The sequence below is a fragment of the Rhinoderma darwinii genome, chromosome 10 (assembly GCF_050947455.1).
Source record: "Rhinoderma darwinii isolate aRhiDar2 chromosome 10, aRhiDar2.hap1, whole genome shotgun sequence".
NCBI lineage: Eukaryota > Metazoa > Chordata > Amphibia > Anura > Rhinodermatidae > Rhinoderma > Rhinoderma darwinii.
The window spans coordinates 14,686,433-14,758,521 of record NC_134696.1 but is presented as its reverse complement, the minus strand read 5'-3'; the positions used below and the strand labels follow the sequence as shown (position 1 = coordinate 14,758,521).

The 72,089-nt window shown below is 41.8% G+C and overlaps 2 protein-coding genes across 2 annotated transcripts; both read right to left on the bottom strand.

The window, feature by feature from the left end:
* Positions 1-19,841: 19,841 nt before the first annotated feature.
* On the bottom strand, positions 19,842-36,771 carry LOC142661524 (nicotinamide N-methyltransferase-like). The gene is made up of 3 exons (XM_075838934.1): positions 36,621-36,771; positions 20,623-20,830; positions 19,842-20,265 (listed from the first exon to the last, which is right to left on the bottom strand). Exons 1-3 carry the CDS (start codon positions 36,769-36,771, stop codon positions 19,842-19,844), a joined length of 783 nt encoding a protein of 260 aa, XP_075695049.1.
* Positions 36,772-65,270: 28,499 nt separating this feature from the next.
* Positions 65,271-71,273, bottom strand: LOC142662557 (indolethylamine N-methyltransferase-like). The gene is made up of 3 exons (XM_075840770.1): positions 71,123-71,273; positions 67,114-67,321; positions 65,271-65,694 (listed from the first exon to the last, which is right to left on the bottom strand). The coding sequence occupies exons 1-3, from the start codon at positions 71,271-71,273 to the stop codon at positions 65,271-65,273; spliced, it is 783 nt and encodes a 260-aa protein (XP_075696885.1).
* Between the last annotated feature and the right edge of the window lie 816 nt (positions 71,274-72,089).

The window sequence follows — 72,089 nt, the reverse complement described above, 5'->3', positions numbered from 1 at the left end:
TGTTAAAGAGAACAAAAGGTTCATTCTATCCTTTGGCCATAGTCCAATGAGTGATGTGATCCAAATGAGCATTAGAAAAAATGGGCATCTAATTGAGAATGACCCATTACTTATGGAGGTCGCAGTTAGAAAACCAATAATATCTTTTCGTAGATGTAGGAATTTAAAGGATATATTGGTCAGGTGCCGTTTTTCCCAAAGAGAAAAGGGAAATGAGAACTGGCTATCAGCTATAGGACCGAAAGGGAATCACAAATGTGGACAATGCAATTATTGCAATTCCATTATATGCACTAGGAACCTTAATTTAGGGGGCTGTGCTTTTGAAATCAATGACCTGATAACCTGTAGAACTCAATATGTGGTATATGCAGTAATCTGTAATTGTGGTAGATTTTATATAGGAAAAACGATACGACCCATGTATATAAGGTTCCGTGAACATATCAGATCATTAATTACAGGTGCAGGATGCCCTAGGTTGATACAACATATGCAGGAAAAACATGAAATTAACGCACGATGTATGCGATTTGTGGGCATAGTTCACATTAAGCCGTTATTGTCTGGAGGAGATAGACACAAAACTATATTGCAAAAAGAGGCAGAGATAATCTCAGACAGGGGCGTTAGGACGTCTCGGTCTCAATGACCGAAACGACCTAAGCTCCTTTATAACATAAACCTTGCAGTTTTTAAATAATGTAACTAATAAATATAAATATATCATTATTTTAACTTGATATAACTATGGTGCATCAATCACTATTGTATATTGTGCATTTCCCTGTCCTTTTTTTATTATCTTGTTACGTAACAGTCTATACTGATTTGTGTATAAAAAGGCAGGTAAAGGAAGGGACTCCAGGGCCTTGAGAAAGTGTGTACGCACGTGAAACGGCTGTAGGCTAATTCCTCATCCTGACCGAGATCTTTGAATAAAGTAACTGTGTTGCAAGTCCGGTGAGTGCCTCGATATTTTCTATACTTTTATATGTACAGTGAAGTCAGTGGCTACTCCTGGAGTGGAATCCCCTGCCAGAGCATTGCTGATGCTCTGGCCGGGGATTCTGCTCCTAGAGTGTTAGGAATCTGCCAGGTACTACGTCCAGGTATACTCCTGGGATTAATCAATCCACACCTGAGGCCAGACCTGTTCGACTGACATCGTCTCCCACCAACCAGGGTGGCAGGCTCAGGAGTGGGAGAGCCTATCGCAACCTGGTCAGTCTGAGTTAGCTCCGCCCCCTGTCCTTTATTACCTGCCCTGTTCTCTTCCTCATTGCTTGTAATTCTTCTGGATTCCTGGCCTCACTGCTGCTCGCTCCAGCCTGCTTCTGCCTTGCTGCAGTTCCGCTTAACCTGCCTTGCTTTGCCCCTGGCTTGCTTCTGCCTCCGTGCCCATGTTGGTATACTCACTTCCTCCTGGTCCTGTCTCCCATTCACCGCTCCGTTTCCTCGTGGCGTTCCGTGGCTACTGCCCCTTCCCTTGCGTGTTCCCTGTATGTTCTCCCGTGCACTTAGACAGCGTAGGGACCGCCGCCCAGTTGTACCCCGTCGCCTAGGGCGGGTCGTTGCAAGTAGGCAGGGACAGGGCGGTGGGTAGATTAGGGCTCACTTTCCCATCACCTCCTTCCTGTCATTACATAATTACAAGCCCTTACCTAGTCTACCATTTCTCCTACGCTGACGCTATCATGGACCCCCTTGAGACCCTGACCCAGCAGATGCAGGGCCTCTCCCTACAGGTCCAGGCCCTGGCCCAGAGGGTCAACCAGGGTGACGCTGCTTTAGTAGTACCCCTCACCTCACCTCTAGAACCTGACCTCAAGTTACCTGACCGGTTCTCAGGGGACCGTAAGACGTTTCTCTCCTTCCGGGAGAGTTGCAGACTGTATTTTCGCCTAAAACCCCACTCCTCAGGTTCCGAGAACCAGCGGGTGGGTATCATCATATCCCGACTCCAGGAAGGGCCCCAAGAGTGGGCCTTCTCCTTGGCTCCTGACGCCCCTGAACTTTCCTCTGTGGATCGTTTTTTCTCTGCCCTCGGACTCATTTACGACGAGGCTGACAGGACTGCTTTAGCCGAGAGTCAGCAGGTGACCTTACGTCAGGGTAGGAGACCGGTTGAGGAATACTGTTCTGATTTTAGGAAGTGGTGCGTAGCTTCTCAGTGGAACGATCCGGCCCTAAGGTGCCAGTTTAGGTTAGGATTATCTGACGCCCTGAAGGATCTGCTGGTTAGCTACCCCTCGTCTGACTCCCTTGACCAGGTTATGGCCCTAGCAGTACGACTTGACCGACGTCTCAGGGAACGTCAGCTTGAACGCTTCAATGTGCTCCCCTCTGACTTTTCTGCGATCCCCCCCGAGGTCCCGTCTCCTCGCCCCTCCACGGAGGACTCGGAGGTACCTATGCAACTCGGGGCCTCCATGTCCCCTCGACAACGTAGGGAGTTTCGCAGAATGAATGGTCTCTGCTTCTACTGTGGGGACGACAAGCATCTACTGAACACCTGTCCCAGGCGCAAGAATAAGAAGCCGGAAAACTCCCGCGCCTAAGTGATCATCGGGGAGGTCACTTGGGCGCACAGGTATTTCCCGTTAATCTGAAACGCAATAAAATTTTGCTTCCCTTTCAGGTCTCGTTTGCTGGCCGGTCTGCCACGGGCAGTGCTTTCGTGGATTCTGGCTCATCTGCTAATATCATGTCTGTGGAATTTGCTATGTCTCTAAAGATGCCTTTTATTGATTTACCTTATCCTATCCCTGTAGTAGGTATCGACTCAACTCCCCTTGCTAATGGTTATTTTACTCAGCATACTCCTGTTTTTGAACTCCTGGTTGGCTCCATGCATTTGGAGCAGTGCTCTGTACTGGTGATGCAGGGATTATCGTCCGATCTGGTATTAGGTCTTCCCTGGTTGCAGTTACATAATCCCACGTTTGATTGGAATACTGGGGATCTCACCAAATGGGGTAGTGAATGTCTTATGTCATGTCTTTCTGTTAACTCTATTTCCCCCCGGGAGGAGGTGAACACGCTTCCTGAGTTTGTTCAGGACTTCGCCGATGTGTTTTCTAAGGAGGCCTCCGAGGAGTTGCCCCCCCATAGAGATTACGATTGCGCCATCGATTTGGTGCCTGGTGCCAAGCTTCCTAAGGGTAGGATATTTAACCTTTCATGTCCTGAACGTGAGGCTATGAGGGTGTATATCCAAGAATGCCTGGCCAAGGGTTTCATTCGCCCCTCGACTTCTCCTGTAGGTGCTGGCTTCTTCTTCGTGGGGAAGAAGGATGGTGGTCTTAGGCCGTGCATTGATTATCGTAACCTGAATAAGGTCACCGTAAGGAATCAGTACCCACTTCCTTTGATTCCGGATCTTTTTAATCAGGTTCAGGGAGCCCAATGGTTTTCCAAGTTCGATCTACGGGGGGCATATAACCTTATCCGCATCAAAGAGGGGGATGAGTGGAAAACTGCGTTCAACACACCTGAGGGTCATTTCGAATACCTGGTCATGCCCTTTGGGTTGTGTAATGCCCCTGCTGTCTTCCAGAATTTTATTAATGAAATCCTGAGAGAGTACCTGGGTAGTTTTCTTGTTGTGTACCTTGATGACATACTGGTGTTTTCCAAGGACTGGTCCTCCCACGTGGAGCATGTCAGGAAGGTGCTCCAGGTCCTCCGGGAGAATAATCTGTTTGCTAAGACTGAAAAATGTGTCTTTGGGGTACAGGAGATACCATTTTTAGGGCAAATCCTCACTCCTCATGAATTCCGCATGGACCCTGCCAAGGTTCAGGCTGTGGCGGAATGGGTCCAACCTGCCTCCCTTAAGGCGTTACAGTGTTTTTTAGGGTTCGCCAACTATTACAGGAGATTTATTGCCAACTTCTCGGTCGTCGCTAAGCCTCTTACGGACCTTACTCGCAAGGGTGCTGATGTCCTCCATTGGCCCCTTGAGGCCGTCCAGGCCTTTGAGACCCTCAAGAAGTGCTTTATCTCGGCCCCCGTGCTGATTCAGCCCAACCAAGAGGAGCCATTTATTGTGGAGGTTGACGCATCCCAGGTGGGAGTGGGGGCCGTCTTGTCCCAGGGTACCAGCTCCCTCACCCATCTCCGCCCCTGTGCTTACTTCTCTAGGAAGTTTTCGCCCACGGAGAGTAACTATGATATTGGCAACCGCGAACTTCTAGCCATTAAATGGGCTTTTGAGGAGTGGCGGCACTTCCTGGAGGGGGCCAGACACCAGGTAACGGTCCTTACGGATCACAAGAATCTAGTTTTCCTAGAATCGGCCCGGAGGCTTAATCCTAGACAAGCTCGGTGGGCACTATTCTTTACCAGATTTAATTTCTTGGTTACCTATAGGGCTGGGTCCAAGAATATTAAGGCTGATGCTCTGTCACGTAGTTTCATGGCCAATCGTCCTTCCGAGAAGGATCCTGCTTGTATTTTACCCCCTGGTATAATCGTTTCTGCCACGGATTCTGATTTAGCTTCTGATATCGCGGCTGATCAGGGTGCAGCTCCCGGGAACGTCCCTGGGGACAAACTGTTTGTTCCCCTGCAATACCGGCTGAGGGTACTCAGGGAAAACCATGACTCCGCTCTATCTGGTCATCCTGGCATCTTGGGCAACAAACACCTCATTACCAGAAACTATTGGTGGCCTGGGCTGCCTAAAGACGTTAGGGCTTATGTCGCCGCTTGTGAGGTTTGCGCTAGGTCCAAAACCCCTAGGTCCCGACCTGCGGGCCTACTACGTTCCTTGCCCATTCCCCAGAGACCTTGGACCCATATCTCCATGGATTTTATCACCGATTTGCCCCCATCTCAGGGCAAGTCGGTGGTGTGGGTGGTAGTCGACCGCTTCAGCAAGATGTGCCACTTTGTGCCCCTTAAGAAGCTACCTAACGCCAAGACGTTAGCTTCTTTGTTTGTGAAACACATCCTGCGTCTCCATGGGGCCCCAGTCAATATAGTTTCTGACAGAGGGGTACAATTTGTTTCCTTATTTTGGAGAGCTTTTTGTAAAAAGTTGGAGATTGATCTGTCCTTCTCCTCCGCCTTCCATCCCGAAACTAATGGCCAAACGGAAAGGACTAACCAATCCCTGGAACAATATTTAAGGTGTTTCATCTCTGACTGTCAATTCGATTGGGTCTCATTCCTTCCCCTTGCTGAATTTTCCCTGAATAACCGGGTCAGTAACTCGTCAGGGGTCTCCCCGTTTTTCTGTAATTTCGGGTTTAACCCAAGGTTCTCCTCTGTCTCCCCTGGTTGTTCCAATAATCATGAGGTAGAGGATGTTCATCGGGAACTGTGCACTGTCTGGGCCCAGGTTCAGAAGAACCTAGAGGCGTCCCAGAGCGCACAAAAGATTCAGGTGGATAGTAGACGTTCTGCTAACCCCCGGTTTGTCGTCGGGGATTTGGTCTGGTTGTCGTCCAGGAACTTGCGCCTTAAGGTCCCGTCCAGGAAGTTTGCTCCCCGATTTATTGGACCTTATAAGATCATTGAAGTCCTCAACCCTGTATCCTTCCGTCTGGAGCTGCCCCCATCCTTTCGCATACATGACGTCTTCCATGCCTCCCTCCTTAAATGCTGCTCCCCGTCCTGGTCCCCCTCGAGGATACCTCCTGTTCCCGTTCTCACCCCTGAGGGGGTGGAATTCGAGGTGGCCAAGATTATGGACAGTAGGATGGTCCAGGGCTCCCTCCAGTACCTGGTCCATTGGAGAGGATACGGGCCGGAGGAGAGGACTTGGGTACCTGCCCGTGATGTTCACGCTGGGGTATTGATCAGGAGGTTCCACCTTCTCTTCCCTACTAAACCGGGTCCTCTTAGTAAGGGTCCGGTGGCCCCTCATAAAAGGGGGAGTACTGTTAGGAATCTGCCAGGTACTACGTCCAGGTATACTCCTGGGATTAATCAATCCACACCTGAGGCCAGACCTGTTCGACTGACATCGTCTCCCACCAACCAGGGTGGCAGGCTCAGGAGTGGGAGAGCCTATCGCGGCCTGGTCAGTCGGAGTTAGCTCCGCCCCCTGTCCTTTATTCCTTCCCTGTTCTCTTCCTCATTGCTTGTAATTCTTCTGGATTCCTGGCCTCACTGCTGCTTGCTCCAGCCTGCTTCTGCCTTGCTGCAGTTCCGCTTAACCTGCCTTGCTTTGCCCCTGGCTTGCTTCTGCCTCCGTGCCCACGTTGGTATACTCACTTCCTCCTGGTCCTGTCTCCCATTCACCGCTCCGTTTCCTCGTGGCGTTCCATGGCTACTGCCCCTTCCCTTGCGTGTTCCCTGTTTGTTCTCCCGTGCACTTAGACAGCGTAGGGACCGCCGCCCAGTTGTACCCCGTCGCCTAGGGCGGGTCGTTGCAAGTAGGCAGGGACAGGGCGGTGGGTAGATTAGGGCTCACTTTCCCATCACCTCCTTCCTGTCATTACATAGAGGGAACCCCTGATGTCACTGTCCATATAAGTCTAGTGACGTCAGGGGCTCCTCCTGGATCAGAATCCCTGACCAAGGGCTGGACTCCTGACTTATCTTTGCCTTCTAACTTTTGTTTTTCCGTACTCTCCCGGTTTGACCCTGCCTGCCTGACTCCGCCTTTTGCGCCCAGACTTGTCCGTGGCGCAATTGCCCTGACTCTTACTCCGTGTACTTCCCAGGTGATCCTTTGTTATTTCGTACTGTCTCTGTCTGATCCATTTGTCAGTTTCACTTGTACGAGTATAGGGAACGCCGCTCAGTTTTGCGCCGTCATTTAGGTCGGGTCGTACAAGTAGGCAGGGACAGAGGTTTGGGAAGAACAGGGACCTCACTGTTTACTGTGTATTTGTTCCTGACAGGTAAAGTCTCGAAAATGGGGTCACATATGGTGAACTTCTACTGTAATGGAACCTCAGGAAGCTTTGCACATGTGAGATGACACCCAGAAACCAATTCAGCAAAATATGCGCTTAAAAAGCCAAATAGCGCTCCTTCCCTGCCGTGTGTCCAAACAGCAGTTTGCGATCGCATATGGGGTATTTCCCTACTCTGAAGAAGTTGCTTTACAAATGTTGGGGTGCTTTTTCTCCTTTATTTGTTGAGAAAATGAAAAATTTTTAACTAAAGCTACGTCATATTGGAAAAAACATACATTTTCATTTTCACTGCCCATTTCTTATAAAATCTATGAGACACCTGTGGGGTCAAAATGCTCACTACACCCCTAGATGAATTCCTCAAGGGGTGTAGTTTGCCCAATGGAGTCACTTTTGTTTTTGTTTTTTACTGTTCTGGTACCTCAGGGTCTTTGCAAAAGCGACATGGTGCAGATAAACCAATCCAGCAAAATCTGCGCTCCAAAGGCCAAATGGCGTGCCTTCCATACTGAGCCCTGCTGTGTACTCAAAGAGCAGTTTATGACCACATATTGGGTATTTCCATATTCTGGATAAGTTGCTTTACAAATGTTGGGGTGCTTTTTCTCCTTTATTTTGATGAGAAAATTAAACAGTTTGAGCTAATGCTACATCTTAGTGGAAAAAAATCTATGGCACACATGTGGGGTAAAAATGCTCACTACACCCCTAGATAACTTCCTTGTGGGGTGTAGTTTCCAAAATGGTGTCTTTTTGGGGGTGTTTTTACTGTTTTGGCACCACAAGACCTCTTCAAACCTAATATGGTGCCTAAAATATATTCTAATAAAAAGAAGACCCCAAAATCCACTAGGTGCTCCTTTGCTTCTGAGGTCGGTGTTTCAGTCCAGTAGCGCACTAGGGCCACATGTGTGATATTTATAAAAACTGCAGAATCTGGGTGATAAATATTGAGTTGTGTTTCTCTGGTAAAACCTTCTGTATTACAGAAAAAATGGATTCAAATTCAATTTCTGAAAAAAAAATGAACATTTTTAAATTTCACCTCCACTTTGCTTCAATTCCTGTGTAACAAAAACACAGAAAAAGGCCATACTTACAAATGGACACAGCCAGGTCAGAAACGCTGATGAAGGAGAGTGAGCAGGTGCTTTAAATAATAATAGTCACCCCCACTAGTCTTGAGGGGAGTGGTGTGTGTGGTGCATGGGATGTGTAGTAAGAAATAATAAATGAATAGTGTGTGTGCAAGTGTAATACTATAAGTGAAATATAGGGGGCAGTAATGAGTGAAGTGCCTCAATAGAAATAAATGGATAATGGGGTGCAAGTGTGTGAAACATGGAGGGATAGTGTATACGTCATGAGGCACAACGTGTATAGCCAGGTAGAAGCCTATTTGTGACGCCTTGATAGTTCATAGAGCGGGCTACTCTGCTTGCTATGCCAAACAACAACACACCATGCTCTCCCAGCATCAAAGACCCGGCTGTGTCCAAGAGAAGCGAATATACGTAATAATGAAAAATACCTGGGGTATTAGTGATCATTTTGGCCAAAAGGACGCAAGCTCGCAATCCACGACAAGGATCCCCAGACTTGCGACTCCCTAACTCCTTAACTGGAACTGAATGTTCCTGATGCACAGACAAAATAGATAAAAACAAGGGGACGTATACAAAAACACAGAAAAAGGCCATACTTACAAATGGACACAGCCAGGTCAGAAACGCTGATGAAGGAGAGTGAGCAGGTGCTTTTTACCCCTTCCCTCTTTGGCCACTTTTTGACCTTCCTGACAGAGCCTCATTTTTCTAATCTGACATGTTTCACTTTTTGTGGTAATAACTCCGGAATGCTTTTACCTATCCAAGCGATTCTGAGATTGTTCTCTCGTGACACATTGGACTTTATGTTACTGGCAAAATTTGCCCGATACATTCAGTATTTAATTGTGAAAAACACCAAAATTTAGCGAAAAATTGCAAAAATGTGCATTTTTCTCAATTTAAATGTATCTGCTTGTAAGACAGACAGTTATACCACACAAAAATTTTGCTAACTAACATCCCCCATATGTCTACTTTAGATTGGCATCGTTTTTTGAACATCATTTTATTTTTCTAGGACGTTACAAGGCTTAGAACTTTAGCAGCAATTTCTCACATTTTCAACAAAATTTCAAAATGCTATTTTCACAGGGGCCAGTTCAGTTGTGAAGTGGCTTTGAGGTCCTTAGATATTAGAAACCCCCAATAAGTGACCCCATTTTAAAAACTGCACCCCTCAAAGTATTCAAAACAGCATTTAGAAAGTTTCTTAACCCTTTAGACATTGCGCAGGAATTAAGGCAAAGTAGAGGTGAAATTTACAAAGTTCATTATTTTTTTCCAGAAATTCATTTTGAATCCATTTTTTTTGCACCACAGAATGTTTTACCAGAGAAACACAACTCAATTTTTATTGCCCAGGTTCTGCAGTTTTAGGAAATATCCCACATGTGGCTTTAGTGTGCTACTGGACTGAAGCACCGGCCTCAGAAGCAAAGGAGCACCTGGTGGATTTTGGGCCTCCTTTTTATTAGAATATATTTTAGGCACCATGTCAGCTTTGAACAGGTCTTGTGGAACTAAAACAGTGGAAACCCCCCAAAGGTGACCCCATTTGGGAAACTACACCCCTCGAGGAATTTATTTAGGGGTGTAGCAAGAATATTGACCGGCCAGTTTTTTTGCAAAAATTTTTGGAACTAGGCCATGAAAATTAAAATCTACATTTTTTTCAAATTAGATGTAGGTTTAGCTAATTTTTTTTCATTTCCAAAAGAACTAAAGTAGAAAAAGCACCACAACATTTGTAGAGAAATTTCTCCCGAGTAAAACAATACCCCACATGTGGTAATAAACTGTTGCTTGGACACGCGGCAGGGCTTAGAAGGGAAAGAGCGCCATTTGGCTCTTGGAGCTCAAATTTAGCAGGAATGGTTTGCGGAGGCCATGTCACATTTGCAAAGCCCCTGAGGTGACAAAACAGTAAAAAAAAAACAACAAGTGACCCCATTTTGGAAACTATACCCCTTGAGGAAATTATCTATGGGTATAGTGAGCATTTTGACCCCACATGTTTTTTGCAGAAATTTTTGGAAGTAGGCTGTGAAAATGAAAATCTACATTTTTTCAAATAAAATGTCGGTTTAGCTAATTTTTTTTCATTTCCACAAGGACTAAAGGAGAAAAAGCACCATAAAATTTGTAAAGAATTTTCTCCCGAGTAAAACAATACCCCACATGTGGTAATAAACGGCTGTTTGGACACACGGCGAGGCTGAGAAGGGAAAGAGCGCCATTTGGCTTTTGGAACTCAAATTTAGCAGGAATGGTTTGCGGAGGCCATGTCGCATTTGCAAAGCCCCTGAGGGGACAAAACAGTGGAAACCCCCAACAAGTGACCCCATTTTGGAAACTACACCCCATGAGGAAATTATTTAGGGGTACAGTGAGCAGTTTGACCCCACAGGTGTTTTACAGAACTTATTGTAAGTAGGCCGTAAAAATGAAAATGTACATTTTTTCAAAGAAAATGTAGGTTTAGGTATTTTTTTTTCATTTCCACAAGGACTGAAAGAGAAAAAGCACCATAAAATTTGTAAAGCAATTTCTCCCGAGTAAAACAATACCCCACATGTGGTCACAAACATCTGTTTGGACACACGGTAGGGCTCAGAATGGAACTAGCACCATTTGGATTTTGGAATGGTTTCTGGGTGCCATGTCACATTTGCTGAGCCCCTGTAGTACTAATACAGTGGAAACACCCCAAAAGTGACTCCATTTGGGAAACTGCACCCCCTGAGGAATCATCTAGGGGTATAGTGAAAATTTTGATCCCAAAGGTTTTTTGCTGAATTAATTAGAATTAAGCCATGAAAATGAAAAATATATTTTTTTTCCAACAAGATGTAGTTTTAGATCAACATTTTTCATTTTTACAAGGAATAGAGAAGAAAAAGCACCCCAACATTTGTAAAGTAATTTCTCCCGAGTACGGTAACACCCCATATGTGGTTATAATCAGCTGTTTACATATATGGGAGCATTCAGAAGAAAAGGAGCGGTATTTATCTTTTGGAGCGTAGATTTTGCTGGAATGAGTTGCGGATGCCATGTTGCATTTGCAAAACCACTGATGTACCAAACAAAAGTGACCCCGTTTTAGAAACTACACCCCTAAAGGCATTTATCAAGGGGTGTAGTGAGAATTTAGACTCCACAGGTGTTTTGCAGAAATTAATACGCAGTGGATGGTGCAAAGTGAAAATTGCAATTTCTCCACTGATCTGCCTATTCACCGCACAATATGTTGTGCCCCTAGAGAATCTTACCCCATAAATTGTTAAGCGGGTTCTCCCGGGTATGGTAATGCCTTACTTGTGGCCATAAATTGCTGTTTGGGCACACTGTATGGCTAAGAAGGGAAAGACCGCCATTTTGAGCATGGATTTTGCTTGGTAGTAGTTCTGTTTGAAGTATTGCTGGTATTTCAGTTTATAATGTGGTGGCATATGTAAGCTGGGCGGAGTACATCAGGGTATATGTAATCTGTGCGGAGTACATCAGGGTATATGTAATCTGTGCAGAGTACATCAGGGCATGATAAGAGGGTATAATAATGGGGTAAATAATACAATTATCCATAGATGTGTGTTACGCTGTGAAGTGATCCGTTATGCGCAGGCCGGTGTCGCACTGATAAACGGTTTTCTTTCTTATCCCCTTTTGTAACGCTCTGCACCTTTTGTGGACTTTTTCTCCTTCATGGTTTGGAAAATTTTGCTGGGAAAGTTTTGCGCTGATATAATACGGGCACCCTCGCTTCCAGCGGCTGTTCTATGTCCCTTCCCTTTCCTAGTTCCTAAATACTAGGGCCCTGAAACTGAAGGAATGTTCCCCTCCGGCCTGCGCATTGAGATGTTTTTCATCACCGCATTACTAGTGCCATAACTTTTTTGTTTTTCAGTTGATTGAGCGGTGTGCGGGCTTGTTTTTTGCGAGACGGGCTGTAGATTTTATTGGTACCATTTTAGAACACATACGACTTTTTGATCACTTTTTATTTCATTTTTTGGTAAAGGAAATTACCAATTCTGGAATAGTTTTTTATTGGGTTTTTTTCGGCATCCACAGTGCGCCCTAAATTACATGTTAGCTTTATTCTGCGGGTCGATACGATTACGGCGATACTAAATTTTTATAGTTTTTTTTATGTATTGCGACTTTTGCACAATAAAATCACTTTTTTTATAAAATCATTTGTTTTCTGTGTCGCCATATTCTAAGACCCATAATTTTTTTATTTTTGCGTGCACAAAGCGGTGTCAGGGATTATTTTTTGCGGGACGGATTGTCGTTTTTATTAGTACTATTTTGGAGTAAATGTGACTTTTTGATCACTTTTTATAGCATTTTTTGGAAGGAGATGTGACCTAAAAACAAAGATTCTGGAGTTGTTTTTCATGTTTTTTTTTTTACGGCGTTCACCGTGCGGGATAATTTACAAAATAATTTTGTAGTTTGGGTCGTTACGGACGCGGCGATACCAATTATGTATAGTTTTTTTAATTTTTACGGTTTTTCCCATCATAAGAGTCTTACTATGGGAAAAAAGTCAGTTTAGCTTTATTTTTATTTGAAATGTGTGTTTTTATTGTTTTACCACATTTTTATTAACTTTTTTTTAACTTTTTGGACTTGTCCCACTAGGGGACATGAGGGCCTGATGCCCCGATCGCTACTCTAATACACTGCAGTACATAAGTAGTGCAGTGTATTAGCGCTGTCAGTTATTCATTGACAGCAAGCCTATGAGGACACGCCGCAGGCGGGTCCTCATCGGCTCACGTACAAGGCAGACTCGGACGCCATTTTCTGGCGTCCGATGGCCACAGCAACCCAGCGATTGCGTCACTGGGTTGCCGGTCGGGTGAAAACATATCAGATGCTGCGCTCTATTGGGGTTAATCTGCCGGATCGGAGAATAGCTCCGGTCCTGGCAGTTACAGGAGGGTGCCAGCTGTATAATACAGCTGTCACCCCGCGGTGATGGTGCCGGCTCTGCTTCTGAGCCCGCACCATCACTGCGCCGTACCTTTATGGCGCATTGCGGGAACACCTACCCGGCAGCGCCTTATATATACGGCGGATGTCGGGAAGGGGTTAAATAATAATAGCCAATCCCACTAGTCTTGAGGGGAGTGGTGTGTGTGGTGCATGCAAGTCTGGGGATCCTTGTCGTGGATTGCGAGCTTGCGTCCTTTTGGCCAAAATGATCACTAATACCCCAGGTATTTTTCATTATTACGTATATTCGCTTCTCTTGGACACAGCCGGGTCTTTGATGCTGGGAGAGCATGGTGTGTTGTTGTTTGGCATAGCAAGCAGAGTAGCCCGCTCTATGAACTTTCAAGGCGTCACAAATAGGCTTCTACCTGGCTATACACGTTGTGCCTCATGACGTACACACTATCCCTCCATGTTTCACACACTTGCACCCCATTATCCATTTATTTCTATTGAGGCACTTCACTCATTACTGCCCCCTATATTTCACTTATAGTATTACACTTGCACACACACTATTCATTTATTATTTCTTACTACACATCCCATGCACCACACACACCACTCCCCTCAAGACTAGTGGGAGTGGCTATTATTATTCAAAGCACCTGCTCACTCTCCTTCAACAGCGTTTCTGACCTGGCTGTGTCCATTTGTAAGTATGGCCTTTTTCGGTGTTTTTGTATAATTCCTGTGTAACGCCCAAAGGGTTAAGAAACTTTCTAAAGGCTGTTTTGAATACTTTGAGGGGTGCAGTATTTAAAATGTGGTGATTCATGGGTGTTTCCCAAAATATAGGCCCCTCAAAGCTACTTCAGACCTGAAGTTGATCCTATAAAAATAGGTTTTTGACATTTTCTTGAAAAATGTTCTTGAAAATGTGAGAAATTGCTGCTAAACTTATAAGCATTGTAACTTGCTAGAAAATAAAATGATGTTCAAAAAATGATACCAACATAAAGTAGACATATGGGAAATGTTAACCAGCAACTATTTTGTGTGGTATAACTAATCTGTCTTACAAGCAGATACATTCAAATTTAAAAAAATAAATTTTTTCATTTTTCGAAAAATGTTAGTGTTTTTCACAAATAAGCAATAAATTTATCGATCAAATTTTACCCCTGACATAAAGTGAAATTTGTCATGAGAAAACAATGTTAGAATCGCTTGGCTAGATGAAAGCACTCCAAATTTATTACCACATAAAGTGACACGTCAGATTAAGTCACATAAAGTGACACAGAGCCTGCTGCGGGAGTCACTCAAGAAGCTCATATACCTAGAGAAATTGGAGGTAGAGAGGGCGTTAGGTGATCAATTATTATTATTATATTTTCTTTAAACGTTGGGGCCTTATAAAGTGAAGATGATCTCGGAAGACGATAGGCATCATTTAATGGAACGTCTACATACATATAGGGCCTTGTGAATGATGTGATGTAATTGACAATATTTCTCTCTGCTCCCTTTGTCTTTGTTGATGGGAGGAGACGAGTCCTGAGAAATGAGAGAAGGAAAGGGGAATTTTTTTACATTATTGTTTTTAGTATATGGAAATGTAAGTTTTTAATGTTTAAAATAACTGAAACAAATTAAATTAAATATGTGTTGAACCCCATGGCGACATACAAAGTACTATTACATTGCTGCCGCCAAGGTGTTAAGGCAAAACAATGTAACTGTATGTTGTGTTGCTGGTGCGGGATCAGATGCTGACACCCTACTTTATGGCCAGGACCGGTGCTAGGCTCTGATCTAGCCGATTAACGCCTTAAATGTAGCGCTCAAAAGCGAGTTTACGAGCAGGTCGGAACCCCGCAATGTGATCGCAGGGTTACGATAGCTGCTTTGACAGACCGGAGGCTTAACAATGGCCTCCTGTCTGCCAAGTACGGAAGCCTGTTAGGTGCCGCTTTGAGGCGGGGTCTAAAAGGCTTCTGTCCACAAAAACAAGATGGCGCAGGCTCAGAAGCTGAGCCTGCAACATCAGTCGCGGGTGTCAGCTGTATGTTACAGCTGACATCCTGCTGTAATGACAGGGAACAGAGCTAGCTCCAATCCCTGCCAATAACCCCTTAGATGCCGCTATCAAAAGCGATTGCGGCATCTTAGTAGTTTGAAGCCGATCGGCACTGCTGCGATGTGATCGTAGGGTGCCGAGCATTGCTATGGCAACTGGAGGCCTAACAATGGTCTGCCACATATGGAAGCCCATTAGGCCACAACCAGAGGCGGGGCCTAATAGTCTTGCTGTCAGTGAATAACTGACAGCTCTAATGCATTGCACTAGTGCAATGTCTTAGAGTAAAGATTAGAGGTGCAGACCCTCAAGTCCCCTAGTGGGACAAAACAAAAAAATTATAAAAATGTTAAATAAAAGTGTAAAAATAAAAGTTTCAAGTTAAAAAAAACAAACACTGCTTTTTTTCCTATAATAAGACTTTAATATGGGAAAAAAATGAAACCGTTAAAAAAAGTACACATATTTGGTATCACCGCGTCCGTAACAACCAAAACTGTAAAACTATAATCTTATTTTTCCCGCACAGTGAACACCGCAAAAAAAATAAATTTAAAACAATGCCAGAATCGCTATTTTTTGGTCAGCACCCCTCACAAAACATAAAATAAAAAGTGATCAAAAAGTCGTAAGTACGTGAAAATAGTAAAAATAAAAACTATAACCCATCCCGTAAAACACTAGCCCTAATGAAATATAAAAAAGTTATGGCTCTCATATTATCGTGACACATAAAATAAATTATTTTAAAAAAAAAGTGATTTTATTTTGCAAATACTACAAAACATAAAGAATATACATATGGTATCGCCGTAATCGTATCGACTCGCAGAATAAAGTAAAATTTAATTTGTAGCTCATGGTGAAGACTGTAAAAAAAAACAAAAAAACATTGTCAGAATTGCTTGTTTTTGGTCACCTTGCTTGCCAAAAAAATGGAATAAAAAGTGATCATAAAATCGCATGTTACCCAAAATGGTACCACTGAAATCTACAGATTGTCCTGCAACAAATAAGCTCTCAAACAGCTCCGGTAGAAAAAAAATAAAGAAGTTCTGGTTCTCAGAATATGGCAACGCAAAATGTGCAGAGTGTTCCAAAAGCGGATAAGACCGGGCGCCATTTATCAGTGCAACACTGGCCAGACATCTATGAATTATTATTTATTTACCGCATTATTATACCCTGATGTACTCCGCACAGCTTACATATGCCCTGATGTACTCCGCACAGCTTACATATACCCTGATGTACTCCGCCCAGCTTACATATGCCCTGATGTACTCCGCACAGCTTACATATACCCTGATGCACTCCGCACAGCTTACATATACCCTGATGTACTCCGCACAGCTTACATATACCCTGATATACTCTGCACAGTTTACATATACCCTGATGCACTCCGCACAGTTTACATATGCCCTGATGTACTCCACACAGCTTAGATATACCCTGATATAATCCGGACAGATTACATATACCCTGATGTACTCTGCACAGTTTACGTATGCCCTGATGTACTCCGCACAGCTTACATATACGCTGATGTACTCCGCACAGCTTACATATGCCTCCACATTATAAACTGAAATACCAGCAAAACTCCAAACAGAACAACCACCAAGCAAAATCTGTGCTCCAAAAGCCAAATGGCGCTCCCTCCCTTCTCAGCACTACAGTGTGCCCGAATAGCAGTTTACGCCCACAGATATGGCATCGCCATACCTGGGAGAACCCGCTTAACATTTTATGAGGTATTTGTCTTTAGTGGCACAAACTGGGCACAACAAATTGCAATTTTTACTTTGCACCATCCACTACGCATTAATTTCTAATAAAAAAGCATGGGTGGTCAAAATGCTCACTACACCCCTTAAAATGCACTACGGGGTGTAGTTTCCAAAATAGGGGTCACTACTTGGGGGTTTGTTTTCCTATTTGACCTCAAAGCCCTGCAATTGGGGGCCAATGCTGTGAAAATCACCAAAATAGGCCTTAAATGCGCATGGTCCTTTTCAATTCTGAGCCCTGTTATTTGTCCAGGCAAATGATAAATGCCTTGAGGGGTGTAGTTTCTAAAATGGGGTCACTTCTTGGGGGCTTCCACTGTATTCTGGTACCTCAAGGTTTTGCAAATGCGATATGGCGCCCAAAAATCGAATCAGCAAGATCTGCATGCCAAATAGCGCTCCTGCCTTCTGAGCCCTGTTGTGTGTCCAAACAGCAGTTTATGACCACGTGTGGGGTATTTCCGTACTCGGGAGAAATTGCTTTACAAATGGTTGGGTGCTTTTTCTCCTTTTTCCCTTGTGAAAATGAAAAAATTCAACATTTTTGTGTAAATAATGTTGATATTCATTTTCACGGCCTAATTCTACTAAATTCAGCAAAAAACCTGTGGGTTCTAAATGCTCACTATCCCCCTAGATAAATTTCTTGAGGGCTTTAGTTTCTCAAATGCTGTCACTTTTGGGGGATTTCCACTATGACACCCAAAAACTATTCTAGCAAAACTTGAGCTTCAAAAGCCAAATGGCGCTCCTTCTCTCCTGTGCCCTGCTGTGTGTCCAAACAGCAGTTTATTAGCACATACCGGGGTATTTCCATAATTGGGAGAAATTGTTTTTCGAATTTTGGGGTGTATTTTCTCCTTCTCCTTTATCCTTTATTTTACATTTCCACGTTTTATCGGAAAAAAAAATAATTTTCAATTTCACTGCATAATTAAACTAGATTCTGAAAAAAAATATTGGGGTAAAAATGCTCAATATACCCCTCAATAAATTCCCTCAGGGGTATAGTTTCCCAAATAGGGTCACTTTTGGGGGCTTTCCACAGATTTTTTTTCCGCTGGGGCTTCGCAAATGTGACATGGAGTTCCATTCCAATAAAATTCCAGCCAAATAACGCTCCTTCCCTTCCTTTTCCTGCCGTGGATACGAAAATAAATTTATGTCCACACATGGGGTATTGCCATGCTCAGGAGAAATTTCTTTACAAATATTGTGGTGCTTTTTCTCCTTTAGACCTTGTGAAAATGAAAAAAATCTAAGCTAAAACTAAATTTTATGGGAAAAAATAAGATTTTCATTTTCACGATCTAAGTTCAATTAATTCTGCAAGAAATCTGTTGGGTTGAAATGCTCACTATACCCCTAGATAAATTCCATAAGGGGTGTAGCTTTCAAAATGGGGTCACTTTTTGGGGGATCAGCAATTTATGTCCACATATGGTGTATTGCTGTGCTCAGCAAAATTTAAGCTCCAAAAGCCAAATGGCGCTCCTTCTCTTCTGAGGGCTGTCGTGTGTTTAAACATAAGTTTATGACCAAATGTAGGGTATTTCTGTAATTGGGAGAAATTGCTTTACAATTGTTGGGGTCTTTTTTCTCCTTTATTCCTTGTAAAAATGAAAACATTGTATGTTTTATTGGAAAAAAAATAGATTTTCATTTTTATGGCTTAGTTCAAAGAAATTTAGCAAAAAAACTGTGGGATCAAAATTCTCACTATAACCCTATATTAATTCCTTGGGGGTGTAGTTTCCAAAATGGTGTCTTTTTGAGGGTTTTTCCTATGTTTTGGCACCACAAGACCTCTTCAAACCAGACATGGTGCCTAAAATGTTTTCAAATAGAAAGGAGGCCTGAAAATCCTCTAGGTGCTCCTTTGCTTCGGTGGCCTGTGTCTCAGTCCATAAGCACACTAGGGCCACATGTGGGATATCTGTAAAAAAAAAAAAACTGCAGAATCTGGGCAATAAATATTCAGTTGCATTTCTCTGGTGAATCCTTCTGTGTTACAGGAAATTTTTTTATTACAAATTAGTTTCAGCAAAAAAGACATTTGTAAATTTCACCTCCACATTGCTTTAGTTCCTGTGAAACGCCTATAGGGTTAAGATGCTCTCTGAATGCTGTTTTGAATACTTTGAGGGGTGCAGTTTTTATAATGGGGATATATATGGCGACTTACTAATATATAAGGCCCTCAAAGCCACTTCAGAACTAAACTGGTGCCTGAAAAAATATCCTTTTGAAATTTTCTTGAAAATGTGAAAGATTGCTGCTAAATTTCTAAGCCTTGTAACGTCCTAGAAAAATAAGAGGACGTTTAAAATACAATGCAAACAAAGTAGACATATCGGAAATCTTAACTATTTTGTGTGGTATTACTAACTGTCTTACAAGCAGATACATTTAAATTTAGAAAAATGCAAATTTTTCAACATTTTCTTAAAATTTGGATGTTTTTTTACAAATAAATATTGAATTTATCTATAAAAGTTTTTCACTAACATAAAGTACAATATGTCACGAGACATAGCTTGAATAAGTAAAAGCATTCCCAAGATATTACCACATAAAGTGACACATGTCAGATTTGAAAAAATAGGCTGTGTCCACAAGGCCAAAACTGTATGTGTCTCCATGGGGTAATAAAAAAAAAAAAAGTTGTAAGTTTCCACTCATAAATCAAGGTTTGTAGAGCCTATGGAGTCAATAAGTGCCCACCCCTCCCAATAAGTAGAGTACACCGGTCAATGCCATATGCTTTGTTTTATTACAATATTCGTATAAAGCAGGAACAGAACAACGACAAAGCAACTGATCCCAAGACTTTAGGCTCCTATGATGATCCAGATGACCAGGGTCGGTCTTGTCACTATTATCAATGACCAGTCTGAGGCAGGGACCTTAAAACCACTGAACAATTATTTTTAGGCTATTTTATACTGCACTAAGGAAGCTTCTTTTTAATTATCATATATATATTTTAGCTAATTATATAAAGTAATCACATGTAGACTTTGCAAGTTTTAACCTACTTCTCCTTGTGAGCTGCAATGCATATGATGGCCTCAAAATTAGCAATTTTACTCACAGCCGTTCTCTCCCTGACATTACAGTAATCAATGATAAAACCTTCTCCAACTAGAGCTTTACTGACAAAATCCTCATCACATGTGAAGACATGGAACTTGTCTTTCCCGACTGTGAAATATGTTGCACCTAAACTTCCAATTAATATGATGTGTCCTCCAGGATTCAGCAACCTAGAGAACTTCCTCAGATATCTGATGTAATCATCTTGAGTTTTGCTGATAACATCCAGAAGCCAAACACTGATGACACAATCGGCTGGTGGTAAGACCAGCGGCTCTGTCATATTCTCTTTCTCTAGGTCGTATTTCACAACATGTTGAATGGCTGATCTCACTTTTGTTTCCTGGTCCTGAAACTGATCACTGGAAAATAAAAAGACAAGGAAAGTGATTGTCCCACAGTCAACATCAACATGGTGGCTCAGGACTTAGCACTGGAATATTGAATTGAAATACTAGAGGTAAAGCTTGAAATCATCGAAGACTGTTACACCAAGTGCCAGGCTCACACTGTGCATTTCAATCATTAACTTGTATAATACCGCCCCCTATGGATAAGAATTTTTAACTGAGTGGTTAGTAGAATTTTTACATATGACTTGAGTATTAGCAGAGTACTTTTTTTCCATGATCTATGCCCCATCTTCCCTTATCATTTTGGTATCAGGAGCAACAATCACAATGACAGTGTTTTTTTTAATATTTGGACAAATATGTCACCTGTTTTCTTCTTTCTCTTTATGGAATGTTGATGTATGGCCCCAATAAAATGCTCCCGTACGTTCATCCACCCATCTCTTCAGCTCCATGATGCATCTGTTATTGACCTTTAGCACTATGATGTTTTTGAAAAACTCACTGGCTGAATATAGATGATGAATGATGGAACCAAGACTGAGGTCAATCAAGATGTCTCCATTAATATGACCTGCAGAAAAAAATTCTAAATAGTTAAACATCTAATATGTAAAATCATCATAGATTTTGTGGATAAACAAGGACATGTGTCCATATCACTTCTAGCAAACTATGTAGATATTAAGTTTCCAATACTCAAAAATCAGACAAAAGGATAAACTAATTCTCAAATGTTCTATAGGGATAGATTTGGTGATATTAATCACATACGTCACACTGGTACATTAAGAGCAGTCCCACCAAAGTTATAATTATTTAGTTAGAGGAATAGAAAAGGAGAAAGAAGGCTCATGAAACAGTAGAACCATTCAAAGTCTCCAATACATTCATAGAGTGAGGTGCTCACCTGATGGGGGTGGTATATAGGTCACCCTATGTTTCCTCAATAACTGTAGCTGTTTATCTGTTGTGGCTGCAACTCATGGATTAAGATGTAGAATGAAGTACCAGAAAAAAAACCAAGCAAACAGGGGGCCCTTCTGTGTAGTATAGTCAGTTCAACAAGGGGTGCTAGACCCACCTGGCTGGATTGCATTTTCTAAGGCACTATGCTATTAATACAGAAATCATATAAGGTGTCCCAAGCAAAGCTATAGGTTTAGATCTTAAAAAAAAAAAAATTATGTAGGCTGAGAAATCCTAGCAGTAGACATTATTGTCTTCAAAACATTTCTGAGAAAATAAAGTCTAGTTTTTAAGGATTTATGAGCTACATTTTGGTTCCTTTGGTGTCAATGAAACTTCATATCTAGAGTTTCACACAGGACACCTATGGTTTCTGATTTCTAGACTATGCTACATAGGTGCGCCCTCTGTTAGCTTTTTCTCCACCCTATGCTTACTTTAGGGTACTTTTTTAGGCTGGGTTCACACAACCTATTTTCAGGCGTAATGGAGGCATTTTATGCCTCAAATTACGCCTGAAAAGACGGCTCCAATACGTCGGCAAACATCTGCCCATTGCTTTTAATGGGTTTGCCGATGTACTGTGCCGACGACCTGTCATTTTACGCGTCGCTGTCAAAAGACGACGCGTAAAATTACAGCCTCGTCAAAAGAAGTGCGGGACACTTCTTGGGACGTTTTTGGAGCCGTTTTCTCATAGACTCTATTGAAACCAGCAAAAAACGCAGCGAAAAACGCGAGTTGCTCAAAAAACGTCTGAAAATCAGGTGCTGTTTTCCCTTGAAAACAGCTCCGTATATTCAGACGTTTTTGGCTCAGCGTGTGAACATACCCTTAGGGTTTTATGAGCTTCATTTTGGTTCCTTCAGTGTCATTGAAGAGTCATATCTACCGCTTTACTTAGGACACCTATGGCTTCTGACTTCAAGACCATTTACTGTCTATACTACATAGGTGCGCCATCTGTTAGCTTTTTTCCTAAAAAAAATCTTGATCTTACCTATGATGACTTTTTTCACTTTTAGTATTTGAGTTCTTCTGATGTGACTGGACCTGACCCTGTGTAGAATCTCCCAATCAACAAGCCTGCCGAGCTGTCATTCATGTTCAGCCTGATGTGACAAAGAAAGGGATATCTCCATCCCAATATAGAAACATCCACTAAATATGAGAATGATTAATTTTTTTTATCATTTTATCATTTTTGCTATTAGTGGTAACTTGAGCAGAACATGTTTCTTGGTGCATTTTGTTTCCAAGAATGGATATTTTTTATTGAACAACAATAACATAGTTGGAATAGGTCAGAAAATGACAGCAAATTGTCAAATAACAGCAGCTTTAACCCCTTAAGCCAACATGACACTTGTATGTCATGGAGTGCCTTAACTAAGGGCACCATGACATACAGGTACATCATAGTCATCTCGCAGGCACAGGTGCTGTGCCTATGTGATCAACAGCAGAAGCATGGTGGTGAGTGACAGCCGGGCTCCTGCTATAACGGCCAGAATCAGAGAAACCTCTGTTCCCAGCCTTTAACCTCTTGCCGACATAGGACGAGAATCCTCCTAAGTTGGCGGAGAATGGTCCTAAACGGCAGGTGTTTGCCGCATTAGGACAAGTATTCTCGTCTTGCAGTTAAACTGTCACAGCATGTAAACACGCTGTGACAGAACAGTCACTTCAGCTGTCATAGACACATATGTCAGCGGTGGGACCGATCGCAGCTGTCTCTGCCTGGAGATGGCTGTGATTGGTCAGTCAATCCAGACTGACCCATCAGGGCAAAAATCTGAAAAAATAACGCCTTCCCCAGCTTTGATTTCCTCATTCCTGTCACAGTTGTGAAGAGATTGGAGAGAAGAGATGTGAAATTCTGTCTCAGTATCAAAAATAGAAATAAACCGAATGGAGACCCCTATAATCCCCCTGAACTGCTCCTTGACCTTTGGGAAGCTGTTAGGAGCTGTCAATTCTCTTGTTCTGTATATATATATATATATATATATATATATATATATATATAGATAGTAGTGTAGTGATATATATATATATATATGTATATGGTATATGTAGAAAAAAAAGGAAAGCAGCGCTGCTCCAGTAGTGGGTGTAACTCCTCCTAGGCTCAGGCTACGGGCCCTCTGATGAACAGCAAACAAAAAGAGTTGAGGCAGCACACCAAAGTAGTAAGTGAAAAAAAGGGATATGTTTATTCCCCCCACAGGCAACGTTTCGGTCCTGCTTACTGGGATCTTTCACAAGCCTGGCTTCTCAAGTAATATATTAACGTTGCCTGTGGGGTGAATAAACGTATCCCCTTTTTTCACTTACTACTTTGGTGTGCTGCCTCAACTCTTTTTGTTTGCTATATATGTATATATTGTATATATTTATATATATATATATATATATATATATATATAGTACAGTAGGTTAGGTCTAGTACAGTAGATTTAGGCTAGGGTAGTTTAGGTCTGTAAGCTATGCTCTGACGTTTCAGGCACTATTTTTTGTTTTGTCATAAAATATAAAAAGTTTAAAAAAAAAATTAATTAAAAAATAAATATATATATATAGGTAGCAGTATTGCAAGTTATATACATTTAGTATAATAACTTAGGTAGTTTTTTTGTGCTGAGTTTTCAGGTGTTTTTTTTTAGTCAGAAAAATAAAATGTGTCTGTTTTAGTATGGCTAAATAGATGTACACTGTGAAGGAGGTCTACACCATGCTGTGTGCACACACATTTTCTAATAATGTCCTCATCAAGTGATAGGGAAGAACAACCACAAACGTGGAGTAGGCAGAGTGACAGTCAGTCAAGTGACTCCAATTGGTGACCCCATATATGTTTTCTCCCCAAATTCCAGAATTAATTTCTGCCCCGGGTATAAAAATGTACACCACTGGGTACAGCAAACTGGATTTTTTAACTGTCCTTAAAACCCGCACCATAGACTATTTACGGTGCGGATTTTAACTTGCTGCCCGAGCGATCGGGCAGCTGAATGTCGGGTCTCTGGCAGTCAGTGACTGCCGGGGACCCTGAGGAGAAGATAGAAGCAGCTTTCGCTGCTTCTGTCTTCTCCGATCTCTTTTACACAGCCCTCAATGCGTGCTGTGTATAGGAATAGTGGCAGCGGCCGTGCGGCTGTCTCTATTGGTCCTGGACCAGGACTGGTCACATGATCGCCGGATGCCGTTAGTGGCAGTCTGCTGCTGGGTCTTACTAGACCCAGCACAGCCTTATTAGTGACAATCGTCACTATGAAAGGGCTGATTTCCCGTGTAACTGTGGCTGCCGTGCAGCCTCAGTTACAGTGGAAAAAGATGGTGTAAAAGAAAGAAAAAAAATACATAAACTTATTTTTTTATTTATTATTTTCAAACTTTAAGCCTAAATATTCTAAAATAGCAAAAAGGATGTGTATAAAAATGATAAAAAAAGAAACCTGCATTGTCTATGGAAAAAACATAGCAAAAATCACGTCGCTATCCCAACAAATAAAAAAGTTATAGCCATTTAACTAACGCATGCTAAAAATGGCTAAACGGTATCTGGTCCTGAAGGCTCAAAATAGCCCGGTCCTGAACTGGTTAAAAATCTTTTTCACAGAAGAGTTAGTGAACCTGATTGTTACACAAACCAGTCTGTACTCATTCAAATTTCTGGCAAGTCACCCCACATCTTACTATGCAAGATGCCAGATATGGCATCCCACTGATGTCACAGAAATGCGAAAATTTGGGGGGCTTTTTCTAAATATAGGGCTTATTAAAAAAAGCCCACCATACGGTCCTATTGGTCCACTGACTTATTATATGATACGCCAATGTACAGGGCTCTAATGATGAGAACACGATTTAAAGCGCTGTTAAAACGTCTTCATTACACCGCTAACAGCCAGTGCCATGCCCCTGGTGTCCCTACCTATGACAGACTATTTAAAATTAGGCCACTACTGACTCATTTTAATGAGAAATTTTCAGAGGCATACACCTCACAATTTTTTTTTGCCATCGATGTGTCACTGGTGCTGTTCGAGGGGAGGTTGGGATTCTGGCAATATTTGCTAAGTAAACGTGCAAGATACGGAATCAAAATTTACAAGCTCTGTGAGAGTGAAAGTGGGTACACTCACAGATTCCGTATCTACGAGGGAAAAGATTCCCAGATCTGTCCACCAGAATGCCGCACCATACTCAACATACGTACCAAAATTGTCTTCGACCTTTTATACCTCCTGCTAGGTAAAGGATATCACCTTTACATTGACAATTTTTATACAGGCATCCCTATTTTCAAGTGTCTGTTTAAAAAAGGGACAGCAGCCTGTGGTACTGTAAGGAGGAATCAAAAAGGCCTCTCAAAAAATCTGGTGGATCAAAAATTGAGACCTGGTGAAAAGAGGTCCCTGTGTAATGAAAACATTATGCTGACTAAATTTAGGGACAAAAAATCCTTTACAATATACAGCAAGGCAGGAAAAAATGCACAGTATCTTGAATACCAAGCAGAAGAGGGTGCAGGCACATCCCATGGAAGTCAGGCCAGCAGTGTTATAACGGGACAGCACTTCCCAACTGAAATTCCCCCACTGAAAAAAAGAGACGGCCCTACAAAAATGGTTGCGTTTGTTACAAAAATTGAGTTAGAGAAGACACGGGTTATCAATGAGACACTTGTCCCAATAAGCCAGGGTTGTTCATCAAATAATGTTTTTGTTGTATTAATTATTAAGTATTAATTTAATTCATTCTCTATTTTTTTTTAACTCCTTTTGCTCTTTTCATATAGACGTACAGATATTTTATCCCTATTTCCATTACAATAGTGCCCATTTAAAAATTTTAATTATACCTCAAATAAAACAAACCATTTCATTATACCCCTAGATGAATACTGGAGGACGGTATTTTCTGCTGTTTATTCTGAAATCTACAGGGTATTCCTTTGCTTTTGGGCCCTACCATGTTGACAAAGATCAGATTTCGGCCTAAGAGGGGGTAATTTTGAACAAAAGAAAGAGCGAAATAAACATTTGGGTAGATTTCCTCAGTTTCATGTACTGGATATGAAGTAAAAATTTCCTATAAATGACAAAAAAAAAATCTATATTTTATTTTTACACCACCTATCCAACAAAATGTAGGCTCAAACTACCAACTACACCCATGAATAAACTTCTTGAGGGTGTAGTTTACAAAATGGGGTCACTTCTTTGCGGTTTCCACTGTACTGGTAAATCAGGGTCTCTGCAAATGTGACATGGCACCAAAAAAACATCTGTCCAAAATCCAAATAGCACTCCTGACCTTCTAAGCCCTGCAGTGGGTCCAAATAGAAATTTATTACCACATATGAGTTATTCGTGTAATCAGGAGAATTTGCTTTAAAAATGTTGGGGTGCTTTTTCTCCTTTATTCCTTGTAAATTGTCATTTTCACGGACTAATTCCAATAAATTCAGGATAAAAAACTGTCGGGTCAAAATGCTCACTACACCCCTAGACAAATTCCATGAGGGGTATAGTTTCCAAAATGGGGTCACTTTTGTGGGGTTTCCACTGTTTTGGTCACTCCAGGACGTTGCACATGCGACATGGAACCCAAAAACCATCTGTACAAAATACAAATTCAAATGGCACTCCTGACTTACTGAGCCCTGCAGTGGGTCCAAACAGCAATTTAATACCACAATTGCTTTACAAATGTTGATGTTTTTTTTCTCCTTTATTCCTTGTAAAAATGAAAAACTTCTATGTTGTTTCAGAAAAAAATGTGATTTTCATTTTCACTGCCTAAATCCAATAAATTCAAAATTCAGCAAAAAAACTGTGGGGTCAAAATGTCCACTATACTCACATATAAATTATGTGAGGGGTGTAGTTTCCAAAATATATTGTAATAAAAACGAGGTTGCAAAATCCACTAGGTGCTTTTTTTTGCTTCTGAGGCCTGTGTTTCAGTCCATTAGCCAGAGGCAGGACCTAATATGCCTCCTGTCAGTGTGAAACTGACAGGTATAATACCCTGCAATACATAAGTATTGCAGGGTATTATAACAACGATTCAACAATTGGATCTTCAAGTCCCTAGAGGGACTAAAAAAAAAAAGGTACAAAAAGTTAAAAAAAAAATTTCAAAAGTAAAATGTCAAAATAATAAAATTTAAAAATCGACCTTTTTCCTTATAAAGTCCTTTATTATTAGAAAAAAATTAAATAAATAAATAAACTATGCATAAAAGGTATCCCCGCATCCATAAAGGCCTTAACTATAAAAATATAATGTAATTTATCCTGCACGGTGACCGCCATAAAAAAATAATAAAAAAACGATACCTGAATCGCTATTTTTAGTCACATCAGCTCCCAAAAAATTGCATAAATAGGGATCAAAAAGTCGCATGTACCCAAAAATGGTACCAATAAAAACTACAGTTTGTTCCGCAAAAAACAAGCCCTCACACAGCTTTCCTGATAGAAAAATAAAAAAGTGGTGGCTCTTAGAACATGGCGACACAAAACCAAAATATTTTTTTTTAAATGTAAGAAACCAATATACATATGGTATCACCGTAATCGTATCAACCCACAGAATAAATTAAATATGTCATTTATAGCGCACGGTGAACGCTGTAAAAAAAGGATAAAAAACAATAGAAGTTTTGACGGCCTAATTACACTAAATTCAGCAAAAAACCTATGGGATCAAAATGCTCACTATACCCCTAGACAAATTCTTTTTAGGGCTGTAGTTTCCCAAATAAGGTCACTCTAGGGGGTGTCCACTGATTTTGTCCCGCAGGGGCTTTGCAAATGCGATATGACACCCGAAAACCAATCCAGCAAACTTGAGCTCCAAAAGAAAAATAGTGCTCCTTCCCTTCTGCGCCTTGCCGTGTGTCCAAACAGCCGTTTATTACCACATATGGGGTATTGCCGTAATCAGGAGAAATTGCTTTACAAATCATGAGGTGCTTTTTCTTCTTTATTCCTTGTAAAAATGTATAATTTCTAAGTTTTATTGGAAAAAATTTAGATTTTCATTTTTACGGCTAATTCCACTAAATTCAGCAAAAAACCTGTGGGGTTAAAATGCTCACTATACCCCTTGATGAATTCCTTGAGGGGTATAGTTTGCCAAATGGTGTCTTTTTGGGGGTATTTTCACTGTTTTGGCACTACAAGACCTCTTCAAACCTGATGTAAAGGATCTGCCAGACACAGCTTCTGTGTCGACGCCCGTGGTTAATCAGTCTGCATCTGCTCCTAGGTCTGATAGAGTGACTCGATCTGCTACCACTCAGGCTGGGAAGCTGAGGAGTAGGAGAACCTATCACAGCCTGGCCAGACGGTTCTAGCTCCCGCCCTCGGTCTATTTATACCTTCAGTTGCTGCTTGTCCTTTGCCTGTGATTCTATCCTGTTTCCTGGCTCTGCTGTTCCTGCTATTACTATTGACCTTGCTTCATTTTTGACCCTGGCTTTACTGACTATGCTCCTGCTCCGCGTTTGATACCTCGTACACCTCTGGTTTGACACGGCTCGTTCACTACTCTTGCAACTGCCCCATTTCCCTTAGCTTTTGTCTACCCTTGTCTGTTTGTCTGTCGTGCACATATTGAGTGTAGGGACCGTCGCCCAGTTGTACGCCGTCGCCTAGGACGGGCCGTGCAAGTAGGCAGGGACTGAGTGGCGGGTAGATTATGGCTCACCTGTCTGTCTCCCTACCCTGACATTACATAATCACAGGCCCAAATACCTTTTCTACCCTGGTCCCTGACAACTATGGACCCCCTTGAGGCCCTGGCTCAGCAAATGCAGGGTCTCTCCCTACAGGTCCAAGACCGGGCTCAGAGGTGCAACCAGCATGATGCCACCCTGGTAGTGCCCCCCACCTCACCTCTTGAACCCCACCTCAAGTTGCCTGACCGGTTCTCAGGGGACCGGAAGAATTTTTTCTCCTTTCGCGAGAGTTGTAGGCTCTATTTCCGTCTAAGGCCCCACTCCTCAGGTTCTGAGAACCAGCGAGTGGGTATAATTATGTCCCGGCTCCAGGACGGGCACCAAGAATGGGCCTCCTCCTTGGCTCCTGATGCCCCTGAACTTTCCTCTGTTGTCATGGTAAGAGACCCGTTGAGGAGTACTGTTCTGACTTTAGGAAGTGGTGTGTAGCTTCTCGGTGGAATGACCCTGCCTTGAGGCGCCAGTTTAGTTTGGGTCTGTCGAACGCCCTGAAAGACCTGTTAGTTATCTATCCCTCTGCTGACTCTCTAGATCAGGTAGTGGCTTTAGTGGTACGTCTTGACCGACGTCTCAGGGAAAGACGACTTGAACGTTTTTGTGCCTTCTCCTCTGGCTCCCCAATGATGGCTCCCCAGGTTCCGTTTCTTCGTTCTTCCACGAAGACTCGGAAGAAACAATGCAACTCGGGGCCTCTGTGTCTCCCCAACAACGTAGAGAGCTCCGCAGGAAGAATGGTCTCTGCTTCTACTGTGGGGATGACAAGCATCAAGTGAACAACTGTCCTAGGCGTAAGAATAAGCAGCCGGAAGAACTTCCGCGCCTAAGTGACCATCGGGGAGGTCACTTGGGCGCACAGGTACTTCCCGTAAATATGAAGTCTAATAAGATCTTGCTTCCCTTTCAGGTCTCTTTTGATGGTAGGTCTGCTACCGGCAGTGCCTTCGTGGATTCAGGGTCTACTGCTAATATTATGTCTGTGGAATTTGCTATGTCTCTAGCTATGCCATTTATTGATTTGCCTAAACCTGTCCCGGTAGTGGGTATCGACTCCACCCCACTTGCTAATGGTTATTTTACGCAGCATACCCCTGTTTTTGAACTCATTGTTGGCTCCATTCATTTGGAGCAGTGCTCTGTACTGGTGATGCAGGGATTATCGTCCGATTTGGTTTTAGGCCTTCCCTGGTTGCAGATGCATAATTCCACGTTTAACTGGATTACTGGGGATGTTACCAAATGGGGTAATGAATGCATGGCGTCATGTTTTTCTGTTAATTTTATTTCTCTCCCTGAGGAGGTGAACACTCTACCTGAGTTTATTCAGGACTTCGCTGATGTTTTTTCTAAAAAGGCCTCTGAAGTGTTACCTCCTCATAGAGAATACGACTGCACAATCGATTTGGTACCAGGAGCTAAGCTCCCTAAGGGTAGGATATTTAATCTCTCTTGTCCCGAACGTGAAGCCAGGAGAGAATATATCCAGGAATGCCTGGCCAAGGGTTACATTCGCCCCTCTACTTCTCCGGTAGGTGCTGGCTTCTTCTTCGTAGGGAAAAAGGATGGTGGTCTTAGGCCATGCATCGATTACCGAAACTTGAATAAGGTCACTGTAAGGAACCAGTATCCCCTTCCTTTGATTCCTGATCTCTTCAATCAGGTTCAGGGGGCCCAATGGTTCTCTAAGTTTGATCTTCGGGGGGCTTATAACCTTATCCGCATCTGAGAAGGGGATGAGTGGAAGACTGTGTTTAACACGCCTGAAAGTCATTTCAAATACCTCGTCATGCCCTTTGGGTTGTGTAATGCTCCCGCGGTCTTCCAGAATTTCATGAATGAGATTTTAAGAGACTACCTGGGGGTATTTATTGTAGTGTACCTTGATGACATACTTGTGTTTTCCAAGGACTGTTCCTCCCACATTGAGCATGTCAGGAAGGTGCTCCAGGCCCTTCGGGAAAACAAACTCTTTGCTAAAACTGAAAAATGTGTGTTTGGGGTGCAGGAGATACCATTTTTGGGTCAAATCCTCACTCCTAAGGAATTACGCATGGACCCTGCCAAGGCTCAGGCTGTGGCTGAATGGGTCCAACCTGCCTCCCTGAAGGCGTTACAGTGCTTCCTGGGGTTTGCTAACTATTACAGGAGATTTATTGCTAACTTCTCGGTCATCGCTAAGCCTCTTACGGATCTTACTCGCAAAGGTGCTGATCTCCTCCACTGGCCTCCGGAGGCGGTCCAGGCTTTTTAGGTCCTTAAAAAGTGCTTTATCTCGGCCCCAGTGCTGTTTCAGCCCAACCAAATGGAGCCATTTATCGTGGAGGTTGACGCCTCCGAGGTGGGAGTGGGTGATGTCTTGTCCCAGGGTACCTGGTCCCTCACCCATCTCCGTCCCTGTGCCTACTTCTCCAGGAAGTTCTCGCCCACTGAGAGTAACTATGACGTTGGCAACTGCGAACTCTTAGCCATTAAATGGGCATTTGAAGAGTGGCGCCACTTCTTGGAGGGGGCTAGGCACCAGGTAACGGTCCTTACCGACCACAAGAATCTGGTTTTCCTAGAATCTGCCCGGAGGCTAAACCCGAGACAAGCTCGATGGGCGTTATTTTTTACTAGATTCAACTTTGTGGTCACCTATAGGGCTGAGTCTAAAAATATTAAAGCTGATGCACTGTCTCGTAGCTTCATGGCCAGTCCTCCTTCGGAGGAAGATCCTGCTTGTGTTTTGCCCCAGGTATAATAATTTCCTCTGTTGATTCTGACTTAGTCTCCGAAATTGCGGCTGATCAAGGTTCAGCTCCCGGGAACGTTCCTGATAACAAGCTGTTTGTTCCCCTGCAATTCCGGCTAAGGGTACTCAGGGAAAATCATGACTTTGCACTATCTGGCCATCCAGTCATCCTGGGTACCAAGCACCTCATTGCTTTAAACTATTGGTGGCCTGGGTTGCCTAAAGAAATTAAGGCCTACGTCGCCGCTTGTGAAATTTGAGCTAGGTCCAAGACTCCCAGGTCCCGTCCAGAGGGCTCACTATGTTCTTTGCCCATTCCGCAGAGACCTTGGACCCATATCTCCATGGATTTTATCATCGATCTGCCTCCATCTCAAGGCAAGTCTGTGTTGTGGGTGGTAGTAGACCGCTTCAGTAAAATGTGCCACATTTTGCCCCTCAAGAAACTACCCAATGCCAAGACGTTAGCTACCTTGTTTGTCAAACACATCCTGCGTCTCCATGGGGTTCCTGTCAATATTGTTTCTGACAGAGGGGTACATTTTTTTTCATTGTTTTGGAGAGCTTTCTGTAAAAAGTTGGAGATTGATCTGTTCTACTCCTCTGCCTTCCATCCTGAAATTAATGGCCAAACTGAGAGGACTAATCAGTCTCTAGAACAATATTTAAGGTGTTTTATCTCTGACTGTCAATATGATTGGGTCTCCTTCATTCCCCTCGCCGAATTTTCCCTTAATAACCGGGTCAGTAACTCGTCAGGGGTCTCCCCCTTTTTCTGTAATTTTGGGTTTAATCCACGTTTCTCCTCCGTTTCACCTCGTGGTTCCAACAATCCCGAGGTAGATGTCGTTCATCGGGAACTGTGCACAGTCTGGGCCCAGGTTCAGAAGAACCTAGAGGTGTCCCAGAGCATACAAAAGACTCAGGCAGATAGAAGACGTTCTGCTAGCCCCTTGTTTGTGGTCGGGGATCTGGTGTGGCTGTCTTCAAAAAATTTGTTGTTCCTGCTATTACTATTGACCTTGCTTCATTTTTGACCCTGGCTTTACTGACTATGCTCCTGCTCCGTGTTTGGTACCTCATACACTCCTGGTTTGACACGGCAACTGCCCTATTTTCCTTAGTTTTTGTGTACCCTTGTCTGTTTGTCTGTCATTCACATATTGAGCGTAGGGTCTGTCGCCCAGTTGTACGTCGTCGCCTAGGACGGGCCGTGCAAGTAGGCAGGGACTGAGTGGCGGGTAGATTAGGGCTCACATGTCTGTCTCCCTACCCTGACATTACACCTGACATGGTGCCTAAAATATATTCTAATAAAAAGGAGGCCCCAAAATCCTCTGAGGCTGGTGCTTCAGTCCACACTAGGGCCACATGTGGAATATTTCTAAAAACTGCAGAATCTGGGCAATAAATATTAGAAAATAAATAGAGTTGCGTTTCTCTGGTAAAATCTTTTGTGTTACTGAAAAAAATGGATTAAAATGGATTTTCCGACAAAAAAAAGAAATTTGTACATTTCTCCTCCACATTTCTTTAAGTCCTGTGAAACATCTAAAGGGTTAAGAAACTTTCTAAATGCTGTTTTGAAAACTTTGAGGGGTTGCAGTTTTTAAAATTAGGTGACTTATGGGGGTTTCTAAAATATATGACCCTTAAAGCCACTTCAAAACTGAACTGGTACCTATAAAAATAGGTTTTGGAAATTTTCTTGAAAATGTGAGAAATGGCTGCTAAAGTTCTATGCCTTGTAACATCCTAGAAAAATAAAAGGATGGTCAAAAAACGATGCCAACATAAAGTAGACATATGGGAAATGTTAATTAGTAACTATTGTGTGTGTTATTACTATCGGTCTTACAAGCAGATACATTTAAATTTAGAAAAATACAGAATTTTTGCAAATTTTCTCTAAAATTGGTGATTTTCACAAACAAATACTGAATTTATTCATCAAATTTTTCCACTAATATACAGTACAATATGTCACGAGAAAACAATTTCAGAATCGATTGGATAGGTAAAAGCATTCCCAAGTTATTACCACATAAAGCAACACATGTCAGATTTGAAAAAAATTGGCTGTGTCCACAAGGCCAAAACAGGCTCAGTCCTGAAGGGGTTAAGAAACTTCCTAAATGCTGTTTTGAATAATACGATGGGTGCAGTTTTTAAAATGGTATGATTTATGAGGGTTTGTAAGGCATATGCCCCTCAAAGCTACTTCAAAACTGAATTGGTGCATAAAAAAATAGGATTTTGACATTTTCTTGAAAATTTAAGAAATTGCTGCTAAACTTATAAGCCTTGTAACGTCCAAGAAAAAAACAAAAAGGACATTCAAAAATGATGCCAACATAAAGTAGACATATGGTAAAATCGCTTGGATAGGTAAAAGCACTCCAAAGTTATTACCTCATAAATGAACACGTCAGATTTTAAAACATTGGAAATTAGTTGTATCCACAAGGCCAAAACAGGCTGTGTTTCTAAGGGGTTAACCCATCGGTGTCATAAGAATTAAAAAGTACTATACACGTGATCATACGATCACCGCTTCAAACTCTCGAGTGGAACAAAAAACAAGAGTGAAATTAAGTTTAATAAAGGTTTGTTAAAAAAGCAAAAAGCCCCCCTGCATATGGCATTAAAAAAAAACTATGGCGTATTTGCCTTTTTCACCAATTCCCCCACAAAGAAAGTTTTATATTTATTCAATAATTGATATGCACGCCAAAATAGTACCAATAAAAACGATACCTCTTTCTACAAAAAAAACAAGCCATCATACAGCTGTGCTGATGTAAAATTAAAAAAAATTCTGGCTCTCGTAATGTGACTACACAAAAATTATATTTGTTCATAAAACTTGCTTTTATTATGCAAAAGTACTAAAACATAAATAAAAACTATATCAATTTGGTATAACTGTATTTGTACCGACCCAAAGATTAAAGTTAATATGATATTTAAACCACATAGTAAACACCATTAACCGATTCCCGACCGCTGGCTGTCGTGGTCCTTAAAACCCGCGCCATAGACTATTTACAACGCGGGTTTTAGCTTGCTGCCCGAGTAATCGGTCCCGGTGATCATGTGACTGGTCACATGTTCGCCGGGTGCCATTAATGGCAGGCTGCTGCTGGGTCTTACTAGACCTAGCACAGCCCTATTAGTGACAATAGTTACTACAGAGGGCTGATTTCCCCTGTAACAGATGAAAAAAATAAATAAATAAATAAAGTCCCCAAAGGTCCTTTCTGACCTATGAGGGACAGACCATAATAATAAAAAAATTAAATAAATACGCATGAAACACCCACCCTAAAAAAAAACATTCCCCCTGCCAATTATCGTCGTATCGCTAGCCCTGACCCAATTACCCTAAAATAGACATGTAATATATTAAAATGTACAAAAAATTGTGAGAAACTAGACATGGATCTCACAATCCACAATATATATGTTGATCTGAGCCGCTAGGCATAATTTCTAAACATGAACATGAGGTTCTTTGTTAACATTTTGATCAGACTGTATAAGCCCACTTGCCACTTCACGGCAACCTCTTTCAAAGTGGGTCCCTACTCTATCAGCTGCAGCACCGCATGGCGGCCACCGCAGCACCGCTCCTGCAGAGGGAGCAACCTAGGGGCCCAAAAGCACCCATGCTATCAGACTGTGCCAAGCCTACTTGGCTCTGGACCACGTCCCCCCACAAGTGCAGCACTACAGCAACAGACGCCACCCCACAGCACTACAACATGTGAACAGATGGAATGAGCTCACCTTACCATGCTCCCCCAGTGGCCAACTGAGAATACAAGCAAGAGCAGAAACACTTATGAGGTCATTCCTAAATTAAAATCAGCTGGTTTTTTTTCAAATGCGTGGAGTGCTGGTACCAAGTAAAACAAAAAGATTGAGGAGGATAGACTATACAATATCAACATTGTGAGAAACTAGACATAGACTGCACAAACCACAATATATAGGTTGATCTGAGCAACTAGGCATAATTAATAAAATTATAAAAATTTACGGTAGACAAGGACGATCACAAATAAAAGGTCTATTTTATGGTAAAACTATGTTATTACCAATAAAAAATAGCTAAAAAGTAAAAAAGCTTTTTTACTATTATTTTCAAACTTTAAGCCTAAAAATTAGGCTTAAAGTGGCAAAAAGGGTGTGTATAAATATGATAAAAAAAAAAGAAACCTGCATTGTCTACGGAAAAATATGAAGCAAAAATCACATCGCTAGCCCAACAAATAAAAAAGTTATAGCCGTTTAACGCGTGCTAAAAATGGCTAAACGGTGTCTGGTCCTGAAGGCTCAAAATAAATCGGACCTGAACCGGTTAAAAATACGCAAAAAAATAACAGAAATTCATTTTTTTCTCCTAAAAAAATTAACAAATATGAATTACAACTACTACAACTTGTCCTGCGAAGACAACAGTCATCATATGGTTATGTTGTCAAACAAGTTTGGCTCTTATAAATGGGAAAATTAAAAAAACAAAATATATAGCTCGAGCGTGAAAGTCAAAAATAGGCAGGTCCTTAAAGGATGAAGTAATTGCCCCCACAATTGTAATTTTTCAGTTGTTCTTAATCATCCCACAAAAGTTTTTCAGGGTTTTAGAGAATACAGAGTTGAAAGTAATGACGCTACCAAACCTTGAGACTCTATTTTTTTCATCATATTCAATGACCAGGACTTTACTCTGCTCCTTGTCATTTTCCAGATAACTTGGGCTGTGTTGTCGCTGCCTCTGATCTCCCACCCCCCAAAAAAACCACAATAATGCAAAATTTATTTTTAGCTACAATTTTTAAATACTAGTTAAAAATAAAATAATATACATGTCAATGTATCTTAGGAGTAATAAATCATGATACATACCCACTGCGAAAACTTCTCTAAAACTATCAATAAGAAATGTCAAGGTGTCATCTCCAAAGGCCATGTCAGGTTTATCTGAAAAGTAATCCTCCAGACATTGTCTGGAATCAAAGTCATGTTTATGATAGAGCTTATGGGGACTGGAATCCATCATCTACTCTTGTATCACAGACGGGGTGACTACCTCTAGACCGGGGCACAAGGTCTTTATATAATTACCAGGATTCAATTTACAAAGTGTGCTACTAAGAATAACTTATCACATGATGACTTATTATATTCATGAGCCGGTCATGGGAACTTGTGTTATAATAAATTCACATAGAGAATGATCTTTACATAAACAAATCTATTTTATTGTTAAAGTAACAATACGACAAAGAAAAAAAGAAACTTGCCGAATTACCAGTCTGTAATGGTTCACAAAAAAATAGTGTATGCTTAACCATGAAATAGTGGTTAAAAGGGGTTGTCCAGTTTATAAAACCCATCTTCATATACCCTATTAGGGATTATAGGAGTTAAAGGAGTTATCCCATTAATCATTTTCATACCAAAAGTAAATAAATTATATTAAGGCGTAACTAAACGTTCAATCAACTTTTTATTTTCTAGCAGCATGTGTAATATAAACATATTTTGTAATATAATTTATTAATACATTTGGGCTCCTTTTTGTGTTATATGTGTTCCCACTGGGGCCAATTTTGACCTTCCTGACAGAGCCTTATTTTTCAAATCTGACATATCACACTTTATGTGGTAATAACTTCGGAATGCTTTTACATATCCAAGCGATTCTGAAATTGTTTTCTCATGATAAATTGGTCTTTGTTACTGGTAAAATTTGCTGTTTAAATGCATCTGCTTGTAAGTCAAATAGTTATACCAAACAAAATAGTTGCTAATTAACATTTCCCATATGTCTACTTTATGTTGGCATCATTTTTTTTTAACATCCTTTAATTTTTCCAGGACGTTACAAGGCTTAGAACTTTAGTTGAAATTTATCACATTTTGAAGAAAATTTCAAAAGACTATTTTTTCAGGGACCAGTTCAGATTCTAAGTGGCTTTGGAAGGCCCATACAATACAAATCCCCATAAATCACCCCATTTTAAAAACTGCACCCCTCAAAGTATTCAAAACAGAATTTGGATCATTTCTTAACCATTTAGGTGTTTCAAAAGAATTAAAGCAATGTAGAGGTGAAATTCATTTTTTTTGCAGAAATAAATTTTTAAGTCATTTTTTTCTTTAACACAGAGGCCTAGGAGACTTCCACAGCCAACAGACCGGAAGGCCAGTATTCAGCCTCCAGTTGCTATTGCAGCCATCAGCAGCCCAGAGATCGCAAAGCTGGGATGCCGGTGGCTAAAAAACCCTCAGATCCTGCAATCTCTATTAAGTGCAGCATTTGAGGTGTTAATCGGCCAGATCAGAGACATACAGCTGATAGCCAGCGGTGATGGTGCGGACTCAGCTCCTGAGCCCGCACTATTACTGTGACGTAACTGTACTGCGCTTTGCGGGAACCCCTTACCGACAATGGCGGATGTCAGGAAGGGGTTAAATAAGCAAATCAATGTTATTGTTAAAGGAGTAATGAAAGAAACTTGTCTATTTGTCAGTCTGTAACATATTCTCAAAAAAGAGTGTATGCTCCACCTTGAAAAAATGGTTTAAAGGGGTTGTCCAGTTTATAAAACCCATCTTCATATACACTATTAGGGATTTCTTTGTAAAAGGAGATATCCCATGAATCATTTCCATACCAAAAGTCTCCTTCCCCCTCTGTCAGCTGACAATATAGTTCCTTCTTATTTTCCCTGCAGATCGGTAACATCGGATGCAGAGTAATGAAGACATAGTGTGTGACATCCACATTATGCACTCCCTTAGAAACCAAAGAAAATATAATAAAATAAAAAAGTTAAGACTAAGTGAAAAGGTGTAGTGTTAATATCTGCTATCAGAATGCAGAGATTTAAAGTCCTAACAAGCTGAGAAAATGGCATCTCCTCGGCTATACTGCCATGCTACAGCAGAGGCTGGGCATCTTACAGTATATTTTGAAACTGTTTATTGTGTACAAAGCAATATAAAACCCGAATATAAATAAATAAAATAAAAATAGACTCAGCCTTCAACGTCTAATATAACATGAGTAAAATGAAATACATATCAATAATGTCCACTCTATCAAAGAAGAAAATAGGATGTCTATATTAAATAGAGAATTCTCTGGGTTTCCTATCGGACTGCTGCACCAGCTTTTATAATCAAACTTCCAGTCTTTTTAGTGATCATACTCATCAATATTTCAATGGCTTTCTCCTGCTTTCAATTGGACAATGTTCCCGGGATATTGACGCACTCCGGTTAGGAATTAAAAAGCTAAGTACTCTTTATATAGTGTGCTGTACACAAATGAAGCAAATTAACAAAAAACTCTATAAATGACCTGGGTAACTATCATCGGCAGATATTGAAAGGTTACTCTGTAGGTCGTCTACGCGATCGGTTACAAGGAGGTATGGATAAGTGATCTTGACCCAATATGAGTATAGTTCATTAATATAGGTAGGGAGGTTTATACTGTATTCCAGCCAGACAAAGCTGCCAAAGCCCCAGCCACTTCTTTCCCTAAACCAATGCCCCAGGAAAATACAGAATGAGAAAAAATATAATTTTATTGAATATTGGAAGGACAGGATTAAGGGCTCAGACACACAGCAGAGCCCTGTGCACGGAGCTTGTAAAGCAGCATACAGAGGCAGTAACACTCCCTAGTACGTGGCCATACAGTATATGTGTGCTGCCGTATGTACGGAGATATTCTCCCCTAGAAGCGATGCTTTCTTATACCTCCATACAACCTTCATATAAAGTCTCTATATACCTCCATACAACCTTTGTATAAAACTCCATATGTAAGGGAGGTACAGTAGAGGCCCCATGCACCTCTATGGAAGCCCTTTTACAACGCCGTACAATGCAGAATTATATTACAGTACTCCCATGTGCATGATCCATATGGATGAGAAATTTGATGATTACTAAGATTATTTGTCTATTCATTTAAACTTTTTGTGTCTCAGACTCAAGAGGAATTTATGGCTCATAAATAAAAAAATCCTGATACCTACAGTATGCTAAGGAGCAGGCGAGTAACAATGATCTCTTCAAGGAAAGAAGGAAAGACACAGTTATATGTTATATGTTTATCTTTATCACAATGTTCATATAATGGGAATATCCAGAAGCCGCATAATACCCCATGATGTCCCAGATGATCACACTAGTTCCCGGCACTATTATCAGGACAAGGAAATATTCCAAAAACAAAGCGGCTATATAAACAAATTAACCAACTGCTTAACAAGAAATTCAGAGTAAAATCTATTATATTATATTCTATTCAAATTTCATGTTCTCCTTTTTGGACAATGCCAACTTGTTTTAAGCGTACCTTGACAATAAACAGAACACAAGGTGCTAAGACCCCAACAATCAGCTTAATTTATGGAGAAACCTGAAAGGAAGTGTTAATTTTTTCTGCAGCGCCACCACAGGAAAAATTAAGCATTACACAGTGCCCATGCACATTAACATGTTGTCTGTTAATCTGGACACTCTGGCCAAGAGATGCATATTCTGAGCAGGGGATCCCCTATAATAACTCTGAAGTCCCTAATAGAGAATATGGACAAATGTAAGGAGCAGCAAATTATAAAAGTTATTATCTTTTGAACCATTTTTTAAAATATAAATTAGTCCAAAATGCTGTGCTGATTACTTTCTAAATACTGAACATTTTTTTTTTTTTTATATAATTATATTGTGCATTGGACTCTAGTTAAGCAAATTGTAATGATACTCTGTAAAGACACTAAGTAAATGAGATCATAGACGAAGCCCAATGTGGATTATTATATTATCTTGTTTTAAAGCTTGTAAGTTTCTACTCATAAATCAAGGTCTGTAAAACCTAAGAAGCAGGTAAGTGTCCACCCGTGTAAAGGACTCAAACAGCTCTATGCTTTGCTCTATTTCACTATTCATATTAATTAAAGGGAATCTGTCATGTTGAAAATGCCGACCAGCATGTTATAGAGCAGGAGGAACTGAGCATTTTGATATATGTTGTAAAATAACTTGGCTGGGCTTAACGGAAGCCGGTAGAACTCACAATATACTGCAATACATTAGTATTGCAGTAAATTGTGCAAGCGATCCAACGATCACTTGTACATGTCCCCTGGGGGGACTAAGAAAAAGTAAAATGAACAGTTTAAAAAAGTTCTTTTCTTTTATAGCTCAAAAAAATATAAAAATGTAAAAAAAAACAAAAACTTTTTCCATTCTTTTTCTAAAGTGATGAATAAAATAAATAAATAAACATAATCGATATTGCTGCGTTAGTAAAAGTCTGAACTATTACAATATAATATTATTTAACCTGCACGGTGAACGCTGTAAAAAATAAACAAACACCAAAATCCATGTTATTTGGTCACCAAAGCCTTCATTCAGATCTGTGTTGGGACTCCGTTCATGGGTTCCGTCGGACTTTTCCATCAGGGGAAACCGTGAACAGAATCCAAACTGATACAAACAGAAACCGTAGGTTTCCATTTGCATTACCATTGATTTCAATGGTGACGGATCCGATGTAAATGGTTTCTGTTTGTGACCGTTGTTTAATGGTTCCGTTGTTTTGACGGAATGAATAGCGCAGTCGACTACAGTATTGAAAGGTCCAACGGAACCCAAAGCAGATGTAAACAAAGCCATAATGGTACAAATCGACGTAAAAATAAAAATGTAATGGGTCTCAGAAAACGGCAACACAAAATAATATTTTTTAACCATTTGTTTTTTCTTTGTAAAAATAGTAAAACAGAGAAAAATATTATAAATTTGTTATTGTCGTGATTGTATTAAGATAAAGTCTTAACACATTAATGATTTAAGAGGCTTGAATCTCATCAAAAGGGGTATAAGTATTTGCATTTTTTTAAAATATGCAATAAGGTAGGTAGACTCTTAGCTACACTAGCAAAAGGACGACCAATGACTTCTCACATTACAAATATGAGTGAGGATTCCCTCATTTTTCATTCCAAATATACTATATACGAGCGTGGTTATTGACCCGGTATGAGTGAAATGCATACCAATGGTATTGGCATTTAATACTTTCATGAAATCAGAAAATATGTTTTTGTCCCCATCCCACAAAATAAGAATATCGTCAATATAGCGACCCCAAAAAACAATGTGACAAGTGAAACAAAGTAAATCCTCAACAAGTGTATTTTCCCACCACCATAAGAACAAATTAGCATAAGTGGGTGCGCAAACTGTGTACATGGTGGTGCCTTTTTTTCCCCCCAGGAAAATACAAAAAGAGAAAAAACAATATTTTATTCAATTTTGTAAGAACATGATTTAGGCCCTGTTCACACTGAGTTTTTTTAAGCAGTTTTTGCTGTGGAAAAACGGCCAAAATTGCCTCCCGTTGATTTCATTGATTGATGAAAAAGAAGCGGAATGCCATTTCTTGAGGCGTTTTCTGCCTCAAAAACCCCATTGAAATCAATGGTAGATAGAAAAAACGCTGCAAACGGGCGTGGTGTTTTTTTTACGTATTTTATGGCAAAAACCGTTAACGATTTTTTCCTTTGCTTGTTGAAGAAAGAGGTAAAAAAATGTGGAAATATTTGCGTGAAAAAACGCATCAAAAAACGCCTGTGGTGCAAAACCACTTAAAAAAAAAACGGAGCTGATTTTTCCAGGCAGAATTTTCTGCTTGCAAAAAACTCTGTGTGAACAGGACCTAGGTACACAGCAGAGACCCATGCACAAAGCTTGTATGGCAACCCACAGGGGCTGTAACGTTCCCTAGTATATAGCCGTATACCTTCTGTGTGCTGCCGTATGAGCAGAGATATTCTCCCCTAGAAGCAATGCTTCCTTATACCTTCGTATAATACCTCCATATAGAACCTCTGTATACCTTCATATGAAACGGGACTACAGTAAAGTGTGCCTTTATTGAATCGCATGTGACATGCACATCTATGGAAGCCATATAATGGTGCCGTACAAAACAGAGCAACAATATAGTACACCTATGTGCATGAATCCTAAGGATGAGAAATATCATGATAAGTGTCACGATCTGTGGGTATGTGGACCCACAAGGCCCCACCGCCGTAGCGGAGTAGCAGCTGGCCAAACAACAGTCTATAATGTCTATGCAATGTCCTTAGTACAAGAGTACCTGTAAGAGTCCAGACAGTAGCAGAGGCTTTGGCACGGATGGAACTTGGTGTGGCAGATGGCGCCAGACGTGGCAGATGATACCAGACATGTGTATTACAGCAGGCAGGTGACACAACATGCCTCCAACACTGGATAAGACACAGGAACAAACACAGCACAGGAAGGATACAGGAAGCATCATACTGGAACACTGGGAACCGAATAACACTAAGGGACCATTTGCTAAGGGACCATTTGCTAAGACTATCATTGGAATACACAACAACGCTCAGGCAAGGAGTGTAATGGCAGAGCCCTTGTTATATTCCAGGGTGATCTGGAGATAATTTGGTAATTGTATGCATGTGTTTGCACTGGCCCTTTAAGGCCGGGAACAGGCGCGTGTGCGCACCCTAGCAGACACTGCAGAGCAGAGCGGACACGAGTGCTGGTGTTTCCTAGGAGGGAGACGCTGGCCAGAAGACAGAGGTCTGCGGTAGCGGCCATCGAAGACTGAGTGAAGACGGCGGTCTGCGACAGCGGCTGATACAGTACCCCCCTTACGCCCACTCTTCTTGGGTCCAAAGCGTGAGAGGAATTATTAATGAGGGTAGAGGCATTAAGGTTCTCTTCTGGCTCCCAGGACCTCTTGTCAATACCAAACCCTCTCCAGTCCACTAAATAGAAAGTCCTTCCTCCTACCCTCTTGTTGTCCAGGATCACCTTCACTTCGAACACATCAGAAGAACCGCTGTGAGCAACTGCAGGACTAGGAGATTTACTGTAGCGGTTCAGGACCACTGGTTTCAGGAGGGACACATGAAAGGAGTTGGGGATTCTGAGGGTAGGAGGCAGCCAATAAATCACTGTATTCTTCGATATATTTTCACTTGTGCTCCCACAAGATATAGGAAATTATAATTCACTGAAGTGATGAATGAGTAAAACGTATCAATTTTATTTCATAGCTCTCTAAAAACAGGGGTACAATCACCACTGTGAAAAAGCCCCACCGTGTGCATTAAAAACGTATTAAACACATACTCCAATTCCTGGTTCATTTGTGAACCCTCTCTAACTGGGTATACTTGAAAGAGACAAATATGGGATCAGCGTTTTAACATTGGTGTAACAGTGGATTAGACCCTAAAACACACCAGAGCCTGCAGTTACCGCTCCTAAATCACCTGGTGCTAGGGTAAACAACAGTGTCGCTGTAACCTACGCTATGATCCCTCACTAACCTGACCCTACGCGTTTCTAAACATATATTTCATCAGGGGTCTGTAACTTGGTCATTCTGGCTAAGGTGCCAGCGATATTCAAACATTAGCAGATATTCTGCTGTACAACACGGAAGCGTGCACGCATGGATGTCAGCGGCACGCTTCACTCGGGACCCAGAGTTAATATAGCTAATACTCCTCCCCCCGGGCTTCGGCAGTGCCCTTCGATACAGCCAATCACAATGGCCCACCTCATTCGTGACGTCTGACCATGTGACTCCCGGCCGTCAGCTGACGTACCCGGAAGTAACATCGACAACATCAACCGAACGCGCAGGCGCAGTGGGAGGCTGAACGCGCATCTCTTTACTGCACATAAACCCATACTCATCAGGGATAGAGTATGATAATAACATTAGGGTAAAAATTGCGGATCAGCTCAAACCCGCAACTCAGCTGCCGTAGATAAAGCACCTTCTCTGTAAATACACTTTGAATAGATAAATAAGCGATATTCACATTTGCCACACTAAAGGATATGAATCATTTATTTAGAAAGGAACAACTGTACCTGTTAAACAATAAATGCAGTAGCGGCCATCGAAGACTGAGTGAAGACGGCGGTCTGCGACAGCGGCTGTTACAGTACCCCCCTTACGCCCACTCTTCTTGGGTCCAAAGCGTGAGAGGAATTATTAATGAGGGTAGAGGCATTAAGGTTCTCTTCTGGCTCCCAGGACCTCTTGTCAATACCAAACCCTCTCCAGTCCACTAAATAGAAAGTCCTTCCTCCTACCCTCTTGTTGTCCAGGATCACCTTCACTTCGAACACATCAGAAGAACCGCTGTGTGCAACTGCAGGACTAGGAGATTTACTGTAGCGGTTCAGGACCACTGGTTTCAGGAGGGACACATGAAAGATGTTGTGGATTCTGAGGGTAGGAGGCAGCCAAAGCTTATAGGAGACAGGGTTTATCTGTTGCAGGATTTCAATACGTCAGAGGAACCCGGGAACAAATTTGTACAAGGGCACCTTCAAACGAATATTCTTTGAGGACAGCCAGACTTTGGTTCCAGAAAGAAACTGAGGCAGCTCTCTTCTTTGTGTATCAGCTTTTTGCTTCATGCGATCGACTGCCAGTAGAATAGAGGACCTGGTCTGTTACCAAATGTGTAAAAAGCCCCCAAATGCAAAGTCATTTGCGGGTACCTGAGATATAGCCGACACAGGAAGAGGGGTTCTAGGATGTTGACCTTACACAATGTAGAATGGTGTGGAAGTGGAGGACTTACGTGGTTGTTATACGAGAATTCGGCCCATGGAGGAAGCTGTACCCAGTTACCATGCTACACGGAGTTAAAGTGACTAAGATAATTTTCCAAGATTTGGTTAATCCTATCGACTTGACCATTAGGCCAAGGAAAAGTCCAATTTCACATTGTGGAGTTTACAGAGGGTTCTCCAGAATTTTGAGGTTAACTGGACCCCCCGATCAGACATGATATGAAAAAGCAAGCCATGCAGGCGGACGATATGTAGAATTAAGAGATTTGCCAGTCGAGGATCAGAAGGTAGGCCGGATAGAGGCATAAAATAGTATTGCTTTCTGCTGAGGGAGGAAGATCTGTGACAAAGTACATTGCAATATGCTGCAAGAGATCATTGGGCACAGACAGAGGTTGGAGTAGGCCAACAGGTCTGGAGTACCTTTATTAGAGGCACAGACAGTGCAGGAAGAGACATGGTCCACAATATCTTTGTGCAGCTTGGGCCACCAGAAATGACGAGCTATCAGACCTCGAGGGAGGAGGATTTTTGTATGAAGCCCCTTTCCAGATTCTCCTTGACATAGGCTGACATGGACTGGGTCTCTGGAAAGAGAGAAGATATACCCATCCACGGGGAGATGAAGCAAACTAAGCATAATGAGTGGATAATCCCATTAATGACTGGGACAGAGGAGGCTGGACAGGACGGATCTGTAACAGACAGCGTTGGAGACATTTGGAGCCCCATTGGAAAACTTCTCTGGAATTCCAATCAAGGTCTGGGGCATGTAGCCGGAGACAAGCGTACAAGAGTACCTGTAAGAGTCCAGAGAGTAACAGAGGCTTTGGCAGGGATGAAACTTGATATGGCAGATGACGCGAAACGTGACGGATGATACCATACGTGGTATATACAGCAGGTGTGGTAGATGACACCAGATATGGTGTATTACAGCATGGGTGCCATGTGACACGACACAACTCCAACACAGCATAAGACATAGGAACAAACACAGCATGGGATACATGATACATGATACAGGAAGCAGGATATGGGTACACTGGGCACAGGATAACACTATGGGACCATTTGCTAAAACTAACATGGGTATACACAACAACGCTCAGGAAAGGAGTGAAAGGACAGGGCCCCTTTTATAGTCCAGGGTAATCTGGGAATAATTTAGTAATTGTTTGCATGTGCGTGCGCTAGCCCTTTAAGGCCGGGAACGAGCGTGCGTGCACCCTAGCGGACACCACAGCAGAGCGGCTGCAAGTGCTGGCGTCTCCTAGGAGGGAGACGCTGGCCAGAAGACAGAGGTCTGTGGACGTGGCTGTTAAGGGGTGAGTGGATACGGCGGTCCACGACCGCGGCCGTTTCAATAAGTGGTACTACTATTTTTTTGTATGTTCATTATTATTTTCTCTGTCTAAAACTCATGCGGAATCTTAGGTTTATAAATCAATATTCTTAATACCTATGCTAAGGAGCAGCCAAGTAACAATGATCTCCTCAAGGAAAGCCACAGTTACATGTTATAGGTTTATCTTTATCACAATGTTATTATAATATGAATAGCCAGAAGCCGCATAATACCCCATAATGTCCCAGATGATCACACGTGTTCCCGGCACTATTATCAGTACAAGGAAAGATTCCAAAAACAAAGTGGCTATAACAACAAATTAACCAGTTGCTTAACATAAAATTCTGAGTAAAATCATATTCTATTAAAATTACAGTTATGTGCAAGATATATATATATATATATATATATATATATATATATATATATATATATATATATATTTAAAGAGGTTCTTCTCTTTGGATAATCACGCTGAGACACCAGCGATCAGATGTAATCTATGCAGAAACCTGGAAGAAAGTGTTTAATTTTCCTGCAGCGCCACCACAGGGGAAATTAAGCAGCAAATTATAAAATATTATCCCTTGAACCATTTTTTTTTAATCTAAATCAGTCCAACATTCTGTGCTGATTAATTTCTAGTTTAATTACTGAACAATTGTTTATTATATATTTATATTGTGCATTAGACTTTAATTAAGCAAATTATCATAATACTCTGAAAATACATTACGTAAATTAGGTTATAGATGAAGCCCAATGTGCATTATTATATTGTTTTGTTTTAAAGCTTTTATGTTTTTATTCATAAATTAAAGTTTCTAAAACTTAAGCAGTATTTAAGTGCCCCCTTCCCCCGAAGCAAAAAAAACAAACAGTTAAATGCTCTATGCATTGCTCTATTACACTATTCATATTACAGGGAACCTATCATGTTGTAAATGTAGACCAATCTTGTCAGCATGTTATACTGCAGGAGGAGCTGAGTAGATTGATATGTATAATTTTTTTTTTAAGTAAAAGTTTTAGTATAACCTGTAATTTATTCATTTATACCTTTGCACCTTCTTGGCTTAGGAGTCCAGCAGCCTGTCCTAATTACTGATTAAAAGATAGTTTTGTGTTCACACTCATACAGGGAAAACGGTCAATGATTGTGTAGGACCGCCCACTAGACTCCTAAACCTAGATTGAGCAAAGGTTTAAATTAATAAATTACAAGTTATTCTAATACTTTTGATATAAAACTATACATCAACCTGCTAACCTACTCCTACTCTATTACAATTTACTCGCACATTGGACTGCATTTTCTACAGGTTTCCATTAATTAAAAATTAAATAGAACGGGGGGCGTGGCCAGCAGGCGACATGAGCGGACGTGCTGAGTGAGAGCTCCGTCGGATAACCCGCTATACTCGTTATCCTGTCTATTGTCCTGCGACTACCAGACCTCCTGACGGCTTTCTGAAGTTTTCCTGTGACATGGCACCGATGGGCCCCACGAAAGGGACGTCAGCGGTGGAGAAATTGAAAGATTTTGTCAGGGACAGTTCTCAAAATGGGGCCGCAGCATCTCCAGCACAGTGTTCCAGGCCACCACGCGGTCAGAGTACAAGCATGACTCAGCCTGAGGAGACGGAGCCTGGTCCAGAACTGACTCTTCAGCAGGTATACGAACAACTGTTGCAAGCTATAAATATGTCTACTACCTCGCTGACAGGGAAGATAGAGGAGGTGAGAGTGGATCTTGGCCTGCTACGCCATGATGTTCAGAAGCTCAGGGAGAGGGTGAAGGAGATGGAACATTGAATCTCCGCCATTGAAGATGCTAATATACGCATTTCTGCAAGATTATCGGCTGTGGAGGCCAAAGTGGAAGTATGGCAGCAGAAATGCGACGATTTGGAAAATCGTTCGCGTAGAAATAATGTCAGAATTATTGGTTTGCCGGAACGAGTGTAATGAGCTACACCTGGCACATTTATTGAGCAGTGGTTCCGGACCACCATCCCAGAGGCACATTTCTCAGCGGCATTTGCGGTGGAACGAGCACATAGAGTGCCGGCGCGACCAACTCAGCCCGGCTTACTGCCAAGGGCTTTATTGACACACTTACTCAATTGGAAGGATCGGGATCTGATATTGCAGATGGCTCATAAGCACCCCAATATCCAGTATGAGAATTCACGAGTGCTATTGTTCCCAGATTTCTCGGCTGAACTACAGAAAAAATGTGCCACATTTATTTCTGTTAATAGGAAGATGCGGGATCTGAACATATCCTATTCGATGGCTTATCCGGCTCGTCTTCGTATAACTGATGAGGAAAGGCGGTTTTCTTTGGAGACCCGAGGAAAGCTGAGGAATGGCTAACTATGCGACCAGGAGATCCACGTGATTGACAATGGCCACCTTTAACCTGCAGATTTTGCCGTGGTATCACAGGTCCAGGTATGCAGAACGAGTCACCCCCTGGTTGAGCGGACTGGCAGCTTGCTTTTGACTAGACATTCTAGACTGCACACTCATAGCCCTGTCACCCGGAGGACGCTGCATTTTCATCCTATGGGCTGTCCGGTCTCTCCTGGCTAACATGTGAAGAGGTCTGACGTGTGATAGTGGGGGAAACATATGTTGCTGTTGCTATTTTATTTCTGTGTAGCTTACATTTAACACCTTTAATTGTATGCTCAGATACCCCGTCCTAGGGTGTCTGACATTGACTATGCTCCGCCTAGAGCTTCGGATCACGTGCCCCTGCAGGCGATATTTCGTTTATGTTATCGACAGGCTAGTAAACTGAACTGGAGCATTCATCCATTTTGGTTATCCCTAATTGGACCCAATGACCGCATTCCAGATCAGTTAACCCAATATTTTGACATTCGTTATGAGGAGACTGACACGTTACTCAAGTGGGATACGTTTAAGGCATATTTGAGGGGGTGTCTGAGGTCCACTATTTCTTTCATTAACCAGTTTAGGACCGGGCTATTTTGAGCCTTCAGGACCAGACACTGTTTAGACATTTTTAGCACGCGTTAGTTAAATGGCTATAACTTTTTTATTTGTTGGGCTAGCGACGTGATTTTTGCGATGTTTTCTTCTGTAGACAATGCAGGTTTCTTTTTTTTATCGTTTTTATACACATCCTTTTTGCTATTTTAGAATTTTTATTCATAAAGTTTGAAGATAATTGTAATGGCAGGGGTAGGGAGACGGACAAGTGAGCCCTAATCTACCCGCCACTCTGACCCTGCCTACTTGCAACGACCCGCCCTAGGCGACGGGGTACAACTGGGCGGCGGTCCCTGCGCTCAGTAAGTGCACGACAAACACGACAAACATACAAAGGAACACAAGCAAGGAAAAGGGGCCGTTGCTCACGGCAACACCGTGAGCAACCAGAGTGGTGAACGAGCCGAGTCAAGCCAGGAGTGTGCGAGGTACAAAACGAAAAGCAGAAGAGTAGTCGGTAAGCCAGGGTCTGTATGGAGCAGGATCAAAAATAGCAGGAGCTGTAGCTGGGCCAGGAAACCACAAGGAGGGAAACACAAGCAATAACAAGCACCGAGGAACAGGAAGTGCAGGCTTAAATAGACCGAGGGCGGGAGCTAGCTGAGTCTGGCCAGGTTACGATAGGCTCTCCCACTCCTAAGCCTGCCAGCCTGAATGGTGGAAGCAGGAGTCAGTCTCAGGGATGTATTCTCAGGTGCTGACTGATTAGTTCTGGGAGTTAACTACGAAGCTGTGCCTGGCAGATGCTTTACATTACCCCCCCCCCTTTATGAGGGGCCACCGGACCCTTTCTAAGTGGACCTGGCTTACTGGGGAAACGCAGGTGGAACCTCCTGACCAATACCCCAGCGTGAACATCCCGGGCGGGTACCCAAGTCCTCTCCTCGGGCCCGTATCCTCTCCAATGGACCAGGTACTGGAGGGAGCCTTGGACCATCTTGCTGTCCACAATCCTGGCCACCTCGAATTCCACCCCCTCCGGGGTGAGGATGGGAACAGGAGGTTTCCTCGAGGGAGCCAAGGACAGGGAGCAGCGTTTGAGGAGGGAGGCATGAAACACGTCGTGTATCCGAAAAGACGGGGGTAACTCCAGCCGGAAGGAGACAGGATTGAGGACCTCAATGACCTTATACGGCCCAATAAACCGGGGAGCAAACTCCTTGGACGGAACCTTGAGACGCAAGTTCCTAGACGACAACCACACCAGATCCCCGACCATAAACAGGGGGTTAGCAGAACATTTTTTATCAGCCTGAGTTTTTTGTACGCTCTGGGACACCTCTAGGTTTTTCTGAACCTGGGCCCAGACTGTGCACAGTTCCCGATGAACGACCTCTACCTCGGGATTGTTGGAACTACCAGGTGAAACGGAGGAGAACCGTGGATTAAACCCAAAATTACAAAAAAAAAGGAGAGACCCCTGACGAGTTACTGACCCGGTTATTAAGGGAAAATTCGGCGAGGGGAATGAAAGAGACCCAATCAAATTGACAGTCAGAGACAAAACACCTTAAGTATTGTTCTAGAGATTGATTAGTCCTCTCCGTTTGGCCATTGGTTTCAGGATGGAAGGCAGAGGAGAAGGACAGATCAATCCCCAACTTCATACAGAAGGCTCTCCAAAACAATGAAACAAATTGTACCCCTCTGTCCGAAACAATATTGACAGGGACCCCATGGAGACGCAGGATGTGTTTGACAAACAAGGTAGCCAACGTTTTGGCGTTGGGAAGTTTCTTGAGGGGCACAAAGTGGCACATCTTACTGAAGCGGTCCACCACCACCCACACCACCGACTTGCCTTGGGATGGAGGCAAATCGGTGATAAAATCCATGGAGATATGTGTCCAAGGTCTCTGGGGAATGGGCAACGAACGCAGTAAGCCCGCTGGTCGGGACCTGGGAGTCTTGGACCTAGCACAAACCTCACAAGCGGCGACGTAGGCCTTAACGTCTTTAGGCAACCCAGGCCACCAATAATTTCTGGTAATGAGGTGTTTGGTACCCAGGGTGCCTGGATGGCCAGATAGTGCGGAGTCATGATTTTCCCTAAGTACCCTTAGCCGGAATTGCAGGGGTACAAACAGCTTGTTCTCAGGAAGGTTCCCGGGAGCTGCACCTTGATCAGCAGCAATATCAGAGACTAAATCAGAATCGATCGAGGAAATGATTATACCTGGAGGCAAAATACAAGCAGGATCTTCCTCCGAAGGAGGGCTGGCCATGAAGCTACGCGACAGTGCATCAGCCTTAATATTTTTAGACCCAGCCCTATAGGTAACCAAAAAATTGAATCTGGTAAAAAATAACGCCCATCGAGCTTGTCTCGGGTTTAGCCTCCGGGCAGATTCTAGGAAAACCAGATTCTTGTGGTCGGTAAGGACCGTTACCTGGTGCCTAGCCCCCTCCAGGAAGTGGCGCTACTCTTCAAATGCCCATTTAATGGCTAAGAGTTCGCGGTTGCCAATATCATAGTTACTTTCAGTTGGCGAAAACTTCCTGGAGAAGTAGGCACAGGGGCGGAGATGGGTGAGGGACCTGGTACCCTGGGACAAGACAGCCCTCACTCCCACCTCAGATGCGTCAACTTCCACGATAAATGGCTCCATTTGGTTGGGCTGAACCAGCACCGGGGCCGAGACAAAGCACTTCTTAAGGACCTCAAAAGCCTGGACAGCCTCAGGAGGCCAGTGGAGGAGATCAGCACCTTTGCGAGTGAGGTCCGTAAGGGGCTTAGCGATGACCGAGAAGTTAGCAATAAATCTCCTGTAATAATTAGCGAACCCCAAAAAACACTGTAACGCCTTCAGGGAGGCAGGTTGGACCCATTCCGCCACAGCCTGAAGCTTGGCGGGGTCCATGCGAAATTCATGAGGAGTGAGGATTTGACCCAAAAATGGAATCTCCTGTACCCCAAACACACATTTTTCGGTTTTGGCAAACAGTTTATTTTCCCGAAGGACCTGGAGCACCTTCCTGACATGCTCAATGTGGGAGGACCAGTCCTTGGAAAACACCAGTATGTCATCAAGGTACACTACCAGAAAAATCCCCAGGTAATTTCTCAAAATCTCATTTATGAAATTCTGGAAGACCGCAGAGGCATTACACAACCCAAAGGGCATGACGAGGTATTCGAAATGGCCTTCGGGCGTGTTAAACGCAGTCTTCCACTCATCCCCCTCTTTGATGCGAATAAGGTTATACGCCCCCCGTAGATCCAATTTAGAAAACCATTGGGCCCCCTGAACCTGATTAAAGAGATCAGGAATCAAAGGAAGGGGATACTGGTTCCTTACCGTGACCTTATTCAGGCTACGGTAGTCAATGCATGGCCTAAGACCACCATCCTTCTTCCCCACGAAGAAGAAGCCAGCACCTACCGGAGAAGAAGAGGGACGAATGTAACCCTTGGCCAGGGATTCCTGGATATACACTCTCATAGCTTCACGTTCGGGACAAGAAAGATTAAATATCCTACCCTTAGGAAGCTTAGCTCCTGGTACCAGTTCGATAGCGCAATCGTATTCTCTATGAGGTGGTAACACTTCGGAGACCTCCCTAGAGAAAACATCAGCGAAGTCCTGAACAAACTCGGGTAGCGTATTCGCCTCCTTAGGGGGAGAAATAGAATTAACAGAAAAACATGACGTACAACATTCATTACCCCATTTGGTTAGCTCCCCAGTATTCCAGTCAAACGTAGGATTATGCAACTGCAACCAGGGAAGACCTAGAACCAAATTGTACGATAATCCCTGCATCAACGGTACAGAGCATTGCTCCAAATGCATGGAGCCAACAAGGAGTTCAAAAACAGGGGTATGCTGTGTAAAATAACCATTAGCAAGAGGAGTGGAGTCGATACCCACTACCGGGACAGGTTTAGGCAAATCAATCAGAGGCATAGCTAGAGACATAGCAAATTCCACAGACATGATATTAGTAGAGGACCCTGAATCCACGAAGGCACTGCCGGTAGCAGACCTACCACCAAATGAGACCTGAAAGGGAAGCAAGATCTTAGTACGTTTCATATTTACGGGAAATACCTGTGCGCCCAAGTGACCTCCCCGATGATCACTTAGACGCGGAAGTTCTCTGGCTGCAATCTTACGCTTAGGACAGTTGTTCACTTGATGCTTGTCGTCCCCACAGTAGAAGCAGAGACCATTCTTCCTGCGGAATTCTCTACGTTGTTGGGGGGACACGGAGGCCCCGAGTTGCATAGGTATCTCTGAATCTTTCGGGGAGGAACGAAGCAACGGAGCTTCGGGAGGCATCATGGGGGAGTCGGAGGAGAAAACACATAAACGTTCACGTTGTCGTTCCCTGAGACGTCGGTCAAGTCGTATCGCTAAAGCCATAACCTGGTCTAGGGAGTCAGAAGAGGGATAGCTAACTAGCAGGTCTTTCAGGGCATTCGACAGACCCAACCTAAACTGGCACCTTAAGGCAGGGTCATTCCACCGAGAAGCTACGCACCACTTCCGAAAGTCAGAGCAATACTCCTCAACAGGTCTCTTACCCTGACTTAAGGTCACCAGCTGACTCTCGGCAAAGGCAGTCCTGTCAGTCTCGTCATAAATAAGTCCGAGAGCAGAAAATAAACAATCAACGGAGGAAAGTTCAGGGGCATCAGGAGCCAAGGAGAAGGCCCACTCTTGGGGCCCTTCCTGGAGCCGGGACATAATTATACCCACCCGATGGTTCTCAGAACCTGAGGAATGAGGCTTTAAACGAAAGTAAAGCCTACAACTCTCCCGAAAGGAGGGAAAAGCCCTCCGGTCCCCTGAGAACCGGTCGGGCAACTTGAGGTGGGGTTCAAGAGGTGCGGTGAGGGGAACTACCAGGGTAGCATCAGGCTGGTTGACCCTCTGAGCCAGGGCCTGGACCTGTAGGGAGAGACCCTGCATTTGCTGAGCCAGGGTCTCACGGGGATCCATAGTGGTGTCAGGGACCAGGGGTAGACTAGGTATGGGCTTGTTATTATGTAATGGCAGGGGTAGGGAGACGGACAAGTGAGCCCTAATCTACCCGCCACTCTGACCCTGCCTACTTGCAACGACCCGCCCTAGGCGACGGGGTACAACTGGGCGGCGGTCCCTGCGCTCAGTAAGTGCACGACAAACACGACAAACATACAAAGGAACACAAGCAAGGAAAAGGGGCCGTTGCCCACGGCAACACCGTGAGCAACCAGAGTGGTGAACGAGCCGAGTCAAGCCAGGAGTGTGCGAGGTACAAAACGAAAAGCAGAAGAGTAGTCGGTAAGCCAGGGTCTGTATGGAGCAGGATCAAAAATAGCAGGAGCTGTAGCTGGGCCAGGAAACCACAAGGAGGGAAACACAAGCAATAACAAGCACCGAGGGACAGGAAGTGCAGGCTTAAATAGACCGAGGGCGGGAGCTAGCTGAGTCTGGCCAGGTTACGATAGGCTCTCCCACTCCTAAGCCTGCCAGCCTGAATGGTGGAAGCAGGAGTCAGTCTCAGGGATGTATTCTCAGGTGCTGACTGATTAGTTCTGGGAGTTAACCCCGAAGCTCTGCCTGGCAGATCCTTTACAATAATAGTAAAAAAAGAAGCTTTTTTACGTTTCAGCTATTTTTTGTTTATAATAACATAGTTTTACCCTAAAATAGACCTTTTATTTGTGATCGCCATTGTCTACCATAAATTTACAGGGGAAATCAGCCCTCTCATAGAGACGATTGTCACTAATAGGGCTGTGCTGGTTCTAGTAAGACCCAGCAGCATCCTGCAACTAACGACACCCGGCCATCATGTGACCAGTCAAATGAACACCGGGAGCAATAGAGACAGCGGTGCAGCCGCTGCCTCTATTCCTATACACAGCGTTCATTGAGCGCTGTGTACAAGTGATCAGAGAAGACAGAAGAAGTGAAAGCTGCTTCGATCCTCTCCTCAGGGTCCCCGGCAGTCACTGACAGCCGGAGACCCGACTATGGCTGTAAAAAGTCTATGGCTCGGGTTTTAAGGACCCTGACCGCTGGCCATAAAAACACAGCCAGCGGTCGGGAACCAGTTAAAAATACATCGCGGACGGAGGAAGATAGATTGACAATGACTTGCAAAGGCCCGGAAAGGGTTTTTATTGATGAGCCTTCTGCTACATCTTAATGAAAAAGGAGATAGGAAATTATTTTTTCTTAAACAAAATGCCTTTGAGCTGGGTAACCAGTCTAGTAGATTATTGTCGCATATAGTGCACTTTAATCAGTCATCTCCTTGTATTCTGCAAATTCTGGATGAGGTACGTCAAAAACATAGTGATGTTGAACAAATTGGAGAAAGGTTCCGTCGGTTTTATATTGAATTATATACATCCCAGAGTGAGTACTAAGATGAATCATTGTTTGACTATTTGGAAGGGATTACATTCCCGCAGTTGTCAGTGGAGCATAGAGATCGATTGGATGAGGCTATTACTCTGGAAGAATTACAGATGGCTGTGAAGGATTTGGCTAATGGGAAATCACCTGGACCTGATGGGATTCCTTTAGAGGTATACTCCAGATGTTTGGAGATTATTGGTCCCGAATTGCTCCAGATGTATGCAGCAGCTTTTGAATTGGGAACTCTGCCCACTTCTTTATATGAGGCTACTATTATAATTTTGCTGAAACCTGACAAAAATCCCATGGAGTGTGGGTCATACAGACCTATCTCTTTACTCAATTTATATTATAAAATTCTGACTAAAATTTTGGAAATTCAACTTAATCCTATTATCACCTCGTTAATACATGAGGATCAATCTGGCTTTATTCCCGGGAGGTCCACTTCAGGGAATATTCGCAGGGTCCAGGCGGTTTCACAGGTAGGGGGAAATTTAAGCTGACAATGGGCGCTGGCATATCTTGATGCGGCCAAGGCCTTTGACTCCATGGAGTGGAGATATCTGCAAGCGGTGTTGACTCAATTTGGATTTGGATCTGGATTTTCCAAATGGATATCCATTTTATATAAGCACCCCAGGGCAAATCTATTGGTTAACGGTATGGGTACAGCCTTTTTTGATCTAAGTGGGGGCACTAGACAGGGATGTCCGCTATCCCCTCTTCTATTTGCTTTAGCTATAGAACCTCTTGCCATCCACATACGTCAGGATAATATATTGGTAATAGAGAAAGCAGAAAAGGCCTGTATGCGGATGATTTAGTTCTCTACATGTCCGGAGTTCATGATACTCTTCCAAGGGCTTTTGATATTGTGAACCGTTTTGGCCGCTATTCTGGCCTTCTGATCAACTGGGCTAAGTCGGCTTTGATGCCTTTGTGGGAGATGGAATGGCCAGATGTGTATTATAATCTGGTTGTGGTTAATAGCTTTAAATATCTAGGCATATGTATCACAAAACTTCCTGCTGAGTCTCATGATAAGAATATATACCCCCTAGAGAATCTTTTTGTCGAGAACTTTAGAGCATGGAAAACTCTGCCTTTGTCAGTGGCGGGAAGGGTAAACTTGGTAAAGATGATCCTCTTACCAAAGGGATTATATTTACTGGAACATGCAGATGGTCCTATCTTGAGATCTTTCTTTGACAGGTTGCATTAATTGGTGGCTAGTTTTGTTTGGGGAAATCTCGCAGGAAACTTGCTCTGTCCAAACTCCAACGTCCAAAAGTCAGGGGTGGACTGGCACTGCCTGATTTTTAAATTTACTTTTTGAGTGGTCAACTGCGCTATTTGAACGAATGGCTTGATCAGAGCACGGAATCTTTTACCGACTATGCTTTGGGTCAGGTGCTAGGACAATCTGTCCTTTGGCCTGTGCTGGAGAACCCCACTTTGTTCAGAGGAAAATGACTACTACTTCATAGACTTGCACATCAGGTATGGAAGGCAGCTAAGCTGATGTGCGGTTTTGGGGATCTGGAGGATGGGACACCGTTGTGGGGAAATCCCATGTTCCCGCACCTACACATGTTGGAAGGGTCAGAGTTTTGGAAATCCATCAGGGTTTTGTGTCTTGGGGATGTATATAAGGAAAGTGTGTTATTATCATTCACTCAGATGATGGAATGCTATCATTTACATCGTACCCAATTCTTCAGATATTTACAACTACGACACGCGTTAACCTCACAATTTAGAACGCAGTCCCGTCTCTTTCGAAGTTCCCGTTGATAGGAGTTCTGAAGACACAGGGACCCAAGGACATTATTTTGGCTATATACACTCATCTTCTGAATGCAAAAACTGAGTCGAGTGCACACCCTGTGCAGGCTGCATGGAAAACAGTTATCCCCAATTTATCCGAGGAAGATTGGTCAGAGAGGCCCTGGAGTCTCATTTACTTGTATCTCCTTCTGTCAATAATAGACTGTCCCAACTGTACATAATACACCAGTGTTATCTTACACCAACTCGTTTATACCGTATGTGTAGGCTGTCACAAACAGAATGTCATAGATGTCACTCTTCAGGGGCAGAATTTATACATCTTATTTGGGGATGCCCGTGTATTAGTTCCTTCTGGGATGGGGTACTTGAGGTCTTGAATAGTATTGTATCGGCGCCTAAACCAAAGACCCCGGAAATATGTCTGTTGGGATTGCTGCGGGAGGAGAGTTTGCCATTTCACACTTGTATATTTATTAGGGAAACTTTGTTTCTGGCTAGGATAGCTATAGCCTTGAGATGGAAGGCGGATTGGCCTCCCACGCTTACACAATGGAAGTCTCTGGTTAATAATGTCATCCCGTTTGAGAGAGTGGTTTACAGTAATAGGAAATGTTGCCACAAGTTTGGGAAAATTTGGGATGGTTGGCTCTCCTGCTCTACGACCTTAGACCCGGGAAACACTATGCACTCTTTATTACATAGACTGACAGGGGAGGGTGGGGAGTGATAGAAATGTTTGAATATTGTATTTGCGTATTGGGCTTTATTCTTTTTGCACCTTTCTTATGCATGTCTGTATATGGACTTAACTCGACTTATGTCATATAAATAATTTGACGACGTGTGGGTCGGACCTATTGCCTGAAATGTACTCTGTGTTGTACATACAATAATCTGACTAATATGTAATCATTCTAAATTCATTGATGTCTGATATAATGTAACATTATATATTCTTTATTGCAAGCTTTGAGTTCAATAAAACGAGTTTAAAAAAAATAATGAAATAGAACAACAATGAGAAAGCAACTGATGTCCAAGACTTTAGGCTGTCATGATGCCCTAAATGATCAGACTCGGCAACATTATTCAGGAACAGTACGAGGCAAGGTGGCAAAAAGGCACTGAACAATTCTTTATATACTATTCTGTACTGCACTAAGGAAACTTATTTTTGATTATTAGTCCATTTTTAAGTTTAACCCCTTCCCGACATCCGCCGTACATGTACGGAGCTGTAGGGAGGTGCTTCCCGCAAAGCGCAGTACAGTTACGGCGCGATGATGGTGCGGGCTCAGAAGCAGAGGTGACAGCTGTATTATACAGCTGGCACCCTCCTGTAACTGCCAGGACCGGAGCTATTCTCCGATCCGGCAGATTAACCCCTCAGATGCTGCGCTCAATATTGCGCAGCATCTGATAGGTTTTCACCCAACCGGCAACCCAGTGACGCAATCGCTGGGTTGCTGTGGCCATTGGATGCCAGAAAATGGCGTCCGAGTCTGCCTTGTACGGGAGCCGATGAGGACCCGCCTGCGGCGCGTCCTCATAGGCTTGCTGTCAGTGAATAACTGACAGCGCTAATACACTGCACTACGTAAGTAGTGCAGTGTATTAGAGTAGCGATCGGGGCATCAGGCCCTCATGTCCCCTAGTGGGACAAGTCAAACAAGTTAAAAAAAGTTAATAAAAATGTGGTAAAACAATAAAAACACACACATTTCAAATAAAAATAAAGCTAAGCTGACTTTTTTCCCATAGTAAGACTTTTATTATGGGAAAAACCGTAAAAATTAAAAAAACTATACATAATTGGTATCGCCGCGTCCGTAACGACCCAAACTACAAAACTATTATGTCATTTATCCCGCATGGTGAACGCCGTAAAAAAAAAACATGAAAAACAACGCCAGAATCTTTGTTTTTAGGTCACATTTCCTTCCAAAAAATGCTATAAAAAGTGATCAAAAAGTCACATTTACTCCAAAATAGTACTAATAAAAACGGCAATCCGTCCCGCAAAAAATAATCCCTGACACCGCTTTGTGCACGCAAAAATAAAAAAGTTATGGGTCTTAGAATATGGCGACACAGAAAACAAATGATTTTATAAAAAAAGTGATTTTATTGTGCAAAATCCGCAATACATAAAAAAAACAATATAAATTTGGTATCGCCGTAATCGTATCGACCCGCAGAATAAAGCTAACATGTAATTTACGGCGCACTGTAGATGCCGAAAAAAAACCCAATAAAAAACTATTCCAGAATTGCTTGTTTTTGGTAATTTCCTTTACCAAAAAATGAAATAAAAAGTGATCAAAAAGTCGTATGTGTTCTAAAATGGTACCAATAAAATCTACAGCCCGTCTCGCAAAAAACAAGCCCGCACACCGCTCCATCAACCGAAAAATAAAAAAGTTACGGCACTAGTAATGCGGTGATGAAAAAACATCTCAATGCGCAGGCCGGAGGGGAACATTCCTTCCGTTTCAGGGCCCTAGTATTTATGAACTAGGAAAGGGAATGGACATAGCACATCCGCTGGAAGCGAGGGTGCCCGTATTATACCAGCGCAAAACGTTCCCAGTAATATTTCCCAAACTACGAAGGAGAAAAAGTCCCCAAAAGATGCAGAGCGTTACAGAAGGGGGATAAGAAAGAAAACCGTTTATCAGTGTGACACCGGCCTGTGCATAACGGATCGCTTCACAGCGTAACACACATCTATGGATAATTGTATTATTTACCCCATTATTATACCCTCTTATCATGCCCTGATATACTCTGCCCAGGTTACATATGCCACCACATTATAAACTGAAATACCAGTAAAACTCAAACAAAACTACTAAGCAAAATCCATGCTCAAAATGGCGGTCTTTCCCTTCTTAGCCCTACAGCGTGCCCAAACAGCAATTTATGTCCACAAGTATGGCATTACCATACCCGGGAGAACCCGCTTAACAATTTATGGGGTAAGATTCTCTAGGGGCACAACATATTGTGCGGTGAATGGGCAGATCAGTGGAAAAATTGCAATTTTCACTTTGCACCATCCACTGCGTATTCATTTCTGAAAAACACCTGTGGAGTCTAAATTCTCACTACACCCCTTGATAAATGCCTTTAGGGGTGTAGTCTCTAAAACGGGGTCACTTTTGTTTGTTACATCAGTGGTTTTGCAAATGCAACATGGCGTCCGCAAACCATTCCAGCAAAATCTACGCTCCAAAAGATAAATACCGCTCCTTTTCTTCTGAATGCTCCCATATACGTAAACAGCTGATTATAACCACATATGGGGTGTTACCGTACTCAGGAGAAATTACTTTACAAATGTTGGGGTGCTTTTTCTTCTCTATTCCTTGTAAAAATGAAAAATGTTGATCTAAATCTACATCTTGTTGTAAAAAAAAAATATATTTTTCATTTTCATGGCTTAATTCTATTTAATTCTTCAAAAAACCTTTTGGATCAAAATTTTCACTATACCCCTAGATGATTCTTCATGGGTGCAGTTTCAGAAATGGAGTCACTTTTGGGTGTTTCCACTGTATTAATACTACAGGGGCTCAGCAAATGTGACATGGCGCCCAGAAACCATTCCAAAATCCAAATGTTGCTAGTTCCATTCTGAGCCCTACCGTGTGTCCAAACAGATGTTTGTGACCACATGTGGGGTATTGTTTTACCCGGGAGACTTTGCTTTACAAATTTTTTGGTGCTTTTTCTCCTTCAGTCCTTGTGGAAATTAAAAAAAAATACCTAAACCTACATTTTCTTTGAAAAAATGTAGATTTTCATTTTTACGGCCTACTTCCAATAAGTTCTGTAAAACACCTGTGGGGTCAAACTGCTCACTATACCCCTAGATAATTTCCTCAAGGGGTATAGTTTCCAAAATAGGGTCACTTGTTGGGGGTTTCCACTGTTTTGTCCCCTCGGGGGCTTTGCAAATGCGACATGGCCTCCGCAAACCATTCCTGCTAAATTTTAGCTCCAAGAGCCAAATGGCACTCTTTCCATTCTAAGCCCTGCCGTGTGTCCAAACAGCCGTTTATTACCACATGTGGGGTATTGTTTTACTCGGGAGATATTGCTCTACAAATGTTCTGGTGCTTTTTCTACTTTAGTTCTTTTGGAAATGAAAAAAAAATTAACTAAACCTTCATCTTAGTTCCAAAATTTTTTGCAAAAAAAACTGGTTGGTCAAAATGCTTGCTACACCCCTAAATAAATTCCTCGAGGGGTGTAGTCTCCCAAATGGGGTTACTTTTGGGGGGTTTCCACTGTTTTAGTTCCACAAGACCTGTTCAAAGCTGACATGGTGCCTAAAATATATTCTAATAAAAAGGAGGCCCAAAATCCACCAGGTGCTCCGTTGCTTCTGAGGCCGGTGCTTCAGTCCAGTAGCACACTAAAGCCACATGTGGGATATTTCCTAAAACTGCAGAACCTGGGCAATAAATATTGAGTTGCATTTCTTGGGTAAAACCTTCTGTGGTACAAAAAAAATTGATTTAAATTGAATTTCTGGAAAAAAATAATGAACTTTGTAAATTTCACCTCTACTTTGCCCTAATTCCTGCACAATGTCTAAAGGGTTAAGAAACTTTCTAAATGCTGTTTTGAATACTTTGAGGGGTGCAGTTTTTAAAATGGGGTGACTTATTGGCGGTTTCTAATATCTAAGGACCTCAAAGCCACTTCACAACTGAACTGGCCCATGTAAAAATAGCATTTTTAAATTTTCTTGAAAATGTGAGAAATTGCTGCTAAAGTTCTAAGCCTTGTAACGTCCTAGAAAAATAAAATGATGTTCAAAAAACGATGCAAACATAAAGTAGACATATGGGGGATGTTAGTTAGCAACATTTTTGTGTGGTATAATTGCCTGTCTTACAAGCAGATACATTTAAATTGAGAAAAATGCTATTTTTTGCAATTTTTCGCTACATTTTGGTCTTTTTCTCAATTAAATACTGAATGTATCAGGCAAATTTTGCCAGTAACATAAAGTCCAATGTGTTACTGGAAAACAATCTCAGAATCGCTTGGATAGGTAAAAGCATTCCGGAGTTATTACCACATAAAGTGAAACATGTCAGATTTGAAAAATGAGGCTCTGTCAGGAAGGTCAAAAGTGGCCAAAGAGGGAAGGGGTTAAAGTGTTTTTTCCATCAGAGACATTTATGACATAATCGCAGGATATGTCATAAATTTCAAATAGATGCGGGTCCCACCTCTGGTATTTGCACCTATCTCTAGAACGGGGCGCCATAAACCCCGTTCTACGTCTTTGTGTTGTGACTGAAGAGTGTGATTTCCGACCATGAATTACAGAAACAGCGTAGCTCAGCGAGCTACACTGTTTCCGTAATTCACAGTCATCTATCTGACATTTATGACTTATCCTGTGGATATCCTCAGAAAAAGCTGCACACGTCTCCCAAATGTCAATCAATATATTCTTTTATTGGCCAAACTTTCTCAAGCCTCTACTTGTCACGGGTTGAAACGTTGCCATTTTTTACTGTCAGACAGGGTTTGTCTGATTTTAATGCGTGACACCGCCCCTGATATCGGGATTTGTGCTGCTTCAAATACTTTATTTTTTGGATTATCCTGTGGATATGTCATAAATGACTATGACGGGAAAACTCCTTTAACATTCCCCTAGAGAACTTCCTCAGATATTTGATGTAATCATCTTGACCTTTGCTGATAACACAAAGAAGCCAAGCACTGATGACACAATCGGCTGGTGGTAAGACCAGCGGCTCTGTCATATTCTCTTCAGGATCTCCCAGTCTATTTTGATAAGATGTTGCTATTAGCGCAATATCCACAATTATCACAGAAAATACCTTTTAAATATATTAAAGGGATGGGATTTAGAAGGATTAAAATCTATATCACAGTTATATGACTGCTATAGGGAGAAGGTCAGATACAGAACATGTATAATGTCCCATATATAGAGTTCTTTATTCACATGCAGGTAGTTACATATCTCAATATCTTGGCTTTGAATTGGAAAAAGGCTTGTTATCCGTCAGCTTTAATAATCTTTATCTATCGCTCCACAACTGTCTATCTCTATAATACATAATTTATTACAGCAGTCTGGAAATACATGAAATATCCTGCCATCAGAAGAAACAATAGAGGTTCTGCATCCAGAACTGTCAGTGGAGGAAATGTCTTCTAAATTTATTACAGAATATTTTAGGATGAGGAAGATGGTAGTCTCAGAATCGTGGAGAGAGGTTGTGTATAGTCTTATACACAGAGCATACTATGCATTCGATTTACCTTTAGAAAAATATATCCCAGGTTATAAGAGAGAATGTCCGAAATGTGGTCTAGTATGTGCCAATTGGCAACACAGGTTTTATGAAGAAGATATCATCTCTTTTATATTAAATTACAGCTAGTAGAATAAAAGAATACCCAGGTCTTTTTTTATTTCATGAGATTTTCTCAGTGACTCCAGCATCAGTATTATTTCAAGTCATAGTTCATATAGTGTCGATGACGGCAGAAAGAACTGTAATAAAATAAGGGTTCTACCCACAACCATCGGATCTGGGCCTGCTGCGGGAGTCACAGGAAACTCATGTACCTAGAAAAATTTGACAGGGCATTATGTGATCAATATCATGATTTTTTTTAAGCATTAGGGGCCTTATATAGCGAAGATGATCCCGGAAGAAGATAGGCATCATTTAATAGAACATCTACATACATATAGGGCCCTCTGAATTACGTGATATAATTGACAAAATTTCTCTCAGATCCCTTTGTCTTTGCTGACAAGTCCTGAGAAATGAGAGAATTACAGGGGGATTTTTTACATACATTTTTTTCATATATGGAAATGTAGGTTTTTAATGTTTAAAAAAAATCAAAACAATTAAATCAAATTTGTTTAAGAAAAAAAAAAGCTGTAACTTTCCACTCATAAATCAAGGTTTGTAAAGCCTATGGAGTTTATAAGTGCCCACTGAACTTGATGGACATGTGTCTTTTCAGCCGTACTAACTATGTAACCCCTAAGTAAAGTCAACAGCTTAGTGCTATATGGTTTGGTTTATTTCACTATTAGCGTAAAGCAGAAACCGAAAAGCAATGACAAAGCAACTGATCCCAAGACTTCAGTTTCCTATGATGTCCCAGATGACCAGGGTCCGTCTTGTCTTTATTATCAAGGACCAGTCTGAGGTCGGGACCAAAAAAGCACTGAACATTTATCTTTAGGCTATTCTATACTGCACTAAGAAAGCTTCATTTCAAGTTTAGCAAATTAAGTAATGACATGAAGACTTTGTATGTTTCAACTTACTTCTCCTTGTGAGCTACAATGAATATCATGGCCTTATAGTCAGCAATGCCCTTCATAGCCATTCTCTCCTGGACCTTACAAACATCAATGATAAAACCTTCTCCAACTAGAACTTTCCTGACAAAATCCTCATCATATGTGAAAACATGGAACTTGTCTTTACCGACTGTAAAAAAAGTTGCATCTAAAGTCCCAATTAATATGACGTGTCCTCCAGGTTTCAGCAACCTAGAGAACTTCCTCAGATATCTGATGTAATCATCTTGATCTTTGCTGATAACATCCAGGAGCAAAGCACTGATGACACAATCGGCTGGTGGTAAGACCAGTGGGTCTGTCATATTCTCTTTCTCCAGGTCGTATTTCACAACATGTTGAATGGTTGATCTCACTTTTCCTTCTTTGTCCTCAAGCTGATCACTGGAAAATAAAAAAGTCAAGGAAAGTGATTGTCCCACAGTCATCAACATGGTGGCTCAGGACTTAGCACTGGACTATTGACTTGCAATACTAGAGGTAAAGCTTGAAATTATCCAATGCTGATGCACCAAGTCTCAGGCTTATACTGCGCCTTTCCAGCATTAACTTGTATAATACCGCCCCCTATGGATAAGAATATTAAACTGAGTGGGGACCAAAATTTTAATAGCTGACTTGAATATTAACCCCTTCCCGCAGCAGACATTTTACACATTTACATTTTTGCTTTTTCCTCCCCACCTACCAAAAGCCATAACTTTTTTATTTTTCCATCGATACAGCCGTATGAGGGCTTAAGTTTTTCATGCCACTACTTATTGTACAATATAGAATACTGGGAAATTGTAAAATTAAATCTTTATGGGGTGAAATTGGAAAAAAGCAGCAATTCCTTCATTGTTTCTGGGTTTTGATTTTACAACATTCACCGTGCAATAAAAAGGACATATTAACTCTATTCTGTGGATCAATACGATTAGAGCAATACCAAATTTATGTAGTTTTTTCTTTATTTACTACTTTGACAAGGAAAAAATAATTGTTAAAAATAACATTTGTTGTGTGTCGTCATATTGCGAAAGCCATAACATTTATATTTTTTCATCGATTGAGCGTTGTGAGGGCTTATTTTTTTGTGGTATGAGCTGTCGTTCTTATTGGTACCATATTGGGGCATATATGACCAAAAAAACAGCAATTCTGTTCACCATGTGGGTTAAATAAATTGTAATATTTCAGACTTTTACAGGTGTGACAATAACAATTATGTTTATTTTTTAGGGGAAAATAAAGAAAAGGTTGTTTTTTAAAATGTAAATATTTTTTTGTACAAAAAAAACTTTATTTAACAGTTTTTTACTTTTTTATTAGTCGCCCTAGGGGACTTGAACCAGCGATCATGATTTTAACAGGCTACTATTAATCCTTGCCTCTGACAGGCCTTTATAGGAGAACAAAGATAGCAGATCTGAGGGACTTCATCAGGCCCCAAGGCCGCTATCACATGACACCGGGCGATTGGACGTCAGAGGGTCTCATCCCCTCTCTCTAACCACTGAGATGTCGCAGCTGCTATTGACCACGGAATCTAAGGGGCTAAGCGAGCGGGCTTCAGCTCATTGTAGTAAAGTGTCGGCTGTAACATAGAGCTGACATCCACTTAATATGAAGCAGGCTTAGTCCCTGAGCCTGTTCTATGCTTATCCTTGCCGGTTATGACGTAAGTATGCATCAAAAGTCGGCAAGGGGTTAATAGAGTAAAACATTTTTGGGTATGTCCTTCTTCCCTTATATTTGTTGTATAGGGAGTAACAAACAACATAGAGTGGTTTTCGCTTGATATTTAAACAAATATATCACCTGTTTTCTTCTCTCTCTTTAAGAAGTATTGATGCGTGGCCCCAATAAAATGCTCCCGTACGTTCGTCCACCCATCTCTTCGGCTCCATGATGCATCTGTTATTGACCTTCAGCACTATGATGTTTTGGAAAAACTCAGAGGCTGAATACAGATGATGAATGATGGAACCAAGACTGATGTCCATCAAGATGTCTCCATTAATTTGCCCTGCAGAAAAAAATTCTGAATACTGAAACATCTTTTCTGTGAGGCCACATGCACACGACCGTGCCCGTAATTGCGATCCGGAATTAAGGGTACGGCCAGCCACGGACAGTTGTCTGCATTTGCGGACCATGCTCCCATTATAAAGTATGGGAGCACCGTCCATAAAATAAAAAAGTAGTACATGTCCCTTTTTTAAAGGATGGTTTCCCGGACACCTTCCTGCAAATATACGGGAAGGTGTCCGCCGGCCATAGAAATTAATGGGTCTGTAGTTACGGACCGTAATTACGGTCCGTAATTACAAACAAAATCTACAGTCGAGTGCATGGGGCCTTAAACCCTCATAGATTTTTTGGGATAAACAAGGACATATGTCTATATCACTTCTAGCAAACTATACACATATTATGTTTCCAATACCCAAAAATCAGAAAAGAAGATAAATTAATACTGTGTAGTATAGTCAGTACAAAAAAACAAATGGTGCTTTCTGGATTGCATATTGTAAGACAACATGGCTGGTAATGCAGAAACCATAAAATATGTCTGTAGGGAAGCTATAGGTTCGGATCTTCAACAAAATGTATTAAGCAGGCTCAGAAATCCTAAGAGTAGACATTATTTCATTGACCAAAAAATTCTGAAAATAAAGTTCACTTTTTAAGGATTTATGAGCTTCACTTTGGCTCCTTGGGTGTCAAAGAAGATTTATAGCTACAGCTTCACTTAGGACACCTATATTTTCTGATTTATAGACTTTTTACTGGCTATACTACTTAGGTGCACCCTCTGTTAGCTTCTTTCCACATTTTTTTCTTGATCCACCCTATGATTACTTTTTTCCTCCTTTTAGTATTTGAGTTCTTGTGATGTGACTGGACCTGACCCTGTGTAAAATCTCCCAATCTACAAGTCTGCCGATCTGTCATTCATGTTCAGTCTAATGTGACAAAGAAAGTGACATCTCCATCCCAATATGACAACAACCTCTAAGAAAGAGTATGACGAAAAAATATTATTATTTCTGCTATTAGTGCCTCAAGCATAAAATGATTGTTAGTGTTTTTTGTTTCTAGTTATGGATATTTTTTACTGAACCTAGAATTATAGAATTTAGAGATTAGGTTCTAGTTTATCAAAAAACATAGTTGGAAGAGGACAGAAAATGACAGTAGTGAAAGTTGTCAAATGACAGCAGATTTAACCCCGTAAGCCACCATGACACACTTGTACGTCATAGAGCCTTAACTAAAGACACCATGACATACATGTACATCATGTCCATCGTGCAGACACAGGAGCTGCGCTAATATGATTAACAGCCGGAGCTCTGCGGTGATTGACAGCCATGCCCCTGCTGTAATGTATGTCATATTTGCCTTTTTAACCAATTTCCCCCCTGAAAAAATGGTATAAAAGTTATTCAATAATGGGTATGCACCCCAAAAATTGCACTAAAAGAATCGAAAAGTCCTCCCGCAAAAAACAAACCATCATACAGCTAAGTCTCAACAAAAAAAAAAAAAGTTATGACTCTTGAAATGCGACAATGAGAAAACTAAATATATAGCTTGGTCCTGAAAGCCAAAAATAAACTGGTCCCTATTTGTTTAAGTACGGATGTAGCCATCTTTATCTTAACTTATTTCGTTGTGATATCACACAACAAAAGCTTTTTAAAAGCCATTAAAAAAGTCAAGTTAAAGTCTCTTGACACTGTGTATCGCGGTAAAAGTCAAGATTAAGATGGCTACATCTGAATTTGTAATTTCGTTGTCTTTCATCCTCGCTAAAAAGTTTTTCAGAGTTTTGGAGACTACAGAGTTAAAAGCAATGATGCTACTAAACCCTGAGACTCTTATTTTTTTCACCATATTCAATGACCAGGGTTTTGCTCTGCTCCTTGGAATTTTGCAGATGACTGGGGCCATGTGGTCGCATCCTCTGACCTCCCACATGACAAAAAAAATAAGTTTGCACAATTTATATTTATATTTTTTTATAAAACTTACTTTTATTGTGAAAAAGTTGTAAGTCAGAAAAAAATTAACGTTTGGTATAGCTGTATTTGTACTGACTCATAGATTACCATTACCATAATATTTATACCATATGGTTAACACCATTAAAAAAATATATATATATTGCCAGAATATCAGATTTTTCTCAATTTCCCCCTAAAAAAATGAACAAAGAATAAGTAACTAACTATGTGTACCCTAAAATGGTGCCAATAAAAATACAATTCGTCCCGGAAAGACGCAAGCCTTTATATGACTATATCACCAAAAAATAAGAAAGCTATGTCTCTTGGAATGCGCAATGAAAAAATAAAAAACGATAGTTTGATCATGAAAGCGAAAAATAGAATCACTCAAATTTCAATTCCACAACAGAGACCTTATACATACAATTAGTATTTATACCCAGCCTCCTCCACCTGTCAGTGCTTGTGAATTTTCCTGTCTTCTGGTGTCTGATCAAGCTTCCTACATTCCCTGCACTCCTGACTTCTGGACTTTTTGGAAACTGACCTCGGCTTGTCTCTCGTTATCCCTTTGCTTGCTGATTTTGTGTTATCTGGTCCTGGACGCTTTTGACCTTTGCTATTCCTGATATCCTGATAGTCTGCATTGCACCTCCTATTCAACGCTGAACTCTGCTAAGACAACCTAGGTCCTAAGCGGAAAAGTCCATCCCACCTTGCGGACGGCTCTGGTAGACACCTCAGGGTCGCCTTAGACACTGTTGATCAGAGTTGTGATGGATTCGAGGTTGCAGATTTTTGTGCACACTCTCTCCGGGCACTCTCCAGCAGCCTTTAGGGAATCACTCAAATTGCAATTCCACAACAGAGACCTTATACATACACCCCCTTCTGGTCAAATTGCTTACGCCTGTTTAGTATTCTGGCTATTGAGGTTTATTTAGTCTTGAATTGCCTAAAAATAATTCAGTTTTTAATCGCTCATACAGGCAGTGATATAAGTATATTTTTTAACTAAATTTCTTTGACATGTTGATCATGACAGAATTTCAGATTATTCTCGATTTCCCCATAAAAAAAATGAACAAAGATAAACTAACTAATTATATGTACCCTAAAAGTTTGACAAAAACAACTACAATTTGTCCCGCAAGAATACAAGCCTTTATATGTCTATGTCAACAAAAAAATAAAAAAGCTATGGCTCCTTGAATGCAGCAATGAAAAAATAAAAAGTTATAGTTTGGTCATGAAGGCAAAAAATAGACTTTCTCTGTTACCTGTCATTTTCCAGTCGACTAAGGCAGTGTGGTTGCCATCTATGACCTCCCACACCCCAAAAAAAAACCTGATTTGACCAATTTATATTCAGCTCTTACTATTTTTTTGAACAATTCACTAACAGAGGACTATCTGATACAAAATAAAATACAGAATATAAAATGGAACGACAAACCCATGATACAAGGATCCTCACAAGTAAAATAGTAAAAACCCCCTATAGAAAGAAATGAATGGGTTAAAACAATAAAAGTGCAAGTGCCTGACCAATAAATACAGCAGTCCTATACTGACAAGTGTCGAGTTAGGGAAAACAATAAACTAGGCAGACACAAAGGGAGGACAGAATACAGACTAAAAGAGGTTCCCCCTCTGTATTTTATTTTATATCTAAGAAAAAGGTTGTACTTTGCATTATACTGGTCATCCTGCCTGTATTTTGTGATAGGAGTATTTAATTTTTTTAAACCAGTTAAATATAAAATAATATACACGTCAATGTATCTTAGGAGTAATAAAATCAGGATACATACCCACTGATAACACTTCTCTAAGATTCTCAATATGAAATTTTAAGGTGTCGTCTCCGAAGCCCATGTCAGTTTTTTCTGAAAAGTAATGCTCCAGAAATTGTCTGGAATCAAAGCCATGTACATGATAGAACTTATGGGGACTGGAATCCATCGTCTACTCTTGTATCACAGACGGGGTGACTACCTCTAGATCGGCAGAAAAGGAATGCCTGCAGGCAAACAAAACCCTATTTCCTGACCACCCAATAGATAATAAGGATAAAGTTAGAATTTACAACCTTTATTAAGCTACGTGTAGCAAGAACAAACTATACATATAAATTTTAAAAATTTCACTGCCACAGACCGCAGTCAGTTTAACAGCTGGAGAAACCCAGCAGAGTATCTGAAATTTGCAGTGTGTGCCGAGTGTCGGCAGACAGTTAGTGCAAGGGCATCAGTGCCTCTATTAATATGTAGACAAAGATCCGGCTGAGGCAGGGATTAAAAATTAACACAGCCCCCCCGACATGTTTCGCTAACTAGTAGCGTCCTCAGGGGTACATGGGGCTAATGGCGGCGCCGCGAGAAAACTGCTCCTCTTATGGGAGTGTGGAATGACGAGAGGTGGGTGTGTGGATGACAGCCAATCCGGCGAGGCCAACCATCGGAAGCAACAGGGGAGAGTGAGCATCCAATAGGAGGCCAGATAACAGGCAGCCCATAGCAGCCCGTGAACTGCCAGTAATATAGACAAGGTGCCGAGAAAGTTTAAAGGCGGCACGCCTGCGCAGTAAAGCGGCTGAGGGACTTAGAGCGGGGCCGAGCAGAGCGGCTTGGCTCAAAGTGTAACAAGAAGCATTGGTCTATTCTCACTGCTGACCCTGACCTAAAAGAGGCAATCCCTGCCAACCCCGCCATTACCTACCGTAGGGGAAAAAATCTACGTGATCTTCTAGTGCATAGCCATTTTTCATCAACCCCCTCA

Excerpts from the sequence above, each read along its gene's own strand:
- LOC142661524 (XM_075838934.1), bottom strand. The coding sequence starts at position 36,771 with ATGGATTCCAGTCCCCATAAGCTCTATCATAAACATGACTTTGATTCC. Across the intron at positions 20,831-36,620 it reads TAGAGAAGTTTTCGCAGTGG|GTCATATTAATGGAGACATC; the intron begins GTATGTATCATG and ends TTTTTTCTGCAG. Across the intron at positions 20,266-20,622 it reads AAAGAGAAAGAAGAAAACAG|TGATCAGTTTCAGGACCAGG; the intron begins GTGACATATTTG and ends TTTATTTTCCAG.
- LOC142662557 (XM_075840770.1), bottom strand. The coding sequence starts at position 71,273 with ATGGATTCCAGTCCCCATAAGTTCTATCATGTACATGGCTTTGATTCC. Across the intron at positions 67,322-71,122 it reads TAGAGAAGTGTTATCAGTGG|GGCAAATTAATGGAGACATC; the intron begins GTATGTATCCTG and ends TTTTTTCTGCAG. Across the intron at positions 65,695-67,113 it reads AAAGAGAGAGAAGAAAACAG|TGATCAGCTTGAGGACAAAG; the intron begins GTGATATATTTG and ends TTTATTTTCCAG.